This window comes from Miscanthus floridulus, chromosome 5 (genome assembly GCF_019320115.1).
Source record: "Miscanthus floridulus cultivar M001 chromosome 5, ASM1932011v1, whole genome shotgun sequence".
Taxonomy (NCBI): Eukaryota; Viridiplantae; Streptophyta; class Magnoliopsida; order Poales; family Poaceae; genus Miscanthus; species Miscanthus floridulus.
Genome location: NC_089584.1, coordinates 78,941,445 through 79,013,533, shown reverse-complemented (window position 1 = coordinate 79,013,533; position 72,089 = coordinate 78,941,445). Strand labels below are relative to the sequence as shown.

General features: G+C 44.2%; 2 protein-coding genes, 1 long non-coding RNA gene and 1 pseudogene across 10 annotated transcripts; 2 read left to right on the top strand and 2 right to left on the bottom strand.

The window, feature by feature from the left end:
* Window positions 1–32,317: 32,317 nt before the first annotated feature.
* Window positions 32,318–35,895, bottom strand: LOC136452412 (uncharacterized). Of its 6 annotated transcripts, XR_010758828.1 has the most exons (6): window positions 35,672–35,895; window positions 35,197–35,300; window positions 34,585–34,654; window positions 32,836–33,401; window positions 32,698–32,757; window positions 32,318–32,609 (listed from the first exon to the last, which is right to left on the bottom strand). It is a non-coding gene; the product is annotated as an uncharacterized lncRNA (long non-coding RNA). The 6 variants fall into 6 exon arrangements; XR_010758827.1 differs by having other exon boundaries at window positions 32,698–33,401; XR_010758826.1 differs by having other exon boundaries at window positions 32,318–32,757.
* A 7,990-nt stretch (window positions 35,896–43,885) lies between these two features.
* On the top strand, window positions 43,886–49,825 carry LOC136450108 (uncharacterized). 3 transcript variants are annotated; one of them, XM_066450397.1, is made up of 21 exons: window positions 43,989–44,246; window positions 45,478–45,557; window positions 45,649–45,735; window positions 46,117–46,167; window positions 46,273–46,390; window positions 46,507–46,563; window positions 46,672–46,736; window positions 46,856–46,939; window positions 47,030–47,080; window positions 47,162–47,224; window positions 47,316–47,371; window positions 47,460–47,529; window positions 47,614–47,676; window positions 47,772–47,861; window positions 47,944–47,982; window positions 48,085–48,312; window positions 48,428–48,513; window positions 48,631–48,679; window positions 48,798–48,878; window positions 48,957–49,050; window positions 49,156–49,825. In XM_066450397.1, the coding sequence occupies exons 1-21, from the start codon at window positions 44,129–44,131 to the stop codon at window positions 49,350–49,352; spliced, it is 1,827 nt and encodes a 608-aa protein (XP_066306494.1). In that variant the 5' UTR covers window positions 43,989–44,128; the 3' UTR covers window positions 49,353–49,825. The 3 variants fall into 3 exon arrangements, with proteins under 3 accessions (XP_066306493.1, XP_066306494.1, XP_066306495.1); XM_066450396.1 differs by having other exon boundaries at window positions 43,886–44,246; window positions 46,117–46,390; XM_066450398.1 differs by lacking the exon at window positions 43,989–44,246 and adding an exon at window positions 44,306–44,484 and having other exon boundaries at window positions 46,117–46,390.
* A 1,749-nt stretch (window positions 49,826–51,574) lies between these two features.
* On the bottom strand, window positions 51,575–52,446 carry LOC136452411 (uncharacterized). The gene has a single exon (XM_066453029.1). The coding sequence runs from the start codon at window positions 52,405–52,407 to the stop codon at window positions 52,063–52,065; it is 345 nt and encodes a 114-aa protein (XP_066309126.1). The 5' UTR covers window positions 52,408–52,446; the 3' UTR covers window positions 51,575–52,062.
* A 207-nt stretch (window positions 52,447–52,653) lies between these two features.
* Window positions 52,654–53,981, top strand: LOC136454808 (probable inactive receptor kinase At1g48480; annotated as a pseudogene).
* The last annotated feature ends 18,108 nt before the right edge of the window (window positions 53,982–72,089 follow it).

The following is a 72,089-nucleotide window of genomic DNA, read 5'->3' as shown; positions in this document are numbered from 1 at the left end:
TGAAGGCGGCGGCGAACAAGGTTGCCGACAAGGTGAATGCCCAGGGGGAGACATCCGAGGCACGCCTTGATGCTGTGGATGGCCATGTTGATCAGGCCGTCATCCAAGGTGTGCACCTTGGTGTTTCTCTCGGGCTGGCGGCAATGACCTCCCGAACCAACAAAGACTACTCCTTCCAGCCAGTCGGCTTCGCTGGAGGACGCCTGGACGAGATCGACAACATCGATGAGCGTCTAGAGGTCTACGATGATCATGCCGTCGCCCTTGCCGAGTCCACACATCCCCAGTCCGTCCTCAATAGGTTATTTGAGGAGTAGTTTGTATTAGGATGGACTTCTGTAAATAAACCTGTCTTTTGGAAGAATGCTTATTTCTTTGATTCTTTTCGATAAAATTCTACCTGCGACTGTCAGAAAAATGCTGAAAACACCCCAGTCTTGCATAAACATTCTTGTGCTAGAGGCGATGCAAACTGCATCGGCTATTTTGTGCTAAAGGCGATATAAACAATATCGGCTATTCTCAGCTTTATTTCTTTTTAGGCTAAAGGCGATTTTCCTTTTATCAGCTTTTCTGATCTACGTTCATGAACCAACCTCAACACTGGGGTAATATTTCTTAAGAAATCTTCCATTGATAGCTCTGGTAAACTCCTCCCCAAATAAAGTCTTCAATATGTATGCATTGCCAGGTACACACTCTACTATTCGGAAAGGACCTTCCCAATTTGGAGACCATTTGCCGAATGCTCTATCCTTTGTTCCAACTGGCAATATAGTTTTCCAAACCAAGTCTCCTTCTGCGAATTGCCTCAGCCTAACCCTTTTGTTATAATACTTGGCAACGCGTATTTTATTTTTTTCAATATTTTCCAATGCCTTGAGACGAATCAAATGTAAATCTTCCAATTCATCCATCATCAGATTCTTATAATCTTCTTCTACCAATTCTTTCTGTAACACAACTCGCCTTGAACCTGACCGTAATTCCCATGGTAATACAGCATGATGCCCATAAACCAGTTCATAGGGAGACGTTTGAGTGGACCCATGACAAGCCATTCGGTAAGCCCACAATGCTTCATTAAGAACCAAGTGCCATCTCCTTGGTTTTTCATCAATCTTCTTCTGGATGATTTTAATCATAATCTTATTTGATGCTTCTGCCTGACCATTAGCTTGTGCATAATAAGGAGAAGAATTATACAACTTAATCCCCATATCTTTGGCAAAATCACAGAATTCTAAAGAAGTAAACTGAGTTCCTTGATCAGTTGTTATAGTTTGAGGAATCCCGAATCTGTGAATTATATGTTCCTTAACAAAACTGATCATATTCTCTGACGTTACCTTCTTCAAAGGGATTGCTTCAACCTACTTGGTGAAATAATCCGTGGCCAAGAGTACAAATTTGTGTCCCTTACTAGAAGGAGGATTGATCTGACCAATTAAATCTATACCCCATCCTCTGAACGGCCAAGGCTTGATTATGGGATTCATAGCAGATGCTGGAACTTTTTGAATATTGCCGAATTTTTGACAATTGTGACACCCTTTGTAATATTCAAAACAATCCTCCAACATAGTCGGCCAAAAATAACCAGTTCTCCTAATTATCCACTTCATCCGATAAGCTGACTGGTGTGCACCACACAATCCTTCGTGAACCTCATACATCACTTTCTTGGCCTCTTCTTGACTTAAACATTTGAGCAATACTCCATCGATGGACTTGTAATATAACTGATCATCAAAGAACACAAATTTGAGAGCTTTGTATCTGAGTTTTCGGGAAACTTTTTGAGATGGATCTTTCAGATAATTGGTAATTTCGTATCTCCAATCACCATCTACTTGATCAGTATTTAAAACACCTTCTTCTATGGCAAAAACTTCCTGACTCTCTCGATATCCAAAAGCAGCTTGAGCTAACTTATTTGCTTCTTCATTATACTCTCTAGGGATATGATGCAAGGTTACTACCAGAAAATTCTTCAAAAGTTCTCTACACTCCTCATAATATTCTCTTAACACATTGTTCTTGCATTCATACTGATCACTCAGTTGATTAATCACCAACTCAGAATCCCCAAAGATTTCAATAGCAACGGCCTTCACCTCTATAAGAAGCTGAAGCCCTCTAAGCAACGCTTCATACTCTGCCTGATTATTAGTAACATGAAATTCAATAGGAACCGCATACTCAAAAGTTTTTCCTTATGGGGATATCAAGAGAATACCAGCACCACCACCTTTGTTACAAGATGATCCATCAAAGAACAAGGCCCAAGGCACAATGCTTATCGCCTCAACAGAAAGATCCCGATGTTGGGTAATAAAATCGGCAATAATTTGACCCTTTACCGCTTTTGCCGATTCGTACCTTAAATTAAATTCTGACAATGCTAAAATCCATTTGCCAATTCTTCCATTCAAAATTGGCATTGATAGCATATGTTTGATTACATCAAAACTAGAAACTACCACGCATTCGGCATTCAACAAATAGTGCCGAAATTTGGTACATGAGTAATACACACACAAGCAAAGTTTTTCTGTAGCCGAATACCTTGTTTCCGGGTCTAGCAGCTTTCGGCTAAGATAAGCTATGACTCTTTCTTTTCCTTCAAATTCTTGCATAAGGGCCGATCCTATCGTTAGGCTATCAGCCGCCACATACAACTTAAAAGGCTTGTCAAGTTGTGGAGGTACCAGCACAGGTGGTGCCTTCATATATTGCTTGATCTCATCAAAAGCCTTTTGTTGTATGTCACCCTATACAAATTTTTGATCCTTCTTGAGCTTTAATAAAGGAGAAAAGGGTAAAACTCTCTCTGATAGATTGGATATGAATCTTCTTACAAAGTTGATTTTGCCTAACAATGACTGTAATTCTATGAGATTGGTTGGCGGCACAACTTTGTCTATTGCTTCCATGCTCTTTTTCCCAACTTCAATTCCTCCTTTATGAACTAAAAATCCCAAAAACTCACCAGCCGAAACTCCAAAGGCACATTTGTTTGGATTCATCTTCAAGCCATGCTTTCTTGTGCACTCCAGAGTCTTTCTTAAATCGGCTAAATGTCCTTCATGATTTCTAGACTTGACCACTACATCATCGATGTAGATCTCTACAATCTTGCCGATCAGCTCGTGAAAAATATAATTCATAGCTCTTTGATAAGTTGCACCGGCATTCTTTAACCCAAATGTCATGACTATCCATTCAAACAAACCAATATGACCAGGACATCTGAAGGCTATTTTTGAAATATCTTCCATTGCCATAAAAATTTGATTATAGCCAGCATTACCATCCATAAAACTAATGACTTCATAACCTGCTGCTGCATCTACTAGTAAATCGGCAACTGGCATTGGGTAACCATCCATGGGAGTGGCCTTATTAAGATTTCTGAAATCTATGCAAACCCTCATTTTTCTTGTATACCGGTACTATATTTGAAATCCACTCTGCATACTTGCAGGGCCGAATGAAGTTTGCTTCTATTAATCTTTCAACCTCCTTCTTCACATCGGCCAATACCTCCTCTTTGTATATCTTCCGTGGAGGTTGTTTGTAAGGATGAAACCAGGTTTAATGGGTAATCGATGCTCAACAATGGAACGATCCAATCCAGGCATTTCCGTGTAATCCCAAGCAAAACAATCTTTAAACTCTTTCAACAGATCTATCAACTTTGATTTATATTCTGGGTCTAACTTTGCACTAATATACATTGGCCTTGGCTTAGAACCATCACCAACATCAATTTCTTCCAACTTATCAGCCGACATAAAACCACGTCCCAACTTTCCTTTGTTGCCATCGACAGGATTTCCCATTAAAAATTACTATGAGAGCCGACTGCTTGGATCGGCTGTTGGCCCTCACTGAAAACATTTACAGGACCTTCTTTCCACAGTTTTCCAGAGAAACAATCGACGCCTTCATATTCCCAGTAGGTAGATTCTGTGGTAGCAACACTTACCGAATCGTCAGCATGTATAACTTCAACATCATCTCCAATCCATTAAATGAGAATTTGATGCATGGTCGAAGGAATGCAGCAATTAGCATGGATCCAATCTCTGCCCAAGAGTAGACTATATGCCCCCTTGCCATCAATGACAAAAAAGGTAGTAATCAGAGTTTTCGACCCAATAGTCAGCTCGACATGGATAGCACCTCGGGTATCGGAAGGGTTGCCAGCAAAGTCCCTAAGCACCATGTCAGTTTTCAACAATTCTTCATTAGTCATCCCAAGCTTTCTGAAGGTAGTATAAGGCATGATATTGATAGCAGCCCCTCCATCAACAAACATCTTAGTTAAAGGCTTGCCATTGACATATCCCTTTAAATAGAGTGGTCTCAAGTGACGATTCTTGATTGGTTTGTCAAAAACAGCCTGCTGTGTTAATATAAGCTGGGCCATCAAATCCTGACATTCACTTTCATCAAAATCAGAGTACACCTCTTCTTGGACATATTGGCTTTCGGGAGCTATAAACTCTGATGGGAGAAAGAAAGCCATGCAAGCATCAGCCGAAGGACCACATTCATTAGGCTTCTTCTTAGGACGCCATATTTGCTTTGTTTCGGTAACTTCCTGTTTCAACTCCCTATTCCTTAACCGTTGAACTCTTCTTTTCTGACTTTTCCTCAGGCCTGGAGGACACCACTGTCCTTTTTGCCATACGTATCTATAGGAATTAGCTTCTTCATCATGCACTCTATCATGAATCCAACCTTGACCTGCAAATCTTTTCCTTTGTTGATTCTTAAAATCATCTGTTTTTAAGCGCCGATCATCTTCAGGAACCTTCATTCCAAGTCTTTCATAGACGGGACGGCGGTTGACTCGAGATTGCCTATACTCGGAGTACTGAGCACTACACTCCGGACAATTATTTCTAGCAGGCAACCTCAAGCCTTCATTCCAACAATGCCTAAAGAATGAACAACCCCAATGAGACTGCTCCTGTTCTGTCATGTATTCTTCTTGCTCCCTTCGGTATACCTCTTCCTCATACCTCCGGCATTCTTCCATAAACCATTGCTTCTTATAGTATTCCTTCTCTTGCTCTCTCTGCCACTTGTTTAGCAAAATACGTGATGTAACTCTGGGTTTGGAAGTTTGACCTTTCTCGGTTCGGCTATTCTGAAACCAAAGTCGTTGCTGCAGCTCTCTACTAGTGACTTGCCGATCCGGGTCAACAGCACCATTTTTCTTTGCTCTATCAGAAGTCAACACCTTCATCTTGCCTTTACCTTTGAGATCATTGGCAGAGACCATATTCATAGAGAAAGAAATCATATTTTGTGGAAAAGGCTGATCATCAATTTTCATCTTGCCATCAAACTTCAAATGTCCCTCTTGGACAGCTTTCTAGATTCGTATTCTGAACACTCGGCAATCATTGATAGAGTGAGAATTAGTGTTATGGAAGCCACAATACTTTTTGTCTTTCACTCCCTCAGGACGTAGCATGGGATGTCCTTCTGGCAGCTTGATGCGTCCTTCCTTCATCAATAATGCAAAAAGCCTGTCTGCCTTAGTAACATCAAAATCATAGGTTCCCTTTTGTTGTTTCAACCAGCGTTGACTAATTTGAGTAGGCTCCTTTGCCCAATTCAACTTAGCTGCAGCTATCTCATCTTCATCAATATACTCAGTCGCTTCCTCCAAAAAACCTTGATACACCTCATTAGTGGCATTGTTCTTCTAAAAGCGATTATCTCTCCTAAATCCTTGGGCCTGATTACTCATAGCTGCTAAACGCTGTGCAAGTTAGCCAAGATCATCAAACTCCATGTCGAACAACTTCTCCTTGATATTCGGCAACATTCCTGCTATAGCTATTCCAAGTAGTTGATCATCTGGTAAATTCAGAGAGTAACACATATTCTTGGTCTCCCTAAATCTGCAAAGATATTCCAATGGTGTCTCATTTGTTCTCATCCTCAAACTCATGAGATCGACCAACTTCTTCTCATTAGTACCTGTGTAAAAATATGAATGAAACTTCTGCTCTAGCTCTGCCCACATACCAATGGAATGAGCTGGCAAAGACGTGAACCACGTGAAAGCTGGTCCTGTAAGAGACAAAGGAAAATATCGAATCCTCCAGGCTTCATCTGAAGCAGCTTCTCCAAGCTGCATTAAGTACCGACTGACGTGCTCTATGGTACTAGTATCATCTTGACCAGAAAACTTGGTCAAATCTGTTGGAGGCTTCACCCTTGGAGGTAACGCCACTCTGTTGTACCACTCTGGGTAAGGAGACTTGTATGAATAGGATTGATTTTTTGGCTTCAAGCCGAACTGATTCTGCATCATATTAGCCATCCTGTGCATCAAAACATCAATGCCTGAATCCTGATTTCCTTGTACTTGTACTCTAGAAGGCAATCCTGAAACACTCCTATACCCTGGATTTGGCACAGCATTGATAGCATTGTAATCAGTAAATTCTTGATACCCATCTCCATACATATTCTTCTATAATCTGTTTGATGCTGGAGAAACTCTATAAGCTGAAGGTGGCACTTCTCCTGTGGTACCAAATGTTACCTGGCCATAGGTGGGATGTGATTGCTTTTCAGTGTGAGTCAATCCACCTATATTTGAAGTTGATGGTCCTTCTTTTTCCAACAGGCTTCTCTTGATGCTTTGGAACATTGAAAAGTGTCGGTCCACTGAGTGGGCCAACATTTTCTTCAAAGTACTTATCAACCATTGGACCAAAAGTACTGATCATGATTGCCCGAAAGGTATTCAGAAAAGCTGTGTGATGGTTTGTCATGGTTTCTCCCATAGCTTTATAAACCAGGGCTGCCATCTTCTGAGCATCCTCCTCTTCAGTGTAATCAGTTTGATGTGGAAGAAGAACCCTTGGCATTGACTGCTTTTGAAACACTTTATTGCTCTTGTTTTTGGAAAAAGACATCAAACACTTCCATTGGTATTGCTCACATGCTTGTAGCACTAAATCCTTGTAATTATCTAGCAATTCTGCCATGCTCACATCCAGAACATGATCATTGTTGATCTCAGACGCCATCTTGAACTAATAGATTGTCCCACCGGGCGTGCCAAAAAGTGTGTTGACACAAAATGTGACGCACTGTGCCTCACACACAGCAAGCCGAAAAGCGTGGCTTCAATTGGGTGCCCGGGTGCTTCGTGATCCGGAAACGTGCCAGTCAGTTTGACCTGAAAAAACTAACAAGGGATAAAACAGTTAAATACCAAACCAAAACATGTCGGGTGAGACCAGACAGTTCCATATATACGGCCCTGAAGCCACTTACAACGACATACAGCTATAAGAAGCTATCTGCCAGCAAGTTTATAAACCATTCGGCTAATCGTAAGATGAACACACGTAAAGATCCGATTGCCGAATGCATGTGCATGGGAAGACATGTTTGAACAAGTGAAATTAATCATGAGTTAATGCATAACCAAGCTCAGCAATCCAGCCGAGTTGGGGTCCATGAAGAAGGAACGTGCAAATAAACACGATTAAACTAATCTAAAACCTGCATTTGCCGCACGACACCTAGTTTCGTCAAAGCTTAAACGTAATTAACATGCATGAACCCACGACATGTGACAATCTAGATTAAAATAATTCAGCCATTACGAGCATGTTGTCTATTTGCAAAGGTAATACGAAAGTAATGATCATTGAAGCACGAATAAAACCATAAGAGAGGGCCGAACAATATCAATCTAGATTGGGAAGAAGTGTGTTACAAATATATAAAATATTTAAAATATGCAACACAGGATAACTTAATGAATCTATTAGATTTTGCCGTATCTAATAGAGCCGATAACTGTCTTGCCTTCACTAAGCATATTGAGCAAATGCCTGCCGCACGGTATCTACTCATAAACAAAGCATAAGCAAAGACTTCTTGATTGTCAAGCAAAGATCCGCCGCATGATCATTGAAAACAAACAAGACTACTTGCATCACGTCTAAATCCACCGCATGATACTAAACATGATAACAAGGTTGTCGGAACTTACGGAGGTCAACGGATTGATGACTCCTCTCGAAGAACTCGACGACACGACAAAAGGACTCGAAAGTTGGCACGGGGCCGGTTGTATTGATTTGGTTGTGAACGCCTATTACAATGGTTGAGGGTCAATATTTATACCCTAGACAAAACACGAGTCCTAAAAGACTACGATTTACAAAGGAACTCTTAAACAAACTTGGAAACCATGATTCCTTGCCCTAAACTCTCAGAGCCCTTTATTATTACAACTTTCATCTTTTCGATCGGCTTTGCTTGCCATCTTCTGCTTTCCCGAATGGAGTCACCACCTTCTGAAGTAACCGACCGCACAAGCATTTAGCCGACCGCTCGTTTTGTTTGCCGAATGTCCTTCTTCCCACATGCGGGCCCACCTGTCATCTTCCAAAGTCGACCAAAATCCAGTGTTAACAGCATGTGCACCCCCATACCTTTGAAGTGAGAGATCTAGTCCTCAAGCGTATCCAGAATACCTCAGGATGACACAAGCTACTCAGCCCTAGGAAGGCCCCTTTATTGTCTCCAAAGTTACTCAGCCAGGCTCCTTTGAGTTAATCACAGAGGACGGCGATCCCATGCCTAACTCCTAGAACATCGATCAGCTACAAAGATTTTATGCTTAATATTATTAAGTAGTTTTCCTGTTTAAGTAAATTCAGTATTCTAGCTTTTGTACTTAAGATTCTTTGTTAAATACAGAGTCAATGTTCTTCGCTAGATGAATCTGTCTTTTTACTTTTGTGCAAGATACACAACTCTCTAGTTGTCTCTCTTTGTTGCAGCCTTTCTTACATCATATATGAGATATACAGCTGACTAATCACGCGGCTACACATCTCTCAATATGATAAATTTACTCGACATAGTTCTTATTTTGTATACTAAGTACTGGGCTATATTATACGAGATACGCCTCCTACTCGGATGGCTTACATCTCCTTGGCCGAGAGCCAATTACCGACATTTAGTTTAACTAATACATGTCATCCTGGGTAGGGTGATTTCTAGAAGCAAGTAACCTAATTTGTTGGCTATGGGACAGAATCCTAACAACAAACAATCGTTATAAGGGTTTCTTGAATAAGTGACTTCGAGCACTTAACGTCAACGGAAGGGTCCAACATGATTCTAATCATAGCGACTACGTTGATCACTTTTTACTTGGCTACTCAGTCTTATGCACCTTTCTAAAGGACTCCACAAGACAAACTTATAGCCTAAGCAGACTACAATCTTACTCAAAAGATTACCAAGTCTAAAAGATGCTAACTTTGCACAGACAAGTTAGCTGGAATAAATCGTCTTTGGTGTTTAAGTACCTCAACAAGACACATTACTTTTTGAAATTTACAAGCTAAGTTTTTCATTCAACTAATAAACCTATGCAAGAAAAGGACATTGTTTCTTATAACGTGCCTACACAGCACATATGCATAACAAGTTTTTTTCAAACTTACATAGCCTATTCGTCAGGCTTCTCCATCCTAAGGTCTAATTCATCTGTTATGGTGGTTGCGAGTCCATCGAGTTCCTCCTTAGCTCTTTCCATGACAGTAAGATGGCCTTCATTATCATAGTCTATGGCTACCTAATGGAGATCCATAGACGGGTATAGCACTCGGAGCGTACCAAGTACATTTCGGACGCAGACCTTGGTGGCTCCAAGTACATAGCTCTCGAAGCGGTTGGGGATTTCTTTCACTATATCCACCCACCTCTTTTCACCATCTTCTAGACTATGGAAGAGGAGGGCAAGTGGCTTCATAGCTTCCCAGAGCATGTTCCGCTCTGACTGTGCCCTCTCCAACTAGGCCTTCATGTCGGTCACCGATTTTAGAGCCTGCGTCATATCACGATCAACTCCTCGCTTTATCAACTTAGCTCAAATGAGTTCTTCACTCGCTTGCTTAGTTACCTCTTCGGTTTGATTATGCTTGGTTCTCAGGGCTTCATTTAGCTCCTTCACCTCGCCTTCCAATCGCCAGGTCCGGGTCTGCTCTTCTGCAAAGAGGACCATACACGATCATAATCATGATCACCGACTACTACATGTCAGGAACTACAGGGAAGTCATACAATTCTGTTACCTTTTAGCTTGGTATCAAAGAGCTCATCCTTATCTGTCATCTTCAACAAAGAATCAAATGTGTCATTCTTTCTGGTTTTAGTGGCTACCTTTTGGCGCTCAGCCTCACCAATTTGAGCCCAAAGGATGCAGAGAGTCTCTTCATGCTATTTTTGCGCAGACATCCACTCGGCCTCCTTCTTGGCCTGCTCCTCCTTCAACCTGGTGAGCTCCGCTTGGGCTTCCTGAACCTTGACGAAGGCCTTCAGCCCCGCATCCTAGGTATATGATTGTTCCAAAGATGAGAACCTAGTAAATATCAACACATAAGAAGCCACAAAGTACAAGACTTACCCTCAACTAGCCATCGAAGATAGAAGCTTGGTTCAGCAGCTCAGACCATGACCTCATCAACCTAGCGAACTTTGGACTATATGTCTGGAGCTAGGTACCTAGTACAGTAACCGAGACGACATCATCCTCCTCCACTTGATGGGTGCCTATCATCGTCACATCTTGGGCAGGAGCACTCGACGCAGCAGCGCTTGGGTCAGCCCTCGCCCTCCGCACATCTTCATCAGTAGTAGCCTCCGCAGGCTCTGACCCCGGTGGCTGTTGCGCTTCATCATTAACAGGCACCGCTACCTATGGCTATGGCACCTCCACACCCTCTATAGTACCCGGCTACATAGGTTGCTCTACTTCACCATCAGTGGACATTGGACCCTGCACCCATGGTGTTTTAGTGGACTTGGGTGGAAACACAGGCCTGTTTGCCTAGCCTTTCTCCACCCGGTCACCATCAGTACACGGGTTCTCTTCAACCTAGGCCTCTTCACTCTACGCCTATGTACTCAGTGTCTTGTTTACCCTAGTATAAGTAGCAGTCAAGTGATGTCCTCGGAATGAAGTAACATACAGAGGAAACTTCGATGCTTACTTGGCACTAGATCTCTTCTTCAGGGTGGGCTTTCCTAGTGATATACCACTAAATGATCGACCTAGCTCTAGGCTTGATACTGATGTTGATAGTACTGAGTCCTCCTAATGACTCGCAGTGCTAGCATCCTATCCAAGTATGATCCTATCACCCTGAGTTGGCACTCGGGTGTTCAACAGGTCTGGTGGCAGCATCCTACCAAGAGCAATTCAACATCAACAAGTATATACATGATAAAGTTCAGTACATAATTCTACTTGGAAAGAATACTTATTGTCTGACAAAAAACGAGGTGTCTTCCTCCTCCTCTTCCGGCTGTTCCTCCAAAGCATCATGTGTAGTAGCTATTCAAGAATTGGATTTAACACAAGGTAAAATTCAGACTACATGGAGATAGTTTAGACATCTTTTACCTGGTCTTAGTGTGTAGGCTCGACGGGGCCTCTTGGACACTGCCCCGCTCCTAGTGGCAACATCAGCCTCCAATGATCGTTTCCCACCAGCGGCTCCCTACCTGGCACTTGGGTTTGCCTAGACTATGAGGACGTCCGAGCTCCCTTCAGATTCGCTCCCAGCTTCCTAGTCCATAGGGATGGTGGAGGCAGCTCTCCCTCTATCTGCTCTAGCAGATGCTGCCCCGCTCCTACCAACTCCTCCAAAGTCGGCACACGGAGGCGGGGCGGACAAGTCATTGAAGTTGCGCCCCAAATGTTGTATCAACAGTTATCAATTTACAGGAGTCAGTCCCCACAATATCAAGACACTACAAAGTCACAAAGGTTAGAGTACTTATGACAGTAGGTGGATTTTGATGGCCAAGTTCAAGGTACTAGTATGGTATTACTAATACCGCCTAGAGTATATCCTGAATCCTCTCTAGGACTTCATCCTCTATCAATTCATCAATTGTCACTCGGGCTAGATCCTCTGGCCCAATGTACTCAAAGCCATAGTGTACCCTCTCTAGAAGCGGCTACACTTAAAGCCTGATAAACCTAGCGACTACTCCAACTCCATTTCAGCCTTGATCCTTCATGGCCAAGAGCTGCTTGAGGAATGAACGAATTCCTTCAAGCTCTATCGCATTCATTGGTTCCTTCTCCCAGCGGGCGTTGGGCACCGTGTGGCATTACTATGAACCTCTAGCAGTGGCCACATATTCCCCATGTAAAACCACTTAGCTCTCCAATTCTTCACAGAATCAACCAGGGTATAGTGGAGATATTCTTTCTTCTTCCCCACCTAGAACTGAATACCGACACCTCCAAAAATGCTTGGGTTTGCTGCGTTCAGGCGTGGTTTCAGTTTGAAAAAGTAGCGGAAAAGAGTGATAGACAGGGGATGCCAAGGAAAGTTTCACAGAGATGAACAAAAATCGAAAGATGTAGGATGGAGTTAGGGTTCAGATGATTCAGGGTTATGCCATAGTAATGCAAAAACCCATGCAAAAAGGGACAAGCAGGCAATCCTAACCCAAGCTGGATGAATAGCACAAAGAAAACAATCTCACCGGGCACAAGATTGGGAATACAGTGCTCTCTAGGTGCCTTCCATTCCCCAAGTTTTTGCTCCGATATATAGCCCTATTCGTGGAGCTTCAGGAGATGCTTTGGCTACGTGGTCGGCGCTGGCTAGATCTGAGTAGCGGTGGCCATCTTTGGCACCTACAACGCTCTCTTCTCGACAACTTTATTGGTGGCAATGCTCGAGTTCTTGCTCTTGCCCATCACACAGAGCTTTTATAGATCTAGGGTTTCAAGGAGCAAGATTGGGGGCACTCACAGAATCACGGGGGCTTAAGCAGAAAGCGAAATGAAGCAGAGAAAGATGCCGCTCATATCGGTTACCTTTTATACAGGATTCCCACTACCATGTTGCCCGATAATCACGCCAACGGGTGCAGCATTTTGGTTTCCCTACCATTTTAATGATGTCACACAGATTAATACGACGACTGCATGCCTTTTTAGGATTTCCAATGCGTCACAATGTGTTTAGACTTATCCTTTGGATTCATTTCTTCCAGATACCTACCATGCTACGACCATTATCTACATGGCCACATCGTGAAGTACCTAGATGATTGATGCAGTATTCAGATAATCGCTTGACAGTATACACTAAACAGCGCAGTACTCGGATAAAGATTTTTTATTCTACAACAGTTCAATGGATACAGAGTTGCACACTTTACAAGATTTAAGAACACTTAGAATAATGAGCGACTATTTATTTAGAGAGTTACAAGTAGTGGATACAAGATCTTTTCAGTCAATAACAAAGATAACACCTACTCGGATATAACAGAGTACTCATACTCTAAGTGCTTCTCAGTAGGAACTTTTGTACCCAATGCACCTGGATCCAAGAGGAGAAGAGTAATGCATCTGGGTAGATAATAGAAGTGCAGTGTGTCCTAGCCTAGATTGGGGTAGACTGTCTGACTATGAACATTTGTTGGCCGACTACCCTTGGGAGCATAGCTACTACAAGAGGAAGCCTGCTGGCTGGTATGAAGGATGAGCTACTCGCACATCTTGCCACCTAGCCGACGCCATCTGTACACATTCGGGTCCGGGTATGACCCTTCATGGACAGATGTCGACATGCACCCTAGAAGAACTGACATAGGACTGTTGGATGTGTCACCCTACCAGCCATCACAAGACTTCTTCCAGTTATAGCTCTAGGCTACTCTACTATGCACAACTACGGGTTTAGCCTATCTCTAAACCCTCTCACAGGAATTCTTCTAGTCACTATAGCTCTCGGTAATACTAACTTAGTACTCTCGGAGGTTGGTCTACTTCGCTCACCACCATATTTGCAAACTTTAAACTTAGAGTTACCTTGCTTCTTCTACAACCGAGGTTCAAGTGATCGCCTGGAGGGTTTTTATAGGCATTTTTGTGGTGTTTGTGAACTAGGTTCACGAGGAGTACATGGACAAGCTACTGACTTCCTCATAGGTCCATGTGCAACACTACAAGGGTATAGTGCATCCCACTACACCTTTCAGTGTACCAACGGCTTTATCTCAACTCATGTGAAGTAACAGTACACCCGGTAGCACCTTTGATGGCATATTCCCATGAATATCATGAGCATCTTTGGACCAACTGTACTAAAGCTTTGCATGTGACTCTGACATGTCTTACCTGCTTCTGTACAAGTAGACAGGACAATAATCTTCGCTGACACTCTCATCCTCGAGTACATTCTTTTTAGATCCATATCTCGAGTACAAGTACTCGGACACATGCTCGGGGGCTGCAGGGTACATATTCTCTACGGATGTTTTTTTTCTTTTAGACCCTCTAACTCTTTGTTTTGCAAACAATAAGAGGCTCGGGGGCCACACTCAGTGAGTGCACTTTTCTAAAAAGTGCACGTAACCAGGAGGCATTACAGAGCACCTCATGGCTTCACTCACGAAAGCACTCGGACTACGCTTGTTTCTACTCGGCAAGACTTGGAGGAACAAGAGGGCTTCCGAGTTCAACCATGACATGCTCAGGGGCTTGACAGACCAGGGTCCTAGGGGTTCCCTATGGGGGTACTACTTGGATGGGCCCTAGGATGGCCCACGATCTGTTGAAGAACATGAGACAAGGTGGCGTGGACTTCAAGCTATTCCAGATCGACTTAGTCGGCTTACTATGAAAGCTAGATTCCGTAATAGGACTAGGACTCTTCTCTTGTAACCGACTAGGACTAGATACGTGCCTTTACCCTCTCCCCTATATAAAAAGAGGTATGGTGCACCTCCTTGTAACCCTAACAATCATACAATCAATCCAACGTAAAAGGCTACACGCCGACTGGACGTAAAGGCTATTACTCGGCAAGAGGGCTCGAACCAGTATAAATCGTTCATCTCTTTGCATTTACTTTTGAGTTCTGCGTACGCCAAAGCCCTTCGAACACCATCCCGGGTACCCCCATGACGGGTTGCCGGTCATCAAACACTGACAATAAGTTCATAAGATGACTTTTAGTAAGTGTATTGAACGGATTTATGTCTTGTGAAAGTATTCAAACAAGTTAGTCTTAAGTTTGATTCACATTTGATGAAAAATAGCTCAAGTATTGAAATATGTCCATTATTGAAAATCTGAGCTAGCTGAGTTCAAGTATGAGTTTGAGTGATCAAATATATTTGGATTGTCTTCAAATTTGGTATGCATGCTCTATACTTATGATATTAGATGTTGTATGAATTTCATGAGAATTGGATAAGAGATGCTTTGGTTTTGGAGTAGATCTTGTCAGCTATAGTGCAGCAGTTTTTAGCATGTAGCAGTGTGGGAAGATGTGAAATCTGGTAGCAATCTAGAATTCAAATGAATCATAAATTCTTACAGCTGCTAGATGACTTAGTGGAGCACATCTCCACAAAATTTTGTAGTATTTGGATCTTTACTTTGAGAGTTATGTATTATTTGTTGAAGGGTGCAGAATCTGCAGAAAAGTGGTAATTATTGAATTGATCAAGAGTCACTTTGATTGAAAGGTCCTCAAGTTAGAATCTTGTATATAAGTGTTTGAGGTACCTAAGTTTGGTTTTGAGATGATCTAGAAGCATAACAAGAAAAACATACAAGGTCATTTGATCGTGGAGTGTACTTAGCATACATTTGGTACTCAAATTGGAAGATCAAGATCAAACTTAAGATGAAGATGAAGTTTAAGTCCTAGTGACATTTGAAAATCATTTGGTAGAAAAAAAAAGACTTAAACAAGTAGAAAGAAAGGACTTAAAGAAGAATTCAAGAATGCTCATCAAGTTAAGTCCATTATATGGATCAATCAATCAAGTTATTTTAAGTGAGTATCAAGAATGGTTCTTTGAAGAGAGGTCACTTCTCCCTAGTGTAGGGGCTTACTGCCTTTTGTAGGTAAACCAAGTGTGGTACTTGAAAGGCTAACATGGAAGTGGTGATCTAAGGGACATTTGAGATGCTTAGTTGAAGAAATCAAAAGGGTTGATCTAGAGAGCAAGCAACACCCAAAAAGAGAGCAAATCATTGGAATTCAAGTGGTATTTTCATGCAAGCATTCATCAAAAGAGAAAGCAAGTCAACCACAACTCAAGATAGTGCACTTGATTATTAGTGGTTCATATTTCATATGGGTGAAGAATGGACTTCTCTATTGATGATTGGTCTTCACCAAGCTTATAATTGGACTTCACATTGCTATTGGACAAATGTATTAGAATCTATGTGACTATCCTCTTCTCCAACATAGCAAAGGTATCATTGTAATGTGCATGATCATCTCATCCCTTACTAGTATGTGGTTAGTGCATATAGTACATGATTATTAGGATCATGCATCACAAATGAAAATTTTAAATTCATAGCCTACCACTATTGCTTGAATGGTTAATTGAATCTAGTGGTAGTGTATGAGTTTGTTCATGAGCTAGTGAACCCAAGTACTTGATCTATTTTGGATTACAAGTAAGTGACAAGTACAACCTCGATAAGATAACCGCTTAATGTGTGTGAAGAATCTTAGAGAGGGTTCAAACTAGACTTGGAAGCTTAGGCAAATCAATCTAGTTTGAGTCAAACGTAGAAGCTCATGAAGATGACAAGTGTTCAAGAAATGGTTATAAATGACAAATCCTACAAGTGGTTCCATGATTGGTCTTACACGTGGTATATCTAGATTATCACATAAGTTACAAGTGTAATTCATACAAGTGGTATCTAGCACATCGAATGATGGTTCCACAAGTGATCCTCAACTTTAAGTGATCATCAAGTGAAGCAAGTTCCCTCACATACAAGAGCTCAAGATTATCAAGCGGATGACCCATGCTATGACACAGGGGAAGGTGTCCCACCAATTGGTATCAAGGTCAAAGATCCTACATGAGGCATCTCAAGGGCGACAAGTGGTGTCATTCCAACATATGTGATAGTGTCCATAAAAATGCAAAATTCAAGTGTCAACCATCTACCCCAATGCGATCCTTTGTATCAATAAGAAGCACACCTTTTATGGAAATTGATGACAAAGGGGGAGAAGTAGTACAAAGATATTGGGGAGAAGTTGATTTGGACATGGACAAAGAGGGGGCTCATGAACTTTGATTGATTGCATTTGAGATGTGCATATTCATGTGCTTGCTTGCATTGCATAATTTTTAAATTGAATATACATGCTTATGTGGTGTATGCTAGTTGTAGAATTTGATTGATGAAATGAAAACTAGAATGCATAGGATGATAGCTAGACACTTGGTATGTTTTCAAGTAATACTAGTACCTTGATTCTAATGTTGATCTCACAAGGTATCTAGTGTTTTTGTTTCCAAGTGGCATCTAGCTAACCATGGTTCTAAGGATGAACTTAAAGATGCTACTCCGAATGGTATCACACTTCAAAGGTTTATTCTTTACACCTTAGCATCATTTGGTAGAAGTTACTCTCCCACAATTCCAATCTATGCATATGTGCAAGCTTAGAACCAAACTCTATAGCACATATGTAAGGGGAGCTAATACTACCAATTCAGGTTTATGGTACTTGTTCAAAATCATTTACACATGGTAAAATTGCTTGGGTAAGCAACATGAATCCAAAAGAGCTTATTTTCCATATCTTTGTAGAGTTGTCATCAATTACCAAAAATGTGAACAAGTGAAAGTTCCTTGTTTGGTTTTGGTAATTGAGTGACAACCTAGGTGGACTATTATGTGCTTATGAGAGATACATAGGAGATTAGTCCATAGGTGAACATGTGATGAAGAAGCTCATTGTATATGAGACATAACATGGAGTCATGTGACTAAGGTGGAGAAGATCGAGACAAGACTTGGCTTGACGGACTAGTTGCAAGTGTGAAGGGCAAGTTGAGTGATGACTTGGCATCCGATGGACCGAAGCAATGATGAAGAGCAAGTGAAGTCAAGATCGATGAACCAATATGGTCACGTGATGATATGAAGCGGATCATATCATTTGGTGATATGGTTGGTGCATACGTTGCATCAACATTGGAGATGGAATGGAATGCGCAAGACAAAGGTATAACCTAGGGCATTTCATTTTGCCGGTCATAGGTGTGTAGAGAAGTTTATGACGGTGTTTAGGATAGATGGTCATACTATCAAGAGGGACAAACTTGCTTACATATCGGTCATTTAGTGCCACTCGAGTGATTTAACTTTGCGTCGTTGCTAGGATCGAGTGGCATGGCAAGTTTAGTGATTAACCCTTGAAAAATATTTGGAAAAATGCTAACACACATGCACTATGGTGAGACACTTTGTTGTTGGCATTTTAGAATCAAGGGTGGTGAAGTTGAGTTAATAGAAAAAGAAAAAGGGGAGGAGAAGGGGACCGGACTTTGGTCCCCGGAAGGACCAGACCTAGACTCGCTGAGTTCGGTTATCCAGTCGGCTCATCAACAGCTAGGGCATGGCCTCTGGGTGCTCAGACCTAGGGCGCATGGCCTCGTTCCGCCGTCTCGTGGGTCTAGTTTGGCGTGCGCGTTGGCTTGCGGCTGTAGCACAGGTTCACAGAAGCATTGGACGATGGACCCTGTAGCAAAGCGCTCTCGGACCATGATGGCTTCGCAGGTCTACTTGGTGTTTCGCTGAGAGCAAGGTAGGACAACATCGAACCCTATAGCGACAAAGCAGGCGGCGTGCGTCCGGCCCTTGGGGCTTCGATTCGCATGCCTAGAGTCACGGCTTCAGGGGTGCAGCGCAAGCAGCGTCGCGTGTGGCACTCATAGACACGCATAGCATGGTGGGATCATGGCAAAGGAGTAGAGCTAGGTAGCGGTAGGCGCATGCGCGGCTGCCTGCTTTAGACCGAGCGGCACTGTGAGTCCGCCCTTTGTGTCTCGCGGGTCCAATCATCAAGTCAAGACTATAGGCAACGGCTTCAGGGGCATGTCGTCCTCAGACCCTGGAGCGGCGTGGCTTCAAACTCTCACCATGGAGTCCGGTTTCCCCATAGGACGGCATGACATAGAGAGAGGGTCCTTTGAACCCAAAGGGCTGAGCGTTGGACCCGGGGTGGCAGCGGGTCCGCTTGACCTCGCGTGTAGGAAGGGGCGACATGGCTTCTCCTAGTTGGCGCAAGAGAAACATCAGACTCTAGAGACGGTCCAAATGCCGGGTTCAGACCTAGTTTGGAGGAGTTTTTCCTCCCTAGGAGCTCTCTGTGTTGGTCCAGACCCTAAGGGAGTTGGTTCGGATCTTGGGTCCGATTCCACGTAAACAGCATGGTAAATAGTGACTATTGGGATCTAAAGGTCGTGGTTGAATGTGGGGACACATGGTGACATCCTAGGGTGTAGACCCTCCCTATAGCGGTCCGGATCCAGGGTCCAGAGCTAGGGTCTAGAACTCCCCGAGCAACTTTTGAGCAATGGCTCTTTTGAGCCTTTAGGCTATAAATTGAAGGGGTACTCGGGTATGGCTGAGGCTGAGCACCTTGGGGGACTTAGTGTCCATGCTTGAGAGTGCTTGGGAGCCCTCTAACTCACTTGTGCTTACTAGATTGCAAATTGATAGCGTGAGTGATTCTAGTGCGTTGCATTGAGAGATTGCATCGAGTAGCACTAGATGACCGAGTTGCAAGCCAGTGGTGCTTGTTACTCTTGGAGGTTGCCATCTCCTAGATGGCTTGGTGATGGTCTCTATTGAAGCACGCAAAAAAGATTGTGTGGTGCTCCAGAGAAGAGATTGTGAGGGGTATTATGCTCGCCCCGTAGGAGCCGTGAAGAGGAACTCTAGTTGAGCGTGTCATTGAGTTACCCTCACTTGTGGGTTGGTTCTTATGGTGCCCAACGTGTGGGCTTGGTAGGTGATGCCAATTAGCCGCTAAACCACCAAGTGAGAGGTCGACACAACGGGGACTAGCGTGTTGGCAAGCATGTGAACCTTGGGATAAAAATCATCGTGTCATCCCTGTCTTCCCATTGGTTTGCAATCCCCTTACACAAGCTTGTAATTACTTTCATATACATTGTGCTTGTGTAGTTGCTCTTATAATTAGTTGACTTGTGTAGTTTGCTAGTTACCTTCTTGCTTGTGTAGCATAGAAGTAGCTCCCTTGCGTGACTAATTTGGTTTGAGTATCCTTGTTAGTCACATTGCTTAGTTTGTGTAGCTAAGTGATTTGAGCTCTCTAATTTGGCTTGTGTAGCCTTGTTATTAAGCATTGCTAGTGAGCTTAGGAGCTTTATGCTTTTGCTTACTAGATTGTGTAGAAGCTCACCCGTTGCTTGAAGTAATAGTTGCAAATGTTTTGTGTGACCTTGCAAGCTAGATTGGTTAGGTGAGCTCTAGCTAGCCCGACACCTTTGTTGCCTAATTAGGATCTTCATAAGGTGCTTGAGAACTTAGATAGAGGGGTATAGTCTTCTTGGCTAGACCGATAGTTTTAATTTCGCATTTGTTTCTGTTAGCCGGCACGTTTATTTTTAGAAAGGACTATTCACCCTCCTCTAGTCCGCCATCTCGACCCTACAACAAGCCTTACCCACCACTGTGTGGCACTATCCCCACGACCTAGTGACACACGTATGATATGGGGAGCCATATATACCATGCCTATCTTCCGCCCCAAGTACAAGTGTGATGGAACGCGACGGTACTAAGTGGATAAGGATGGCCGAAGACTCTAGCAGTAGATGACGTGAAGTACCCCTTTCATCTTTTTTGTAACCTTGCCCCTCCCAAGGATTATAAGCAACACTCGGACATTCACTTATGATCCCTACTACAAACTTCAGCCACTTGAGCTTAGGAACATGATTGAACATCATCATTGGATGTAGGGAATGTTGCCTAAAGTAGTATAGTTCTTGAGTCCTAGAGAGCCAAGCTATCTAAACAATACGCTCGATGATAAATTTACTAGTTGACTCTATAAAACATCAACACATAGTTTATTTGGGAAGGCTTGAGATGCCAAGGATGTTGGCATGATGACAAAGTGATGGCTATTTGAGGCAATTGTGGCTCTAGTAGACGGCAACATTGTATATTAGATCTATATATAAGATGATCCAGAAGTAATTGGATCTATATATAAGAGAGCCAAGGATTTGAACAATTTGTCAGAGATTTGGACAATGGTTTTATTTTGGAATGTAACTCACTAAAAGGAAACTAAAGTCTACCTTGGTTTGGCATGAACAAAAACTGCACAAGCACATGATAAGGGTGGCAGAAAAAGGAAGATGAGAGAGAGATGGCAATGGCATTAAACCAAGGAATATATCAGCTGTAGCTATAGGAGTTTGTGCTGCTGTTTGCAATAGGTGTGCATGGAGGAATAACTGATACCATCAAAGAAAAAAACAAAACTATTTGCAAAATTATCAAATAAGGAAAACCAAATGTCATATTGAAAGAAAAGCTAGATACACGTGCTATTTGTAAGGACGACCTTCTAATTACATAGTCCTATGATGTGGGTGGGCACTAACAAAAAAGCAAAGCTACCGTGCAACAGTCCACGGCTCTTGCCTCTATACATATGTGAAAATTGAAGTGATACTTCTATACAAAAAATGAAAAAAAAAATATGAAGCAGTACTACATCCTAAATGGATAGGAAGAACAATGACTAATGCAAATAAATCATTCTTTAGAGTTGTTGTTAACATGAGAAAAAGTCCATCAAGAATGAGATGATCATGGTGGTTTTCGTCAATCTCAAGATCTATTAATCCGGTTTCTTATAAGCATTCATAGAGATGCGGTGTGTGTGTATCGCATTTCACTAGAGAGAGTTTGTCTCTTAATAAGTTGCATGCATATGACATTGAGGACTTTACAAACAAAGAGACATCCTAAGATTTCATAGTATCCTAATGGACAAGATGTTGCACATTGTTTTCATGTGCGAGCATTTACTCCATATAACTAGAGTATTGTATCTAAAATAAATAAAAACTAACCAAATTAGACATTCCAAATTAGACAAACCAGTGGGCACATCTAAAACAAGAAACTATATACTCCCTCCGTTCCTTAATATAAGCCATATAGTTTTTAGCACCAATATTAACGCACGGCTTGGGGAAGAATGTGAGACCGAGGAAAAAAAGAAAAATCAGGCCACCTTGTCTCTCCCAATCAGAATGCTTCCTAAATCTAAGGGATTGGTTGGGGCATGTGTTATGTACGGTGGGAAGGTTTCCAAACTAATCGGCGTGGGAGCTGATACGTACCTATATTTTGAAAAAAAAATTAGAAATCTATATGGCTTATATTAAGGAACGGAGGGAGTATATAATAAGTGGCTTGTTTTCTTAGTATAGTACAGGCTTCCTATGGCTAAGCACATAGTATAGCAAAGCTAATATCCGAATTTCCATTGGATTGTAGTCCTTGAAATATCCTGCACACGTGTCATTGAGTGTATCCGTTTTTATACAAATAGTATACCCATAAGTAGATAAATGATCTTTGTTGTTGCGCTATTGCATTTCGGAACAATATTTTGCATTTCTTATATAACTATGCACTTTGCAGTTCCTAGCACAGCTTATTGGCCTATACTACAATGCTTGCTGAAGTCAATGCACCCGCGTCAATGAGTGTATCCATCTATACAGTATTAATCTCCCACAACTAAAAAGAACAAAGCGTGGACACTTTTTGGTGTGACATTCCAACATGGGCCCATAGTCCTGCTTGTTGCGTTCCCACAGCCTTGCCTCGTCGGTCTGCCTCCTTGCGATCCAGTCTCTCTCCATCGTGCGACAATCACGGGCAAGATCTCATGCAAAAGAACCAAAGTTCATTGACTTGCATGCGTGTGAGCCAATGGTGTGCATGCAAGATCAAGAAGGAAACTACTATTTTGATTGATTGATTGATCCGGTCAATCCTGCCATCAGCGCCCTCAGAAATCACGCAAGGATTACATCACGCGACGATCATCTCGCACTGCAGTTAAGCAACCGTCCTCCCTATGCACACCGCACGTCCTCACCCTCGTGTGCAGTGCCCTCACACTTGCCCTTGCGCGCCGCCCTCACCTCCTCGACATTGCCTGTCGCACACGCCGTCGCGCCCATCGTCGTCGCCTTGTCCGCGCCGACCCGCTTCCTCGTCCTCAATGCCGCCAGGCTTGACTTCCTCCTCGCCGCTATAGTGGAGAGGCAACATCAACGGATCGTGCACCGCCTATGTTTCAATCCAGGTGTTCCCTCCCTTCCTACTATTCATGATCCGGTGAAACTGTACGTTTCATCTTCCTGGTCGGGTTCAAGGCAGAAGGCACATGGGTGGTTCAGAAGAAGTTTCGTTGTCGAATACAATAGATGGTCCTTGGGTCATTTGACCATCTTTGTTGCTGTTTTAGAAGAGCGTTAAAAATAGCTAATTTAAATTCTCTCCACTAGCCGTCACAGTATATTACTGTACTTGAAATTTTGTTGTATTTGCCTTTATAGTGTATTGGTCAGCGGCGCACAGGCGGATTGATCATATGGAGGTCTTGAAGTGTAATGGTGGATTACCGAGGGAGCAATGCAAAGGCCTGTGAAATCTCAAACTCTGAATGGTGCCTCATGCCCAGTGAAGGGGGGAGATGGTTCGTTCTTCCTCCCAGATGCCTCCAGGCCTGTTTGCCTCATGTACTGCTTGTAGAATTGTCCGGGTATTCTTTTTGTCCTATGCATCAGTTGCCACGGATCACATTCTGACATTTTGATGGCGCATCCTGTTATAGAATTAATTTGCTCAATATAAGTATACAATTTATAGATTGAAAAAAGCAATCCAGTGTCGGGGTGATATGTCGGCGTTGGGGTGATAACCGTGATATTCTAATAGAAAATGGTTTGTGACTATATGTTTACATAATATGACTTGCATCTACTACAACTTTTTTTGTTTGGAAAATAACATGAACGATAAAAATAAATTGAAGTCCTAACGTATAATATTTGTAGGCTATGGAAATAATTTGTTTCCTCTGAACTTCAGGAAAATAAAGTACACCCATGGTAGAAAAAAATATTGCCTGATCTGGACTGAGATTCTATATATTATCTGGTAGTTTAATGTGGACTATATCAGGCACAAAACATATATCATCATGACATTAGTTCCGAATGCCTAAATCAGATTTTTCTTAATTTGGCGCTGTAATACCCTAGAATTTATAAAAAAAAATAATATGCTGGCTGAGTAGAGTAAAAAGAAGAAAAAATAACTTTTTGAACCATAAGTCATATGGCCGATCAGAGACCGTGGTTATGTAGATCTTGTCGAAACGAATCCATTTGACTACCAACATGTTTTGTTTGGAGGTCAGATGAATTTGGGACAAGCTGTTAAATTTAGGACATGCAAAATAGATTTGTCACATCTTGATTTTGGATTGGCTACTAGACGTTTGGTGGTATTATTTGTTCCGTTGCAACGCACGGCCACTCAACTAACTTAGAGTCATCGTCGCTTGTAATAATAATATCTATGATTTAACTATTTCTATATATTGTTGATGCTGAATCTTGACACAAACACTTAAGTGGATACCTTATTCTACAGTATATGTCTGCGTGGAATAGATAAAGCCACACATATTTATACAATGAGTACAACATACTTTGTTTTAAGGTTTTGAGAGAGATTTTCCAAGACACGCGGTATTATCCATGCGGTGGGCACTAATATTTACATATATACCCTAACATGTGTACAGGATGGTATGGAGATACGGCGGAACTTATTCATGCATTTATTGGTGCATGAAAGAAATGGATATCGGAGATTTGTTCCTATCGATATAAAACATTATCTTAGCCGCATCATAGAAAGGTCTATACAATAGGGTTTTGTGAGCCTGCGATGCCGCGCTCTACGTGATTGTGTTAATTTCACAAATTTTACTTTTGTGGATTAAATGTCACTTTAACGTTGGTATTTAATTTTACAGTATTGTTATCTTATCGTGCGATCCGTGTGCTTTTAGTATAAAATATTAGTTATTATGTAACAACGCATGGGCACGAACCTAGTAGTGTAAAGAGAAGAAAATATTGTCGTATGGACCAATTTGCAACCATGTTTTTTTTTAATTTTCAAAAAAAAACAAATGATAAACAATTGTACCTCTACACGTAGTGTCTCCCACATAGTAAACCACAACATCCAAGTGTCTGATCAGGTATGTAACTAGTACGTATCTCTACTATAATAGACCAGTCGAAATTATACTAGGTCCCCTACGAAAACGTCCCATGCTGAGAGCCTCTGATCATTGCGTACCCAGAAAAATACACACGAATTCAGCACCGTTAAAATGAAGGGCTAAATTCAATGGCCACCGTTCAATTTGGATGCCAGACTTCTCGCCCCGCCGCCCGCGCCCTCCATCTCAGGTCCGGAACGTCCGCAGCGGCACCTCCAGCTTGTGCGGGGCCACGGCCCACGGGTACACCTGCACAGTGTAGCCCCACGCGACGGAGACGGACCAGACGTAGCCCGGCCCGCGCTGGTAGCAGAAGCTCTGCTGCAGCACCCGCGCCGGGTCGAAGCGGGACGCGCCCACCAGGGGCCGGACCGCGTCCAGCGCCGTCTTGACCCGCGGGGTTATGGGCTCCACGTGATCCAGGTGGTGCAGCGGCACCAGCGGCGCCACTGGGTGGGCCGCCAACATCCCGTACGCGTCGCCGCTGATGTCCACCTGCAAGCATTGCACGGGCGACGTGTGTCAAATTTTTTTAAAAAAAAAGGTGCGATGACTCTCTCTGAAAAAAAAACAAGTAAAGAAGCAGTTGGAGTACTGGTAACTTTTCTGCACGCGTATGGACCTCTAGACTCTCGAGGCCAGACGGTACCTCATGACATTTTTTTGGCAGAAAAAGGTTCAAACGCGGAAGGAGACAAACGGCACCCGGCGGAGTGTGCACCACGCGATGTCGCAGATCTGAAGAGTACTCCGTACTCCACGTTCGAAGGCGAACGGCTCACGGTTCAAAAATCAAAACAAAAAAAGAGACCGCACACGGTCTAATCATGAGCAAATAAAAAAAAAGAAAAAACGCCGCGCGCCGATCGCCCGTGGCCATCACGCCGCTGCCGTGCTGCCGCCGCGCCGATCGAGTAAACCCTGCTGCCCGACGCCGCACCGATCCAGGGAGGCGAGCGAAGAACCCCAGCGCCGGCCAAAGTTCGACGAGCTGAGGGTCGATCTCCTATCTTAAATTGAGACGGCGTCGTCCAGCGTCGTGCCGGTCAGAGGCGACGGCCGTGTGGATCCCACTGCCGTAGGGCGGCCATTCCTACCTACCTTCGTCATCGCATCCAGGTCGCTGACACCATGCATGGTCGTGCGGAACATCGTTAGGCCGTCGTGGCCTCTTGGGTGCTGCGCGCGGCGCACGCCCAACCACGACCGTCGTGCCGAGCAGCATCAGGTTTGTCTTCTCACGCCTGAGACCTTGATGTTCTCGGTGTACAACAGAGGCGAAGCCAGCCACCATGGCTACTGGGGTCTTATGTATTACACAATGAGGTCAACAGTAGTGGTGAGCAGTGATTAGCAGTAGTTCTCTATAGGATTTGTAGAAATTTACCGGGGTCGCTTGACCCCGATGGCAAAGGCTAGCTCCGCCCCTGGTGTACAACTCGACGTACGGCTGCTGTTCTCAGGAAAATAGTTTTACAGATACAAGATCCTTATTTTGGGTGTTGTCCTGCATATCCATAAGTTTTGTCTGCGTCACATGCATCCAGATTAATTAACACAGGATGTTTGATAGTTGCCTATTTCTATGGAGTCCATAGTCATGTAAGCTTATCAATAATTATCACTTATTAGGTGTGCCAAAAAAAGGTTCTTCATTATGTCCTTATATATTTCCAGCATCTGGATTTGTTAGGTTGTCTTGTCTTTACGTGGATCTTAGTAGTAGGTGTATCACTGTATCAGGTTGTTGCTGTGATGCACTGATTCCTAACAAATTTTGCTTCAATTTTATGTTTATCAGCACGCGCCTCGACGGTCTCTTGGACGGCGGGACTCGATGTCCGGTGCACCGCGAACCACGGCGGCAACGGCCACGACCTTCTGCGCATCCTATCTGCCTGAGGTCGCTTCATCCTGCACCCAGCGGAGAAGCACACCGAGGCAACCCACCCTAAACCCTCGTAGAACGTCCGGGAGTGGAAGACATTGCCTCCAAGCGCAATAAAATGGATCGTGAATGTGTCTTAGTTGACCCACCTATGGAGGTACAAGAGGAAGTTCTTACTGCAAAAATAGAGCTTCTTTATCTTTCTCACTCATATTTAAATTTTTTAATATTGTACAGTATAAGTTGTGGTTTATGGATGATTAATTTCATGGAGTATTGGACTGGAGCTTCTTTATCTGGCCATGTGACCCAGGTAATTTCATAGGAATATTTCTAAAAATAGTCATTTTTTTGGTCTTGTTAATATATCAGGACTTACTCATATTTTCAGTATGAGATAAGTAACTTTAGGTTCAAGCTACCTGCGATCTTGTATAACTCTCCATTAAACATAGCGAGAGGGAAAAAGGATGATGTGCAAGATAGTGAGACTAGCCATAATCTGGATGATGTTGTCATAATGTTCGATGATATGGACGAGGTGTCTTTTTTACTGTCGGGTACAATAATATGTACAAACAAGATAGACATATTGTCTGCAATTTGCGCAAACATCCATTTGATGGCCAATGGTGAACCTTTGGAGTAAGTCATTCTAAAGAAATTTGTTTTGTTCTAATTTGGATATTTTCATTGTCCGTGAAAGAATTGCTAGAATAAGTAATTTGTTGTTTGTCCTTGTTTTTTTTAGCAAAGAATGGATCCGAAGCACACGACCATATCCAATTTCTTTAAGTGCAAGAAACATTAGAGATATTTTAGATGAGAACAAAGAGATGGATCATGATTGCTTCAATATAGCAATTCGGATGGCTGCGCAGAACAATTTCTTGTTGATGAAGAATAAAAAAATACCACTTTATGGATCTTCGTATAATTCTTAATTCTATAATTAATCAAATACTTATAGATTTTGCAAAATCTACTGTCCATAACCCAGTTTGGACGAGATCCGCGATGTTGTGGCAAACTAGAACACAAAAAACTGGCAAAAGTGCTCAAGTGCTGGCCTGACATGGAATACAAAATTAAAGATTGCAGCAATATAAGATATGTTCAGTGTAATCCTTTATACTTTATTTATATATATTATACTTTTTTAAACACTTATATTTTATGTCTATGTTTTTAGATTCTACTGCCATATTATCGAGATGGACTATATACTTTATTCATAATGGACATGCAAAAGAAAATTGTGCACATTATGGATCCACTCCCAGATGATGTATGTTACCAGGGTTATGATCAAATCATGCCATATATAGCTACATTTCACACTATTGCTAAAATATTCAGTCTCGCTATAAAACTGATAAATTCTAAGTGAGACGGCAATATTTATTACTGGAAGCGAATATTCCCTGCATGTGTTACAAAAGTTCCAAAACATAAAGACCGGTAATCACCTATAATATGTTTTATCTTTCTTATTATCACAAAATAGTTATTTGATTTATGTACACTAAATCAAACAAATGCTCATCTCCAGGAAATTAGGAGGCTTCCTTGTATACAATTTCATGAAGTCATGGGATGGTGTAAGATTGCCACCCATCAACACTGCAAGCATATATTCTCTAACTATATTCCATACACTACATACAAAATTTATAACTTAACTTATTATATCTACCATGCACAGCTATCAAATTCACTGAGGATGGAATTTTTTGGGACATCCTTAAGAGCAATGCAAACGAATGTTTTGACAACTTTCCTAAATATCTCCAAATCATGATTAATGACTTAGACAGAATGTAACTTAAATGATTATATGAGAAAAAACTTTACTATGACTTCTTAGTTGTCCGGATTGTATATATGCTCAAAGATATTGTGTAAAAGTTGAACTATAAAAAAAACATTGGTTGTTTTTATGTGCGTCTTCAGAATAAATCCGTTACGTTAGCATAGGCATTATACTGGTTAGAAACAAGTGAATTAATAACCAAGCTAAACCATGCAAGTCAGCAGCATAAAATAGTACCACAAAACAAAGTTGCCAACTGCAACGATGCACCCGGAACGGAAGTATTAAACGGATTTAGGGCTCGTTTGGTTACGCCGGAATCCATCCAGAAATCGTTCCAGCTGAATTAGATTGTATAAATAAATTAGCAAAGTATTATCGTTCCAGCCAATGGTTGCCTGGGAAGCGAACGAGCCGTAAGCATCGACGTGAGTCCGTCCGGGTAGCTGTCGAGAGTGGAGACGTACGACAGGTACGTTAGAGCAACTCCAGCAGGGCCCCTACTTGAGCCCCCATAATTAAATATGGGGTCTCAGGCCAAAAATTCAACTCCAGCAGGGCCCCTACTACGGACCCAAAATTTGTTGGCCCAACAAAATCTACCCTCCAGACCCCATTGTGGTGGAAGAATGGGGGCCGGCCCCAATCTTTCCTCTGCCGCGCGTGCTGCTACGCCTCCGCCGCGCGGATGCTCCCCGCCTGGCACGGTCTCCCTCCAAGCGTGGCGACTCTCCCCTCCACCCCCTCCAGCGGATGCGGCGGCGCAGGGACTGCCCAGATCGATGCGGGCACCCTGCTCCGCGCGCCGCCATTGCCGCGTGGATGCTGGCGCGCTGCTCCACCGCCACCGCGTGGGGATGCGGGCGCGCTGCTCCGCCGCCACCGCGTGGGCGAGGAATCGCGGCTCCGGTGCAGGTGCGACCGCCCATCCCCGCCGTCGCTCGGGCACGGCCGTCATCCGCGCCGCTGCACAGGCCCGGTCACTGCTCGCCTTGGTACCGGCTCCATTCTCCCCCGTGGCCGGCGTCTCCTCCCTTGCCTCCCTCCGCCGCGCGCGGAGCGGCCCGACCACGCCTCCCTCCGATGGGCGACTGCATTGCCCCTGCCGCTCATCCATGCCCTATGTGTGTGGAGAGGATGAGGGGAAGAAAGGCATGGCTCAATGACACGCGGGTCCCAATTGTCATTGGCTGCTGATATGGATTTGGGGGGCTTTGTTTTGGGGCTGCTGCTGGAGTAGAAGAGATTTATTGGGCCAATAAAAGTTAGGGTCAGCACCCAAATAAAAAGTAGGGGCTGTGTTTTTGGGGCTAGTGCTGGAGATGCTCTTACCCCCAGCAGGCAGAGCCAGGCAGCCACCAGTCCACTTTGGGGATTGGAACGTCGGATCAACGCGCCACATCAATCCGAGCCGATCCGGTGTCGTCTCCAACTTTGATTCGTGCGCGTCAACAACATAGTCATGCAGCCCATTTCATTAGGATTCTGAGGTCCATCGATGATATTTTTGTCCCTTGCCGGCAGCAGCTACCTAGCTCCGTTCCGTCTAAAATATTTTGTTCGTGAACACAGAAAGAGAAAGCAGTATCGGTCAAGGATGCGAGTTACTCCCTCTCTCCCTAAATAACTGTTGTTTTTTTATTTTCATACCATAAATTTAACTAGATTTATAGAAAATATATACAATATTTATATCTTTAAATAAATTTATTATAAAAATAGATTTAACAATCTATCTAATGATATTAACTTTATATCATAATTATTATTTATATATATATATATTTAGTCAAAGTGGTTTCTGGGAAAACGAAAACGACATTTATTTAGTGACGGAGGAAGTAAGTGTGAGTTAATCAAGAGGTTGATACAATTATGTATGTATTTATTTCATGCCTAATGTGCATATGTAGACCATTTTATTTTGGACGAACAGCATGCATAGATTCTCATCAATTATTAGAAGCTTTTCAGTGACGATTGATTACGTAGTATATTAGTTGTTGACTCTTCAATTCCTTAGCCTGTTATGGTAGCGCGACATGTCTGTTGTCAAGCCAAAAGCATGCATGCTGGTTACGGTGATGAACGCTAATTAGCGAATCGGATGCCTCACGGCTGTCGATTGCACCACTGCACCGCCGACTGTTTTAATCAACAGCAAAGCATGTTCCTGGATGGGATAGGGTAGCATCTTCTGATCGAGCGGTGAAAGGAAGCACACAAGTTTGGCTACCTCACAGACGCTAGATCAAAGTGATTAGTAAAAATAACAAGCCTACTATATATTTCACACAAGCGAGCCCTACGCAATTCAGGAGTGACATTAGGAAATTAAATACTTTCTCTACAAACTCAGAAACGCTAGATCAAAGTGGTTAGTAAAAATAACAAGCCCAAAGTGGTTAGTAAAAATAACAAGCCTAATAGCCACTGCTTTGTCTAACTCTATTTCACACAACCAAGCCCTACGCAATTCTAGTAGCTATTGATTTGTACATACCATATGTAACACTCCGCGTCTATAACCTGCTTATAATATGGCCAAGGTCCGCACGTGGAACGGGCCTACATACGCGTAATACCTCGCTTACACTTTCATCCTCACTTTATGTAAAAGGGTTAACCTGAAGGTGCTACATTTGGAACAACTAATATTACTAGTATAATACCCGTGCTAACGCAACGGATTTATCTTGGAGACGCACATAAAAACAACCAATGTTTTTTTTATAGTTCAACTTTTACACAATATCTTTGAGCATGTACACAATATCTAGATAGCCTGCCCGTGCGTTGCTACGGGACAACTAAACTTTTACATTAAAAACACACGGATGGCACGATATACAATTACATAGACAAAACGTACTTTGATATACTTTGTGTTTTTATGTCAATTGATTAGAGTAGTCATTCAGACTGTTGCACCCACAATTTCTTTACATCTTTTTATTTATCTCTTTGTGTGCGCTTACTCATATTATGTTTCACCCACCGTTGGTTCATTTGTTGCTTCAATATGCTATTGAGTTTGGGTGTTGCGTCGTTGCTCATTTGTTAAATTCTTCCTATGAAAATTTTTATATGTCCATACATTACAATGAAAAAAACACCATGACAATTAAAGTTTAAACATGTGTTGTATCATTAGAGCACGATCTAACATTATGTTTATAGCCAAAACTATTACTCATCGCGCATGAACAATTAGCACAAAGCACGAAATCACGGTGAACTTGTCACTCAAAACCAAAAAGATCCACACAAGATTCTTGTTATCTTGTACGTATTCTAATAAAGTAGTACAAGCACAGATTTACAATATTTTTCAAGAAATTCTTCAGATCAAACAATATTAACGCAATCAAATTATTCTTCTTTCCATAACCAATTCTCTGTTGAGGTAATTAATGATTACAAATATAAAAAAAGATGACGGCATTCAGAAAATTAGTGCGCAACAAGAATCAATGAATATTGGCTCCAGATCTTGAGGCTGTGGCCCGGTTTTCTTCTGTGCTTCAAGTGCTGAGGCTGTTCGTGGCTGCCATTGCATGGGACCTAGGGAGCCCACAGCCAATATCCCTTTTTAGTTAATAAAGCTTCAATTTCAACAATGTTGACCAGCTCCAGACTCCAAACTGATCGAGCACAGCTCCTCCTTGACGTCGTCAAACCTCACCATTACCACTGGAACCTGATAACTTACAATGCTCTAAAAATAAGCAAAGTGAAAAACAAGTGCTTACCTCGTAGAAGCGTTGCAGCCATAGCAAATGCAGGTAAGCAACTGATCTAGATAACTTTATCTGAAACAACAAACTGAAAACAATTAAGAAGATACCAAGAGAGAAAAAGATATCCAAAGCCTAAAACAAAAGCTTCACCACTGGCTTTGCTGTCGCCGACGAGCATCCAGCCACCCTCGTTGTTAATCATTTTCACTGAAGCATTGATAGCCTACAACATCCATCTATGGTCCAAAGGACAACATCAATGACGACCTCCCAAACGTGCAAAGAACATGAACAACAACTTACTCCCACGGCATGTCAAAGAGCAACTTGGTGATGAGCTTGAAGTTTTAGTAGCTGAGGTAGTAGATACACGTACGTCCAACATACTGAGCCTGCTCGGTTGCCCTTCTTCTACAGTCACCTGCAGCTACTTGTTTTCTTCATGCAAAACAGTTAATGCTGGAGTGGTCGCTGCAGCAGCAGCGGCAACATTCACTTCCGAGCCTGGACAACCACTCCACAACTGCACAACCAATGTCGGAAGCCTGGACGAACTAACATTCAACTACACAATTCAATGATAGCAATTCAGTTGGCCAAAAATTAAGGGGATTAAGTTACCTGTAGAACATCACTTGCAAACAAATTCCAGCTGAGCTTTATAATCGTCGTCAATGAGTGGTAATTTTGTTTTAATCCCACAAACTAACATTTACCTACACAATTCAATGAGAGCAATTCAGTTGGCCAAAAATTAAGGGGATTAAGTTACATGTAGAGCATCACTTGCAAATAAATTCCGGCTGAGCTTTATAATTATCGTCAATGAGTGGTACTTTTGTTTTCATCCCACACAACATGAAAATAAGTGAGGTGACTGCTCCCTGCAAGGATTCTGTAAAAACAAATGATCCATGTTTGTGGCAGTAAAAATGGTCCAAGCCTAACAGTGTTTCCAGTTTTGTACTTCAAGGTACAAATCAGTACTATATAATATAATTTTGTCCTTTGTATATATATAATGTTGGTTGTAGTTAATTATTATACATAACTAAGTAAAATGGCTTTTTGAGTGTTGTAGGGATTACTTATTTTAACGTGACAACAACAAATAAGCTTCAAGAGCTTTAACTATTTCTGCTCCTCTTCAAACATACTGTAAGAGTAACAAACGTTGTCATAATCAGTTGTGCATGAATCAAAGCAACTGGCACTTTTGTATTTACAAAATCCTAGTGCTGAGAAAGTTTTTTAGTTTTGTTAAAATATTGTCCGACCACCTCAGTGAGGCATAGGCCGACACTCTGTCCACTGTAGTGGACAAGCGCTCGTTGCTATGTACAAAGGCTAGGGTGCAGAGTAACGCTGGTCACAGGCCGGATTTTGTTACATTGATTAACCTCCACCTCAGCAAGACGAGCAAGCTACACAGATCAGATCAAAGTTTAAGAAAAAACAGGTAGTAATTTAATTTTGAAATACTAACACTCTAACACTGTGTTCAGGAAATATGCAAAAACCAGCGGCGTTAAAAAAAGCCATGCCCTGGCTGGGGTCATATATGTCATATGTGCAGCTTCACCAGGTCCCCATCTTGCACACAACCACTCAAATAATCAACTGCTCAGTTCAAATGCCTGTGAGGAAGAATGCCCCCACCACCACCCCAATGGCAAAAATGGAAGAAAGATACAATGAACTGATTACAAAATCGAAGTTCTTGATGTGCCTTTTCCATGTAATTTTCTATGAACATGATACTAAAAAAAGTTGAATTTTATGTCAAACCCTTAACCTAGAGCTAAGACTTCCCCCATATTCTACCATTTAAAATGCCCATGCAAAGACAGGATCCATTTCTCACCCAACACCAAACACAAAAAAAATGAATTGACCAACCTGATCGCGCGGGCCAAGTCGTGGTAGTCGCCAGCCTGGTGGAGCAGTCTGAATAGTAGATATATTGATTCTTCATTCACCAACAGTTCAATCAAGTGATTTGATTAATAGGTAGCCATTCATTTGCCCAAGTCATAAAAATTGTGCACTAATATATTCACCATGAAAATGGTGCAGTCATATATGTTCCATAAAACTGTGCAGCCATAAAATTGTGCAGCCATAAAATAGTCTATATGTTCCATAAAACCAATCCAAAACACTGATCAGCTCACCTCTCATATGACTACCTTTTCTTTGCATACTCTAATGCATGATTAATTTACTTAGAACAATCCAGAATAAATGCAGTATTAACCTCTAGATGGCATACATTCTGTGGTATCAGCTGGTATGCATTCTATGGAAGATGCAGCTTCTGAAGTCAATAAAGGCACGTAAAATTTAAGAAGCCAGTAAATGATAAGGAATCAGCTGCTACTAAAATTCTTAGTTTATTGAGGAATGTATATTGTGTACTCTGAAAGATCTTATCTATCTTTTACCAAACTAAGTTTCTTCACATGATTCATGTCTGTTTCTCTGTAAAGCTGTGTAGAGCCAACGGCTTACCTTGTAGACGTGCAAGGCCCTGATGATGCTGATGGTGAATTGGTAATGAAGGTCTCGCTGCTGAGGGTTTCATCATCGCAAGAGAGGCCCCATCCCAATCCTGCCTAAATCGACAAGAAAATAGGTCCGATTAGCGATTCAGGTGGATAGCCTCAAGCCCACAACTACCAGACTTGACTAATTAAAGTTGCAAGATTAATTTTATAAGTAATTAAAAGATGCATTTGCCATTTTGCATTCACAAGCATAAGCTGTAGAAATGCACAGGATTACAATCTCTCTCTAGTATTCCGATCGGAGGAGCAGGCAGCTAGCTAGGTGTATTTCTCGGAGCTCCATATTTCTCTAATCTCTGGTACGTACTTCTCAGCTAGGTACTTCTGTAATCTCTAGTATGTACTTCCCTTCTCTACTCAATATACGCACAAATGCACATGATTCAAATCAGAAAAGACCAAGTCAATCTCATTAGTACCTTTGTTGCCAGGGATCTCCTCTGTCTCACGAAAAAGGGAGGAGCGATGCCGACGCGCGCGAGCCACTTGCTAGTTGCCACCGGAACATGACTCGCCTTCCACTCCGCAGCTCTGCTATCCGGCGAGATCCAGCATTGCCTCAACGCATTCCACGTCGACGAAGGGAGGGAAGCAGGGATGACGTACGGACACGTAGGAGGCGGAGGGAGGGGAAGCGGATCTGTTGCTGCCTACGGGGGCCAAAGTGGAGGCGGGGAGTGATGAGGACATCACTTCTTCATCACATAAAGCCAAGGAGAGGAGGAGGACCAGCATGGACGTCCAATTCATCTTTCTCATGGTGGAGACCTAGTCCAACTGAAGTTGGAGCCCATCTCGGGTTCCAGGACCAGTCTGTCTTAAACTGGTCACCCAAGACACATTCGGACTCCGTTTTCGATGATCCACATATGGTTGGAAAGCTAATTTGATAAGGAATCCAATCCAAGTGGTCTCACGTCAAAAGACCTTCGGAATCAACAGGAATCGTTGAAACAAGTCAGCGTCCAGAATCTGCCAGGGTGCTGCGACACCGTCTTTTGGTCCGTTGGACCGTGTATCGTGTTTGGGCCCATTAGGGGGCGCGTCCAGGGGGTGATGTCCGAGGCTCTATAATTAGCAGCCGTTGCTCTCCTTAGGGTTTGAGTTTTATTTGGTTCTTGATTTTCTCGTGAAACAGACATCGTTTTGCTGCAACTGTGCCGCCAAGGCTGCTTGCTGTGAACCAGGGCCCCAGTTCTTGATCTTGTTCGCCTGTAGCGATTAGTCCTTTCGAATAAAGACTTGAACTCCTCATTATCCTAAGCTTCATATTTATATGCAATTTCAGATTGCGTTCATCCCGATCTTGCTTGTGTTCTCGATTCGCTTGCAGGAAAGCCTTCTCGGCGAGGTCAATCGCGTTCGCGTGGTTGATAACCAACGGAGCAGTGGTATAACGGTTGCGGGGGTTCGAATCAGTCTTGGTTCGAAGCCTAGATCGTGAACGTCGAGTCTCCACCAATCGACGCTATCATACCTTTCGGAAGATTGGGCCTAGTCTACATCAGGGAGTGGCAGCCATAGGTACGGTGTCAAGGGTCAGCTCTGCCATCGACGCTGGTGCGAGCCACGGTGCAGCAGTGGGCGCAGCCGTGGGCGTTGAGGTCATCGTCATCGGAGGCGGAGGTCATGGGTGTCGGGGTGGTGTGGGTGGCGCGTGGACCTTCAGGATGGGCACCGACGACGGCGGATCTAGTACGGGACCCACCCGTGTGGGGATGAGGGAGGGGGGCTGCTCGCGCCGCATGCCCGCCCACGGGGGCGCCGTCGCCTGTGCCTGCTGCCGCCTCAGGAGAGAGAAGGAGGGGTGCGTGGCGTGATAGCCGATAGGGTAGAGAGGGAAGAGGAGTCAGAGTGCACGTGGGGAGAGAAGTCGGCCTGTCCCACCTGCGCGCGGTGGCTCCCTGGTGCTGGGCGTGGAGGAGAGAGGGGGATAGGAGTTGGCGCGTGGGGGAGAGGCAGGGGCGGCCCATCGCCCTACGCCTGTAGGTGCTCGGCCAGCCCCACGCGGCTCCCTCCCACCGGCGGCGGTGGCTCCCTGGTGCTGGGCGTGGGGAGAGGAGTCGGCGCGTGGGATCCAGATCGAGGTTCGGCAGTCGTTTGAGCCGAGAAAAGACAGAAAAATAAAAAAGACTGAGGATGCATGAATCGAACCATGGCTGCAAGGCCAGAGTCGCGCGTGGGCATGCGAGGAGGGCACGGGGGGTGAGAAGCCTGGCATTCCACATCTAATTGTGGTCATCGGATTTGGTTTAGGTGTTTTATTAGCCCTTTATTTTAATACAGATGAATTACTATGTGCATTTTCCTGGGTGCACAATGGTTGAAGGCTCTCAGCGGAGGACTTTTTCCTGGGGGGACCTAGTATAATTTTGATTGGTCCATTATAGTAGAGATAAGTTGGCCCTCACCCTCATAAACATCCATGGTGGTAATAAACCCACTAACTATGTCCCCACGTGTGCCACATGGGCCAACTTCACAACTACTATAGGTTCTAACTGGGGAACAGGGCCCCTACTTAAGCCTTCATAGTTAAATATGGATATCCAGGTCAAAACACAGTGTCCAGCAGGACCCTTACTAGAGCACCCAAATTTGGGTGGGCACTCAAATCCTCACTCCGGCACCCATACCTGGGGCTCTAGGCCAAGCCCCCAAAGGACGGATTCCATTTGTTTCTTCCCCGCGCGGTCGCCTTCTCCCCGCTTGCGTCGACGTTTCCCCTGAGCGCCACTCCCCCTACCCATGCGCGACTTCCCGACGGTGACCGCGACTCCCCTGCACGCACGCATGAAGTAGGAGCTCTAGGGCGGGGCTTCACCCACGCGGCTCGTGACGCCCACACTCTAGGGACGGGGCTTCACCCACACGTCTCGAGCCGCCCACGCACGGTGGGCTCCCGACGGCGCACCTCGCGACGGCCACGATTCCCTGCGGCGGCCGTGGCCGTTGTCTTCTTCCTAATTTCCAGCGACGACTGTAACCCCCAATTCCCCACGACGATCGAGGTCGTGGTCTTCTTTCCTGATTCCCCACGACGGCCGCGGTCGTGGTCTTCTCCCCGATCCACAATGTTTTGGCTGCATGACAACCGGGTCCCATGTGTCACTCTCTGTTAAAATGAATTTGGGGGCTCTATTTTGAGGGCCACCGCTGGAGTACAGCCTAAAAACATGGCCCTCAAAAGTGGGGGAGCACCCAAATGAGAAGTAGGGGCCCTGTTTTAGGAGCTATTGCTGGAGGAAATCACTTCACCACACAAGAGCTACTAGTGAAACAAAGCTACTCTAACTAACTAACTTGTGAGCAACTAAACTAGCTACTCTACTACTAGAACTACAACTAACTAGAGAACACCTAACAAGCAACTACCACGCAAGCAATATATGAATGTAAATGAACAAGTGTGGAGCTCGATACTGAACTAGGCAAGATTTATCCCTGAGGTTCGGTTGTTTGTCGCAACCTATGTCCTCATTATGGTGAGTCTCAAAGTGATGATTCGCGTCCTAACTAGCCACTCAAGCTAGACCCCAACTTGGATGCCGCAAGAATCAAACACAATGGGCACTCCAACTACCTGCGAGTATTCCACTAGAGTTGCTCTTCGTGATCTCCCGTAGGGACGAGCACAAAGAGCCCCTTACAATCAACTCAAGCGGAGGCGGCAAACAATCACCACAAGCCCCTCAATGATCCTCCAAGCTCCAAGCCAGCTAGGTGATAGAAATCACCAAGAGTAACAAGAAAACCGCAATCGCCACACTCAACTTATGTCACGAGATGCAAATTGAAGATGCAAATGCACTAGAGCACTCTCAATCTCACTAAATGTGATTCAAAGCAAAGGAGGTGAGTGAAGTGTGTTGCTTAACTTTCAAAGGACGTGCACAAGTGTATAGAGTGCCGAGTGGCCAGGCCAGCCACAAGGTCTAACTGTTACCACCTTTGGTCAGCTGCTGCGGGCGCACCGGAGACCTCCGTGAGCATCAGAGTGCTACACCAGAGAGCCCCAATGGCTATATTCTAGTGGCTAGAAAAATAGCTGTTAACCCTATTAGGAACTCCGGCTACCAGTGAAGCACCGATGCGTGTATGCCCAAAGCACCCACTTGCAACCTCTCTGGACTGAAGGTCCGGTGTCACCTCCAGTGACACGCCGGAGACCTCCAGTGAACATTAGCTCGGTTTGTGCAAGTTGTCACCCTCTCTGGTACTACAGTGCCAACTCCGGTGGCTGCACCAGACAGATCCGGTCAGCCCCAAATTTCCCACGCGTGGCTGAGATCCATTGAATATCAATGGTGTGTGCACTCCGGTGAAGCCGCGAAAGGCAAGGTGCGAGCACATAAAACAGTTAAAAGCCTTTGACTCTTCGAGAAGTGAGAACAACACTTATTTTGGAATGGAGTGGGTATTGATTATTAAGGGTGCGTTTTGCACGTAGGATCGGTTCCAGTTCTCTCTAGAATGCCAAACATGATGACCATGAAAGTTTCAGCAAAAAAACATTTCTCCTTCATGCTTCAGTTTCGCCTGGAAATCCAAATTGACAAGGACATGGTTTCGCAGTGATTCACGCACTGTTCGTCAGTACTACTTTAGGAGTACTTTTCAGCGAACGAACGATGTTTTTCTCTTATAACAAATCAACATAAGCCAAATTTCAGTGAAACAAACAGAGCCTAAGGCTTTCGTTTCTATGCCTCTCTTCTATGAAACCAATTATATTTTCTTTAGTTATAATTCTTTTGCAGTGCAACACGTTAAAATGGATTGTATTTACGCCCTGTTCGCTTAAACTTATAAGTCATGGTATAATATTTTTCTCTCACAACGAAACAGCATCAGCCGACTTATTAGCCGCAGAAACCATCGGATATACGATCCAAACAGTTCCGTAAAGAGCTTGCCGTGCGGAGTTGTTGACTTGCGGTGGCGAATCCAGCCAAAAAATTCAGGTAAGGCGGGTCGCTGTCGCTACATACATATACCGAACTTAACCGGTAATCCCGTGTATCGGTCTAGCCATGTAAAAGGAAAATATATACCGATCCGAAAACAACCATCGAGGCCACTTTGGGGGTAAACTTATATTCCGATCTCAACACTCAATTCACCAGAGGCGTGAGGCCTCGTCCATCCATCACCAATTCACAGCCGAGGCGCTTTAACACTTAATTCTAGTGACCTTCATCTACTGTAGTTACAAAATTAAAATATAATCAAAGTTTTTCTCTCTCTTCTTTTTTAACAAAATATCAAACAAAGTTACGCCTTATTCGCTTAGAACTTATCGGCCCGGCTCATTAGCCATAGTAGCATCAGCCAGCATATCAGCGCGAAAACAATCAACCGCTACGTGATCTTGCGGGCAGTAGCATAGGTCACAGCATTACATCGGTGGAGATCCACACACCACACTATCAGGTTAGATGCTTACAGTCGCAGATGAACTCGTGGCAAAACTGCAAGACAAGCAAACCCAATGTAAGTATGCGCGAGTACCTGGAAGATAGAGCGACGTGCTAGTAGTAAATCCACAAAGGCGTGAGGCCAGCGCCAGGTCAGGGTGGGCGTTCGGTTCTCGGTTCGGTTCCCTCGGTTATTGATGAAATTCGGTTCTAAAAAACGGGAACCGATCGGTTCCAAAAAAATTTAGGAACCGAGCATTTCGGTTCTCGGTTATTTCGGTTCGGTTCCGGTTCTAACCGAACTAACCAAATTTTTTCAGAAGACCTCAAGTCAATAATAAATATATGTGTTCTAAGGAAAATTTATGCTATACTATATTCATTTTTAATAATAATAATGTATAAGAAAACAATAGCAATATAGTAACACAAATATATAGCAGTTCAAATATAAAATACTACACATAAACCAAACATAATCCTACAAAATACAAGTAAGTGAAATATAATTCATGTATTCGGTTCTTTCGGTTAATTCGGTTAACCGAGAGTAGGAACCGAATTTTCTTCGGTTATTTTGGTTCCTCAATATCAGGAACCGAATAAGGAACCAATTTTTTCGGTTCCGGTTCTTTCAGTTTTGGTTCCGGTTCTTTCGGTTCGGTTTTCGGTTCCCGGTTAAATTTGCCCAGGGCTAACGCCAGGGGCAGGCCACATCCCACCGTGGCGCAACCCCCAGGCTCCAGGCGCACTACGACATCCCGCTGGCCGCCGGGCGCAGCCACGGCTGCTGCTGCTAGCCTGCTGCCGTTTGCCGGGAGGAGTGCGCGGGACAGGGAGGGGGAGCCGTCGTGGCGCCGCGCCGACCGGCGATGCCTTGGATTGGAGCGCCGCCGCCGAGCGCCCGTGGGTGGGAGACTGGGAGCGCCTGTGCCCTGTGACCACTGCCCTTGCTCTGCTTTCCCTAAGGGCCAAGGCCGACTAACCGGCTAAGTGATGGGCCATGGGCCTGGCCTGGCAAGACGACCCAGTCATGCGCCCCTCGTAGCCTTGCCCGTGCAGCCGACTCCGTCTTCAACCTCCGCTCGTCGCTCGGAGCCTCGGCTCGGACTGTTGCGATCGTGGTGTCGCCGGCCGGGGGTATAGGGGTGCTCACCGGAGGCGAGGTAGGGCGCCCTATAGGGGCATCCGCCTATGTTGACGCGTTCCACGCGACGCGTAATAAGCCGGGAGTTCCATTACCACATGTCCACATATACGATGACTGTTGTATGGGCCTCGACGTGCCGTTTTAAACCTAACCGGCCGAGCCCAGAAGATGCATAAAAAGGGGAGTTGGGGAAACAAAAAAAAATCGTGAGAATTGAGGAGAAAATTGCAATTATAGGACGCGAAACAATGCGCTTCGTTATTATAGGACTCCAAACACCGACTTCGCTAAAACGACCCTTGAAACATTGGCACTTTGTTATATATTACATTTGATCTTTTTAATCACTTTTCTCAACTAAAATACATGTATTTTGCCCTAATGTGACCGTACTGCCTCCAGGGCTTCAATTGACATGGGATGGGGCTGCCGGCCGCTCGCCTGGCCTGCTGGCCGCGGTCTGGGCTGGCTGGCCACGGAGTTTGATCTGACCGGCTTTGCTCAAGGCGCTGGCTTGATTTTCATCAGTGCAAACGATTATCATCGTAGCATCTTCACCGTTGAACACAAGTCTGGGCACATCACCAAGACAGGCAAGACAAGAAATTCCGGCAAAATCTTTCCTTTAATCAGCTTCTGCACTCCTGGTACTAGTTAGCTTCATGCACATTCATTTATTATACGGTTGTACCGGTGCTGATTGGAAGACCACCGTGTTACCGGAAGAAGCCAAGGCGCTGCTGGTCGATGATAATGATATGGAGAAGGCGACGTTCGAAGGGAAATGGATCAGCTTTGCGGGTCTCGGTGAAGCCTGGGGATGTAGTTTAGTGCTCTTGTCAGTTCTTCTTGTTTTAGTTGTCACTAGGTTCCGTTCTGTGTATCGTTTTTTTAGGCCGAACTATGTAAGAATGCTTAACTGTTGGTCTTTGTAATAAGGGTATAAACCTATCTCACGGGGAGTTGATGCTTGTGATGTTTTGTATCAGCCATTGTCGATGAATATGACTACTGTTCCTAGTTAGAAAGAAAACAATATCCTGCTATGGTTTTTCCTCTTAACGAGGAGCCCATGACGGTCATTTTTATTGTTTTTTGCAAGGGTTTAACATTACTATTTACTTAAACTAGTGGACAGGCACGTGTGGCACGCACGTGGACATAAAAATGGTAGTTCATAAAGGAGGAATTACAGTGAAATTTTCAAGAAATAATAATGCACATTCGAGAGAACTCCGATAGAAATTAAAATACGTAGTTGACTGCTCAATTCACGTGTAGTAGATGACAAGAATCCACGTGCGATTCAGACCCGGACTGTGTGAACTGCGTGTTGACTGTTGTGCTTCAGCTTCACACGTGGATCTCTCACGAAGACGAATCCGCTCTTTACCTTGCGCTCGCTAGACAAAGGCCTGGTTTAGTTCGCGATTTTTTTTTTGAAAATGGTACCGTAGCACTTTCGTTGTTATTTGGCAATTAGTGTCCTATCATAGTATAATTAAGCTTAAAAGATTCGTCTCGTGAATTTCGTCTAAACTGTGTAATTAGTTTTATTTTTTATTTATATTTAATGCTTCATGCATGCGTCCAAAGATTCGATGTGACGGAAAATTTTGAAAAATTTTGCAAAATTTTGGAAACTAAACATGCCCAAATCAAACTCCAACACAAGGAGCATTTAGCACGGTGCCGAAGAAATAGAATGGTATCCATAGGAGATCCCGGGGACGTCACCGGTGATGCAAGCTTGCTCCCTTAGCCGTCTTATCACGCCACCGTGCAGGACGACGGACGGGACTGGAAGGAAGACCAGCAGAGCTGGCAAGGTTGCGCACTTGCGCATTGACGAGTCAAAAACTGTAGGGACTTCTGTGTAAAAACTTGCTTGCATGACAAAAGACATATATTTTAGTTGAGAAAAGTTGTTAAAAAGATCAAATGTCATGTATAACAAAGCGCTAACATTTTAAAGGTCGTTTTAACAAAATCGATGTTTAAAGTCCTATAATAACGAAATGTATTGTTTCGCGTCCTATAATTACAAGGGATTTTTGGGCGTATAAATGGCCCCCTCTCTTTCCAAAGCCCTCCTCCCTCTATCCCCCAGCCGCCTTGCCTCCCCACTCCCCTTCTCGTCCCTCTCACCTCCTAAAACCTCCCTTGCCCGCGCGCACCTCCAGCTCGTGCGTCCGTGCGCGCGCGCGGTTTCCTTGATAAGAACTGTCGTGCGGGTCGGGGGATTGAGGAGGAGGGTGGGCGGCGGCGGCGGCGGATTTGTCGGGCCCGAGATTCCCGGACAAGGCGAAATGAAGTACGTCCTTGTCACCGGCGGGGTGGTGAGCGGCCTGGGCAAGGGCGTCACGGCCAGCAGCGTCGGCGTCATCCTCAAGGCGTGCGGCCTCCGCATTACGTCCATTAAGATCGGTACGTGCCCGCCGCCGCCGCCGCCGCCTCTTCCTTCCGTTTCAAAAGACACATTTTCGGACCAGGAACGGTGCGTTAGGGTTGCGCTGGGGGATTCGACCGAGGGTCGGGGGTGGCTCTGAGCCCTCGATCCGTTCCGGCAATACGGGCCGGCAAAAGATTTGGTTTTGGAGCGATACTCGTGGCGGGGACAGGTGGGAGTTGGTGTGCGGAGGACCCGGGTTCCTGGTCGAGCTAGGTGAAAAGTCCCTCTTTTGAACCTTCCGCTCAGTGCTATTGCCGTTGTATTCGTTGGTGCCTTGGGTTTGGAGGATATGGTGTCAAACTGGTCTTTGATTTTCATGATAAGTTTGCCAATCTTGTCAGTAAAAGAGGTTGTACTTCTTTTCCTTCAAAGATTGCTTTATAATTGGTGAGCACCTACTCAGGGTTACCCTTTGTGCAAAGGGGGTTTCCCTTCCTCTTGTTTAGGAGAAGATGGCACCTTCTTTTGACTTTGTAGTGGTGTTTAGGGATTCTTCTGGTTAAGCCATAAAGCCTTGGAGTTTGAGCAATGGTAGTTCATTCATGATTTGCCTGATATTCTAGAACCTTGTGATTTATTTTACTTCACTGGTTGTCGGTCAGCTCTTATGCTTGGGCAAGTGCCTCTGGCATTATGTTCTCTTTAGTATTTGTTTTTACAGAAAGGGCTTGCGTTCATGTTTGGGACAAGAAATATGCCTTTGTTGGATGCCCAAAAATTTGCTTCGTCTCTCATTAGTTGCGCACAATTTTTGGTTCTCGATGCTGTGGCCATGGAAAAGGTAGTTAGAGAAGACTAGGTTTCACCTCCCATGCTTGTCTCTGTCTTCCAGATAGATTATGCTATGGAGGGCTTGCCTATGCTGATTTAGATATCACGTGACACCAATGCTGATTTAGTAATCGTCAGGCCACAAACCTATGGATGCCAGCTCCACACTGTGGAATCATTTGACTTAATTCAAACTAATGTTACATGTTTTGTTTGCCCATACTTATTCTTATCCAGTGCCACCTAAACCCTTCTTTGTTTTTGCTGTTGTTGCCTTGTCACTCTTTGTACTATTGTTGCACTTGTGCTCTGATTGTGGCCTTTGCCTTGTAAAATCGGTGGTGCAAGCCAGCTATTACTTGCATTAATGCTTTAGTTGCTTGTGTTTGTCTTCATGTGGTTGACATGTTCTCATTGAATTTCCTGAATATGCAGATCCTTACCTTAACACCGACGCTGGAACTATGTCTCCATTCGAACATGGTGAAATGTTCGTGCTGGATGATGGTGGCGAGGTATTGATATTGACATGTCACAAAGTCAAATTTTGCTAGCCAAAGCGCTTGTTAGCCCATCTAATTTAAGTACTTATTTTGCGTCTTTTAGGTGGACTTGGATCTTGGTAATTACGAGAGGTTTCTGGACATTAAACTTACTCGGGACAATAATATAACCACCGGAAAGATCTATCAGGTAAGAATAATAAATAATATTTTCTTTCTGTCAGACTTTAATCCGTTGCGTTGAACTGCAAATTGGTATATGTATTTAAAATTCTATAATCATAACTTCAGTTTGTTAACTAGCCATATAACGTCATTCTTCGTCATACAAATATTCAGAACATGAAATAGTTCACTTGATGTTGGTGTTGACATCTTGTACTAAATTCGGGGGAAAAGGACATCCTTGTTGTCTTTATGTTATTTGAGTATCTTAAGAATGTAAGGAGAAAACAATTAATCACAAGGACAATGAACATGTCGTATATGAGACATTGAAAACACAGTTGCTTTTCCCTGCATAAAGGGCTGCCTTATTTTTTTTCTTATATTTTTCAATGGTTTATGCTAGTCTGTAATTGACAAGGAGAGGAAAGGGGAATACTTGGGAAAGACTGTCCAGGTATTTGGATCATGTTTTGTGGACTCGTGTTTGTTTCATCTGTCTTGGAACTTCTGCTTGTGTTCTTGTTCTAGAACTGATCGCCCAAATGATTTTACTTTTAAGGTTGTGCCACACATCACAAATGCCATACAGGAGTGGATCGAGCGTGTTGCCATGATACCAGTTGATGGCAAGGAGGGACCTGCTGATGTCTGTGTGATAGAACTGGGGGGCACTATAGGTGGCATGAGATAACCATACCATTCCTTTTTTTTTTCTTTTTGGGTCAATAGCTGTTCACAGTAGACATTTTATAGCTGGTTTTCCTGTTATCGATTGTATTGTGAACACCTGCAGGCGATATTGAATCCATGCCATTTATTGAAGCTTTGGGTCAGTTCTCTTATCGTGTTGGTGAGAAACTTCACACTTATTATGACGCATACAATCTCCAGTCTATCTTCTGCTAGTAAGCAGGATTGATGATCTTATTTTTATGCTATTTTGGTTGACACTTGACAGGTCCTGGCAACTTCTGCCTGGTGCATGTCAGTCTAGTTCCAGTTTTGAATGTTGTTGGTGAACAGGTATTCTTGGTCATTAGTTATGTTCTAATGTTTATTAACCGATCGTAAAAGTTATGGTTTGAATAAATCTGTTTGGCTCCACTGACTTTATTCTTGACCTATGTTGCTTGCTCGTGTAGAAAACAAAGCCAACCCAGCATAGCGTACGTGGTTTGAGGGGACTCGGGCTCACGCCAAATATTTTAGCTTGCCGCAGTACTAAGGTTAGTTATCAAACTAATTGTTTTTACATTGGTAGAATATGATCTTTACTGAGTTCCTTAACAGTACTTATAATTGAAACTGTGTAACAGGAATTAGAGGATAATGTGAAGGAGAAACTCTCCCAGTTTTGCCATGTGCCGGTAGGGAAACATTTTCATTCAAAGCTTCATATGCTGTAGCAACTTTACTCCAGGAAGCTAATTCATCATTTGTTTTTGCAGGCAGCAAATATTTTCACTTTGTATGATGTTTCCAATATCTGGCTCATTCCTTTGTTGCTACGGGTAAGGCACATCTGTTTTCTTTGGACTGAAAGTCATTTCTGTGTTTTGGAATTCACATTCTGTGTTCAAATGTCATTTTTGTGCCCTGCAGGACCAAAAGGCTCATGAGGCTATTCTTAAAGTTCTGAATCTGGAAAGGGTGGATAGGTTGGTCTTGAACTATCTAGTTAGTATGTTCTCTGCAATATGTGACATTGCTTTGTGCCTGAAAGTAATTTATTTATAACATTTCCAGCATCGCTCGAGAGCCAAAGTTAGATGAATGGGTTGCAAGAGCTACTATATTTGATACCCTTCATGACACTGTTAGTGTTTTCTCCTCAGTCAGTCCCTTTCTAGAGGAAATTTTTTCATCCTTAGTTCCATGCAACTAACGGTGATTATTTCAGGTGAGGATTGCTATGGTTGGGAAGTACACTGGCTTATCAGATTCATACCTCTCCGTGTTGAAAGTGAGCTTGCCAACTTGTTCAGTGCATTGATTTTTTTTTATGTTTCCAAATGTGAATTCTGTTGCCTAACTATTGTGTCATGCAAAAATTTGCAGGCCCTCTTGCATGCATCTGTTGATTGCCGCAGGAAGCTTGTTGTTGATTGGGTTGCTTCAACAGATCTTGAGGACTCCACAGCAATTGAGGTTTGGCACAGTAGTTTAGTATTCAATGTGCTAAGTCTTGAGGTGAATCGTTTTTTTACTTGGCTCTTTCTAAACTTTCTAGGCACCTGATGCATATAAAACAGCGTGGAATTTATTGAAGGTAAGTTATTATCAAATGGACTGTTTTTAGGATATGGAAAATTGGAGTCATATCACATTTGATTTCTGAGTATCGTGGTTACAAGAAGAGTTTTCATTACAGGGGGCAGATGGAATTTTGGTACCTGGTGGCTTTGGTGACAGAGGTGTTCAAGGGAAAATTTTGGCTGCTAAGTATGCCCGTGAAAAGAATGTCCCCTATCTTGGTATATGTCTTGGGATGCAGATTGCTGTGGTGGAGTATGCTCGTCATGTCATGAATCTCACTGATGCGGACAGCACTGAATTTGATTCAAATACTAAGACCCCTTGTGTTATTTTTATGCCTGAGGTAATTGTTAATGGGTTTGCATTGTTTTGAATTAGGCTTCACACTGATCTGTTTCGATGGCAATGAGCAACCTTTTGTCAGTTTGTTACAGATTATCTTGGAATTTAATTTGTAGGGTTCCAAAACACATATGGGTGCGACAATGCGCTTAGGATCAAGGAGGACATTTTTCAAGATTACTGATTGCAAGTCTTCTAAATTGTGAGTTGCATATAGACCCTTCTTAATTTTCATTGTACCCCTTCAATAAAGTTTCTCCTTGAATTCTTTGTTTAGTTTTATAACCTATCCAGTCATTGGTTATTTTGACCTTTTTAGGTATGGCAATGTCACTTATGTTGATGAAAGGCATCGCCACAGATATGAGGTCTGTTTATTGAAGTTCACCAGTTTCCTAAATGTGCATTTAAATGCTATGGTCCTTCTGTCTGTTATGTTGTTCCTACATTTTGCATGTTCTTTGGACTGAAATTTTGTCTTATCAGGTGAACCCTGATATGGTTCCAGAGTTCGAAAATGCTGGACTTCAGTTTGTTGGCAAAGATGATACTGGAAGAAGGATGGAGGTCTGAGTCGAACTGAGACTTGCTTTACAATTTTTATTTTCATGAAATTTGTCTCTTAACCAACTTGCTATGTTCTAGATTATTGAAATACCCAACCACCGATATTTTGTTGGCGCACAATTCCATCCTGAGTTCAAGTCAAGACCTTCAAAACCTTCTCCCCTATTTGTGGGTAAGATGCTATCTGATGCTGAAAACTTTGTACTTTTTCACTTCACAAACATTTGTGCTGTACTATTCCGTGGAATATATCATAACCAAATTTATGTTTCTGCAGGACTAATTGCGGCTGCATCTGGGCAGCTGGATAGGGTGCTGCAAGACTGCTGCAATGGTCATGTTGTTGCAGCTAAACATGTTCTGAGCAATGGCTCATATACATCCACAGTACACCAAAATGGGCACCCAAAGAAGCTTGCCAATGGTCTGTCTAACGGAACATACTATGCCAATGGCAATGGTGTGCATGCTTAGGGCATCAGTGGATGGATCAGGGATTTACAACTATTTACTTCAAATTTTGCGGTTCCTAATGCATCAGTTTTGTCGTGGTTGGCTTGACTATCATCACGGATTCACGGTCGCTCGAGGAAGAAAAAGTTCTTGTGCTCGATGCAGACTGTCTGTTGGGGATAGTGCTCGTTCGGTGTTTTTTAGTTAAGGAACCGAGCTGGATCTCTTTGAAGCCGCGAGATAGTGGTTTCTGTGTTCGTCTCTACCCTCTTCTGTAAGCAAATGGAGCAGATTTGGGTCAGAAGAGTTTACATGCTGTACATCTTAAAGAAAAGCTGTATGTTTTGGTTACTTAAAATTAGGTTTTCAGTGAGGTCTAGAGCTGATGCTTAAAAAAGCACAGCAGTGCAAGAGAGTATTTCGATATTAAGTCTGTTTTGATTTCGGACAGTTTGTTTTGTGCTTGTGCGCAAATAAGTTGATGCTCTGCTGCATGATCACATCAGTTTTGACTTGCGAATCCATCTTGAGCGCTTGCTTCTCATAATTCCTTAGACTACGACTTGCCCAGTGGCAAGCTAGCGTGGGTTTTAGTGAATGCTGCAATTATGTTTGACCGACTATGGGCGTGTTTGGGACCATGGCGTGGCCACCGCGCGGCCTCCAGCCTGCGGTGCATAAAACGAGCAGTGTGTTTTCGGTGGAGGTTTTCTCGGTTCTCACAGTGAGCGAGCGCAGATGCTCCGTCGTCTTCCATCCTAGCCAGCTATCCTGTCTCATTTGTCTATTTAATTTGATTTTGAGCGGTTCCAAACACGCCTTGTAGCCAGCTATCATGTCCCCTTTGCCTATATAGTTTTGAAGAATGATGCTATTATATTAATCACGTTTCTATCTCATTTGTCTGATTTTAATCGTATTTGCCCATCGTAGCCAGCTATCCTGTCTAATTTGTCTATTTGATTTTAAGCAGTTCTAAATATGCCCTGGAGCCGGCTATCCTGTATTCCTGTCCTCTTTGCATAGTTTTGAAGAACGATGCTATTATATTAATCACGTTTATGTCTCATTTGTCTATCTGATTTTAAGCGTTTCCAAACACGTCCTGGAGCCGGCTATCCTGTCCCCTTAGCCAATAGTTTTGAAGAACGACGCTATTATATTAATCACGTCTCCTCTGTATCGTCGATGAAACGCTTCGTTTGTTCAGCCGACGGCTCGTCTGTCCGACCTCGTGCCGTAGTTTGCGCTGCTGCTGATGTATTCTCTGTATTGGGCTCGCTTTACCATCGGATCTTTATACAAACCCGCTAGCAGGGCACTAGATTTATCAGCTCCCTCATTTTCTCTTGCCCGCCTGATTTTTTTTAGTCCTCTTTTGATTTGCCCTCTTGTAATTTGTCCTCTTTGTGATATGTTAGTAATTTATTAATTGTTTCTGGGTCATAACATATCAAATTTTTGTTTTGTTTGACTATAGAATAATTGTTAATTGTCTTTGTGCCAACACGGATTAGATTTTGTCGGGTTTATGGTTTTATCCAAGGGGTATTTTATTCTCAGAACAAAAAATTACATATTATGCCTACATAAATTGCAGCGAACTAAAACTGAATTTTTAGTATAAAATATATGTAATAATCGTCGCCTGAAAGAAAGCTAAAATTCAGAATTTTAGCAATTCCCTATACTAATTACCAAAATTCTCCTGAATTTGAAACAGTGTGTATTGAACGTTTTTTCCCTGTGTGTCATATGCATACGATTCATAACAGAAACACCTTGATAGGAAATATTGTCGACTACAGTCAACCAGCTGCCATTAGAAGGCATGGCATATGCTTTCTAAATTTATGGATTACTTATTTCAAACTGTAAATACACAACAGCAACCAGAATCTACTTGCAGTCATGTCTGCTGCTGTTTCGGTCGGCTCCGTTCAGCTTATCCCATATTCGGCTTGTTTTTTCAACCGAAACAGTGTTTTTCTCTCACAACAATTTAGCCAGTACAGTGTTATGTGCATGCAAGTGCTAAACAATTCACCAAACAAAAGACAGTATGAACACTCCGGTATGACTGGGGTATCTGATGAACTCAAATGCTGCAGTAATCACACTGCTTGATAGAATTATATGCGAAAGTGTTTGTGCTATGTTCTTGCATGGCAACACTGAATCCGCTCGATTGTAATATCTGATACGCAAAAACCATCCAATATCATAACAATTTCAAGAAAAAAATTGCTAAGTTCACCGGAATTTCTTGCAGTGCATTCAAAGTACACGAGCATAAAACTCTGCCATCAATTATGGGATAAGAATCTATCTATGAATGAAAACCGAAAACTCAATCCGTGCATTGTTCTTCGCCCACAACGGCTCAGGGTTCCCATGCTGAGAGAAGCTTGTCGATCAGCTCCACCAGCTTCCCCGTCTCCGGCTGGCGCATCGCCTCCTCCAGCGCCCACGCTTCCTCGATCCTGGCGTCCTGCAGCATCACGTCCCGCACCGCCTCCCGCAGCTCACGCGTGGCCGGCAACCCGTCCATCGCCATCTCCCTGAGCGCGGCGAGCGCGGCCCTGGGGTCCTCAAGGCGGCAGAGCCCCGCGACAGCGTCAGCGTAGGTGGCGGCGTCGGGCCGGCGCGGGGAGTCCGGGCGGCAGAGCCAGCGCAGCACGGAGGAGGCGTCGCGCGCGCGGCGCAGAGAGAGGAGGCTGCCGAGCAGCGGCTACGCCAGCAGGAGCGGCGAGGGGCGGGCCGGGTGGTGGCACAGCGCGGTGAGGAGCGCAAAGGCGGAGGAGAGGGTCGGAAGCGAGGCAAGGTACGCGGCGAGGGAATCGAGGGGCAGGCGGTCCTGGGAGCCCGGGAGGAGGAGCGCCGCGGAGAGGAGGCGGCCGGCGGCGGGGACGTGGCCCGCGGAGAGGAGACGCGGGAGGAGCGCGGAGATCGCGTCCAGGTCAGACGAGGATAGGGGTTCAGGTGGGGGCTTGGATTGCGGCAGCGCGGTGGCGCAAATGCCGCGAAGGGCGCCGGCGAGCGGCGGCGCGAGGCGGATTGGCACGCGGGGCAGCATCGTCTTCTAGGCTCGGCTCACTCGGGGAATGATTTTTGGGAAAATTGGTCTCGCATTGAAAGATACCGTATCCAGAAAATACCATCGAAATTTTATCGCTCCGTAAAATACCATCGAAAGAATGCAAGGTCACCTGGATATAGCATTTCATCATGTTTGGAGCAAACGCCGTCGCCTCCGTCAAGCTCGTCCCCTTCTCCTTCCTGAGGTGAGCGCGGCCGCTGCCTCTGCTCCAGGCGGGGGGCCATGGCAGCGAGCTCCGGCGTCTGGCTGCTGCGGGCGGAATCGCGGGCTGGTGCGGTGCAGCTCCGGCGGAGGTGACTTCGGCAAGCCGCGGCGGAGCTGGCCCTGCACAGCAAAGAGGCAATGAGCCCCAATGACTACACTCTACGTGTCTAAGACGCGCAACCACCGCCACCACTGCCTTCAGTCCGGCCAGCCGTCTCGGCTGCAGCCGCGGGGCGGAAGAAGCTTTTCTGCTTCGGTAGGATTCCTCGGCCCTACGACCTCGAGGACCTGCTGCGCGCGTCCGCCGAGGTTCTTGGCAAGGGCATGTACGGTACCACGTACAAGGCCGCGATCGAGTCTAGGCCGGTCATGGCGGTGAAGCGCCTCAAGGAGACTTCGTTGCCGGAGCGCGAGTTTTGGGATAAGGTCGCGGCCATCTGTGGGATCGACCATCCCAACGTCGTGCTCCTGCAGGCTGCAGGCCTACTACTTCAGCAAGGACGAGAGAAGCTCATGGTGTACGATCGAGTTCGTGGCCATGGGCAGTCTTTCCTCCATGCTTCACGGTACGTGCTCTGTTCTTGTCAAGCGACCTGCGACTGCAACCCCTCTCTGTTTTGTTGACCAAATTGAATGAGGTTTTCTGACAGGGTTCCTAATTGCGGGCAACCACGGCTCCAGCCGGTCGCCGCTGAGCTAGGAGTCGAGGAGGCACATCGCGCTGGCCTTGAGTACATCCACGCGACGGGCTCCATGGCCACGCACGGCAACATCAAGTCCTCCAACATCCTCCTCAGCCGCACCGTGGACGCGCGCGTGGCCGAACATGGGCTCGCGCACCTCGTCGGCCCCACGGGCGCGCCGACGGCCCGCGTCGCGGGGTACCGACGTACCGCGCGCCCGAAGTTATGGCTGACCTGCGCCGGGTGTCGCAGAAGGCCAACGTGTACAACTTCGGCATGTTGCTCCTAGAGCTACTGACGGAGAAGGCGCCGACGCACGCGGTGCTGCACGACGAAGGCGTGGACCTCCCGCGGTGGGCGCGCTCCGTGGTGAAGGAGTGGACGTCCGAGGTGTTCGACATGGAGCTGCTCAGGCACCCGGTACCCGAGGAGGAGATGGTGGAGATGCTACGACTGGCCATGGACTGCACTGAGCCCGCCCCGGACCAGCGGCCGGCGATGCCCGAGATCGTGGCGCGCATGGAGGCGTCGACGGCGTGCGCCAGACCAGCCCGCGATTTTTCCCGCAGCAGCCCAAGGCCAGAGCTCGTCGCCACAGGCCCCCTACCTGGAGCCGAGGCTGCGGCCGCACTCACCTCAGGAAGGAGAAAGGGAGGAGCTTGATGGAGGCGACGACGTTTGCTCCAAATGTGATGGAATGTTATATCCAGGTGACGTTGCATTCTTTCGATGGTATTTTACGGAACGACAAAGTTTTGATGGTATTTTCCGAATGCGGCGATCTTTCAATGCTACCAGACCAATTTTCCCAATGATTTTGCAGGCGCGCGCGCTGCCGTCAGATGGACGAGCGATGTCTCAGATCGAGCAGACACTATCAGCCTCGGGCCTTATACAGGATACATTCTCCTCTGCGTAGCGCTATAGGTAAAAAGTTCAATATCTATTTTTGGTCTTCTCCAACAACAAGACCTAAAAGACAATCATTTCTGTAAATGAGTCTCCAGAAGAGAGGATACTCAGATTTAGGTTATGCCTCTCTCAGCATCTAAAATGGGTCTTTCATATAATCACTATGTTAGAGGCTATAGGTATTGTGTTGAAGACCCATTTTGGGTTTGGGTTCCGCAATGGGTCTCCCATTGGAGATAGTCTTAGGGGGTGTTTGATTTACCTCCTAAACTTTAGTCGTTGTCCCATTAAATATTTGACACATGCATAGAGTATTAAATATAGACTAATTACGAAACTAAATACATAGATTAAGACTGTTTTGCAAAATGAATTTTTTAGGCCTAATTACTCCATGATTTGACAATGTGGTGCTACAGTAAACATGTGCTGATTTTTTAGGCTTAATAAATTCATCTCGCGGATTATTGACGAATTCTGTAATTTATTTTTTATTAGTATCTGAACACTCCATGCGATACCCCCATATACACACCTCTAAACCTTAGTCACCGGATCCAAACAACCCCTTATTTATATAAGTACAAAGCCCAAACGACGTGACAAGTGTCCGGACTGCCGTCAAATAGACGAGCGATGTCTCAGGAAGTTTAGGGCTCCTCACATCGAATGTTTAGAAGTTAATTACAAGACATGGGTTAATTATAAAACAAATTGTAGAAACCCTGGGCTAATTTGCGAGATGAATATATTAAGCTTAATTAATCTGTCATTAGCACATGTTTACTGTAGCACCACATTGTCACGGCATGGACTAATTAGACTTAATAGATTCGTCTCGTAAATTAGTCCCAATCTATGTAATTAGTTTTATAATTAGTCTATGTTTAGTACTCCTAATTGGTATCAAAGATCCGATGTGACAGAGCTAAAGTTTTGCCTGCGGGAAACAAACACCCCCTCAGATCGAGTAGACACTATTAGCCTTATATAAGTACAAAAGCCCAAATGGCGCGGCTAGCGTTCGAAGTCCAGACGCTGCCTGCCCCTGATTCGCGCGCTCTGCACATGCAGCTCATCCAAGTCGTTGCACCGCTGCTCTTTCCCCTGACCCCTTCCTCTCTGTCATGCGGGCAGGACTTAGGAGTCAGGACGAACAATGAGCATGCCCCATCCATAGGCCCCTAACGCTTTGCACGGCCCGACCAACGGTGTGCACAACCCGTCCACAGCCCAGTCCACGTTGTGCGCCCCTAGCTTGCTTAAAGGCTCTTTGTTTGGTTTTAGTAATTGAGTGACAACCTAGGTGAACTAATTATGTTTATGTGAGATACACATGTGATTAGTCCACAGGTATATGTGTGTGAGCAATATATACCATGGAGGTGAAAATGGTTTGGATTTGTTGCAAGGCTCACACATATGATGAAGGAGCTTATTGCATATGAGACATGACATGGAGTCATGTGATCAAGGTGAAGAAGATCAAGACAAAACTTGGCTTGTCGGACCGGTTGCAAGTGTGAAGGGAAAGTTGAGTGATGACTTGGTGCCGATGGACCAAGGCAACGGTGAAGAGCAAGTGAAGTCAAGATCGATGAATAAATACGGTCACGTGATGATATGAAGCGGATCATATCATTTGGTGATTGGTTGGTGCATGTGTTGCAACGACATCGAAGCAGATGGAATGGAATACGCAAGGCAAAGGTATAACCTAGGGCATTTCATTTCAACGGTCAAAGGTTCTATAGAGAAGTACATGACCAGGTTTAGCATAGATGGCTGTACTATTAAGAGGAGCAAACTTGTTTGCATATCGGTCATTTAGTGCCACTTGAGCGATCTAACTTTGCATACATGTTAGGATCGAGTGGCGTTGAGAAAAGAGTGCTAATCCTTTGGAAAAATATTTGTGAAAAGCTAACACACATGCACAAATTGGTGAACACTTGGTGGTGTTAGCACACTTGTAAAGGAGAAGTTGAAAGGTGAAGCAAGGAGGCAAAAATTGGGCTAGGAGTGGTGCCCCGGGGGCACTGCCACCCCCTGTCCGGTGCACCGCCACCCCTATGGCGGTGATCGGCTGGAGGACGCCGAGAGGAGCTAGGGCTAGGGCTGTGTGGCAGAACCGCCCAAAATAGCATGCTTCTGGAGGCACTCGTTTTCCACCAAACACTAAGCACCCCGAAAGTAAGCTACATCGGACGGTTCCGTCGAGCACACCCTAAGGGAGAACTCGAATAATCCACTTTTTCCTCCAGGATCCAATAATAAGAACAAGTTTACAATACTTAGTCCCTTTCATACAACAAGAGTTCTTAGAAATACATTATTACAATACCAAGTTTAGAGTGCGAAATTTAAACAGTGGAATTATAATAAACATCTAACGATAAGATACAAGGATCTATTTATGCCCACCAGAAGAATCCTCCACACAACAGCTGCTCCTCAAGCTGCACCTGCAACAGGGGCAAATAAACCCCGAGTACACAATGTACTCGCAAGACTTATCCGACTAGTGGAAATAATTTCCTGACTCCAAATGATATGATAGGCTTTATGGTTTGCTGGGTTTCCTTTTGCAAAAAAAGCATTACTAGTAGGGAATCCTTATGTATGTATTTTATTAGCAGTCGTGATTAGTTCATTAGCTAACCATTCTATGTAAGCACCTGTTCTACTTTCAAACAAGAGTTGAGCAATTAGATCCATTCATTTCCTTTCATCTTCTAGTTCTTACTACGGTGCTAGATCGTAGGTAAGTTGTACCGTAGTATATGGCGATTCGTGAATCAATGTAGCCCAGCTAGGTACCCCGAAACACACGCCCCGCTTGTACCCCAGGCACAAGCAGGACCAACCCACCACTCTCTTGTCAAGGGGTCTTGGTTCCCGTCCAAACTTGGACTCCAAGCCCCCACACCTGAGTCCCAGACTCATTGTGATGCTTAGACCTCCACCATCCTAGCCTCCAATCAGTCGGTCTAGAAAGAGTCAGAACCCACAACAAGAGAGAATGAACCTTCCCGCTCCCATAAGCAAATATGTACTCAGGATAATAAGTCTATGACCTGACTAGAATCCAATGCAACGGCCGGTCCTTAATCGACACGGACAGGGAAATAGTGTAACCAAGCTATGCCCCGTTGGCTGCGGGACACAACCTATTACCCCACCAATACCCGTACCATATCCCTGCCCGGTCTCCATTTTTTCTTTCACAATTTTATTATGAGAGTGATAATAATAATCACCTATTGCGAGTAACGACATGTTACTCACGCTACCGATAGCCTAAGCATAGCAGCTACTCGACCTATGCTAGTAGGACTCATAAGTAGGTTTATCTATGCATGTAGTTTCAACAATAAGCCTGTAACGTAAAGGCATATCACATATATATATATATATATATATATATATATATATATCCAGTGATCATTCAAAATAAGGGTTATGCATAGAGGCTTGCCTTGGGTAGGCGGGGTGTTAGCTCAGTCAGTCAGTGGTGGCTCCAGGACCTCCTCCTGCACGAGGATCTCTTCCTCGTACTCCTCGATCACCACCTCGAACTCGTGATCTCCAATGGTCATGATCTCCACCAATTCGTTCTCTACATGCATGCGATGATGATGCAACACTTAGCATTTTGGCAACAACAACTCTTAAAATAAGAATACACATGCTAAGATACTAAGCTAATCATTATCTCTAAATAGATTCCAAGCTCATCCTACAAGTGCTTAATTTTTATAAACCAATATCATTCCATTATTCATTTAGCCTTAATGGGTAGTTAGCTACCATATTAAATAGTCTATTTAGGTCTACAAAAATTACAATGAGCACATAATAATACAATGAAGCTACTGTAAAAATTTCAGGTTTTTTCTATCACCAATCTACCACAAAAATTCCTACCATATTTAACCTAATAATATTGAGCATTCTCAAATGATTTAAAAGCTCCTAGTATCAACAAATATATATATATATATATATGAACTAAATACACTGATAGATAGAGCACAATTTTAGGAACTTAACAAAATTGGTTTCACAATTTTTGAATATCTAAATTATTTTATATTAATTACCAAAATTCATCTCAGAATTAAAATGAAAAGCTATTTCTATTTTCTATGAAAAAACTAAACTGATTTTGGCCCAACGCGGCCCACGCGTGGAGGCGGCCCGGGGCGAGGAAGCCCACGCGCTGGCTCTCTTGCAAAAACACCCCTAGACTATGATCAAAACAACCCGCAGTCCATGTTACTATTTCTATAGATAGTGACTTTGCGACGAAACCCTTGGAACTTTCTCCTCTTTACAATGGCAAGGTCCTCGACCATTCCCGTGGGCTCCGGCACGGCGAGCGATGGCACTAGCACTTATGCTGGCCATACGGGACCTACTCTGACCTATCTACGAGGCCAACGCTCACCTAGGGTTCGACGTGAGACGATGGGCGGTGGTTGCGTGAGTCAGGATGCCATAGAAGGACTTCTCCATGACGGAGGGCACCCTACGGTAATGGTGACAGTAGTGCCATAAATGGCATGACGACGGTGGCTAGCCCACGTGCGTGCGGCAAAGGCGACACGCATAGGGCCGGCAACGACGTAGAGGTGCAGTGGATCAGCACGGACACGACGATGATGTGACGGCAGCAGCAGCGTCATGACATGAGTATTGATGGCAGTGTGGATGCGACGGCAGCGCAGCGTAGCCATGGCGGCACCCAAGACAGTAGCGTGAGGCAGAGCAGTAGGGTGCGGGGCCAGCGCCTCGCTGCGGCCGACATCAGCCAAGCCTAGGCGGCTTGACCAGCCAAGCACGGTGGCACAGCTGATCGCGTGGGACATGGCCATGTGCGTGGCATGAGAAGGCCACGCGGTGTCATGCACCCAGCGCCAACCAACCCAAGACAGTGACACTCATGAATTTTAAAGCGTTCAACACGACCAAACGATTGCTTTAGGACCTACACCATCTTCACCATGCTCAAGATGGCACAGAAGACTACCAAATCGAGCTATAACACTATACCACTCCTTAACCCAATCTCTCACAATAAATTAATAAACATAGCAGTGTCCAACGGTGGACAGACTTGGAAATTTTAAGTTTTTGAGCCGAATTTGATTTCCATTTGCGATTTCTAAGCTAGTGGAAATATTAGCTAGTAATATCATTTTTCGACCGTAAGTATTTCACTATCATCTACAAAGTTTGTACTTCCAACTTTATTAAGGTGACACATATATGTTCTATAGCATTTTTGCTTAATAAAAATTGGTTTTAAACCCAAAGTGATATAACATGACTATCGAATCAGCTTTCATTTCGCATTTTAGTTGATTGTTTCGAGTTATAGAAATTGATCTACACACTTTATCACATGCATTAAAACATAAACATGATGATCATGACATATTTTAGTAAATGATTTACGGTATAACATCGAGGGTGTTACGAATCTACCCCCCTTAAACAAAATCTCGTCCTGAGATTTTATGTGCCTAGTGTGGGAAAAGAGATAAGAAATAAATTCTGATCTAAACAATTACCTCAGTGAACTAGAAAGAAAGTGGGGATACTGCTTCAAGATATAACTTTCTTGCTCCCATGTTGCTTCGTCCTTCAAGTGATCTTGCCACTGAACTTTATAAAACTTCATCACATTGTTTCTAGTCACTTTCTTTTTCATCTATGATCTTGACAGGATGCTCAATATAAGACAAGTCGGGCTAGGGGGGAGTCCTTCAATTTCCATAGCTTCATCGGGGACCCGCAAACATTTCTTTAACTATGAAACATGGAAGACATTATGCACTGCTGACAAAATATTTGGGAGCTGGATATGGTAGGCAGCAGAACCACACCGGGCCAAAATCTTGTAAGGTCCAACATAGCGAGGGGCTAGCTTTCCCCGGACACCAAAGCGATGCACCCCTCTCATGGGTGACACTTTGAGATACACATGATCACCAACTTCAAATTGCAAGGGACTTCTTCAGTTGTCGACATAAGTTTTCTGACAACTTTGAGCTACCTTCAAATGGCTCTGAATAATGCTAACTTGCTCTCGAGCTTATTTGATAAAATTAGATCTGAAATAATCACGGTCACCCACTTCAACCCAGTTAAGTGGTGTTCTATATTTCTGGTCATACAGGGCCTCAAATGGTGCCATTTGAATGCTTTCTTGATAACTATTGTTATAAGAAAACTCAGCTAGAGTCAAGCATTTGTCCCATTTTTCAGGAAAAGAAATGGCACAAGCTCTCAACATATCCTCAAGTACTTGATTTACCCTTTTTGTTTGGCCGTCAGTTTGCGGATGATAAGCTAAACTTCTAAGGAGACTAGTACCAAGACATTGGTGAAGTTGCTCCTAGAAACGAGAGACAAAGACTCACCCTCTATCAGAGACGATAGTAAGAGGAACTCCATGTAGGGTCACAATCCGATCAAAATACAACTTGGCATACTTCTTGGCTGAATACCTTGTATCCACCAGAAGGAAATGAGCGGACTTGGTAAGGTGATCCATAATGACCCAAATAGAGTCATATCCCTTTGCCATGCGGGGCAAACCCATAACAAAGTCCATGGAAATATCCTCCCATTTCCAAGGATAGGCAAGGGCTGCAAAAATCTCGGTGTACACATATGGTCTGCTTAACTCTTCCACAAGTGTCACATTCCGCGACGTACTCAGTGATATCCTGCTTCATATTTGACCACCAATACAAGTGGCGTAAATCATGGTACATCTTGTTACTTCCTAAATGAATGGATAACTTGGAGTTATGAGCCTCATCCAAAATTTTTCTCCTAAGCTCATCACTCGAGGGAACAACCAATTGTTCTTGAACCTCACTACACCTTGGTCATCAACACTAAAATGAGGGCCATGCCCTTCGGTAATTAACCTCTTGATACCTGGAATTTTTGAAACATCTTACCTTTGCTCTATAATAATTTGCTCAAGTAAATCTGAGACTAGAGCAATATGGGCTAGCACCTCAGCATGGTTGAGAGACAAATGTTCTTCTTCAACTTGATACGACTTCCGACTCAAAGCATCAGCTACCACATTAGCTTTTCTAGGATGGTAATGAACCTCCAAATTATAATCCTTGATTAGCTCTAGCCATCTCCGTTGCCTCATGTTCAGCTCGGACTGAGTGAAAATATATTTGAGGCCCTTGTGATCCGTATAAATATGCATTTTATTTCCCAACAAATAATGCCTCCAAATGTTTAGAGCGTGTACCACAACAGCCAGCTCTAAATCATGGGTGGGATAATTCACCTTGTGCTTTTTCAGCTGGCGTGAAGCATAAGCTATCACACGCCTATCCTGCATAAGTACGCATCCCAATCTAGTCCTTGAGGCATCACAATACACATCAACTGGCCTATCAATATCTAGTTGGGCAAGAATAGGAGCAGAGGTAAGAAATTGCTTCAGGGCTTGGAAAGCTTCTTCACAAGCCGAACTCCATACAAACTTGACATCCTTCTAGAGCAGCTTGGTCATTGGTTGGGCTATTTTGGAGAAGTTAGGAATGAAGCGCCGATAATAACCAGCAAGACTAAGGAACTGACAAATCTAATGCACTAACTTTGGAAATTTCCAATTTAACACATCTTGCACCTTGCTTGGGTCCACAGAGATGCCCTCAGGTGTCAGAACATGTCCCAAAAACTGCACTCGATCTAACCAAACTCACACTTACTGAATTTGGCATACGGCTTGTGTTCCCTTAATCAAGTTAGTAGTACCCAAAGATGTTGTGCATGCTCTTCATTGTTCTTGGAGTATATCAAAATATCATCAATGAACTCCACTACAAACTATCCAACTTCGGCATGAAGACTGAATTCATGAGATACACGAAGAATGCAGGAGCATTGGTGAGGCCAAAAGATATGACTAGATATTCATACAACCCATACCTAGTAGAGAAAGTTGTCTTTGGTATATCTTGTGGCTGGATCTTAATTTGATGATAACCCGAACAAAGATCAATCTTTGAAAACACTTTGGCACCAGCCAACTGATCGAACAAAGTATCAATACGGGGTAAAGGATACTTACTCTTAATGGTTACCGCATTGAGAGGGCGGTAATCCATACACATCCATAGAGTACCATCCTTCTTCACAAAAATAGCTGGGCAACCCCATGGTGAAGAGCTAGGATGGAAAATCCCTTCTACAATAATTCCTCTAACCGTTCCTTCATTTTAGCTAGTACTTTAGGAGCCATGCGCTAGGGACACCGTGAAATAGGAGTAGTGCTAGGTTCTAACTCAATGGAAAACTCTACATCTCTATTCGGTGGCAACCCAGGTAGATCTTTAGGAAAGACATCCGGGAACTCACAGACCATAGGAATAGAGGCAAGATCAGGAGAAGCTTCAACATGAGCAACAACTGGGAAGGCTAGATTTGAGGGCATAAGAAGAGACATCCTATCCTCAGAAGAAGGAAGCCATAACTCAACAACTCTCTGCTTAAGGTTCAACACTACCCCATAAACTCACAACTAGTTCATGCCCAGAATTGCATCTATGCCTTGCCTAGGTAGCACCATGAACTGGAGGCGGTAAGTGTGAGTGGCTAGTGTGGTAGAACCGCCCGAAATAACACACTTACAGAGGCACTCGTCTTCCACCGAACACTAAGCGCCCTGAAAGCAAGCTACAGTGGGCGGTATCCATCGGGCACACCCCAAGGGAGAACCCAAAAGATCCACATTTTCCCCCAAGGATCCAATAATGAGAACGAGTTACAATACTTAATACATTTCATACATCTAGAGTTCTTAGAAATTCATTATTACATTACCAAATGTGAGAGTGCGGAATATTAAACAACAGAATAAAAATAAATATCTAGCGACGAGGATCCGTCTGTGCCCACCAGAAGGACCCTTCACACAATGGTACTCCTCAAGCATTACCTGCAACAGGGGTAAATAAACCCTAAGTACACAATGTACTCGCAAGACTTATCCGACTAGTGGGAATAGCTTCCCAACTCCAAGGGATATGCAAAGCTTTATGGTTTGTTGGTTTCCTTTTTTGCCGAAAGCAATACTAATAGTGAGACCTTATTTATGTTATTATTTATAGCCGTATTAATTCATTATCAAGTCATTCTATGTAAGCACCTATTCTACTTTCAAGCAAGGGTTGAGCAATCAGTTCCATTTCATCATCTTTCAGCTTTCAGTTCTTACTACGATGCTAAACCGTAGACAAGCCATACCGGATCGCCCGGCGATTCACGAATCAATGCCCCCAGCTAGGTACCCTAAAAACACATGCCCCGCTTGTACCCTAGGCACAAGCAGGACCAACCCATCACCCTCCTATCCTGGGGTCTAGGTCCCCGTCTAAACTTGGACTCCAAGCCCCCGCTCCTAAGTCCCGGACTTAGTGCGGTGCAAGGACCTCCACCATCCCCGTCTCCAATCAGTTAGTCCAGAAAGAGCCAGAACCCACGACAAGAGAGCAACAAATCTTTCCTACGCCCATACCTAAGTATGTGCTTAGGATAATAAATCTATGACTTGCCTAGAGCCTTATGCAACAGCCAGTCCTTAACCGACATAGACAGGGAAAAAGTGTAACCAAGCTATGCCCTGTTGGCCGCAAGACACAACATCTTACACCCACCAATACCCAAACCATATCCCTGCCCGGTCACCATTTTTCCTTTCCACCATTTTATCATGAGTGACCATAATTATCATCTATTGTAAGTAACGGTTGGTTACTCGTGTTACCGGAATCTTGAGCATAGCAGCTACTCGACCTGTACTGGTAGGACTCATAGGTAGATGTATTATGCATGTAGTTTCCATAAAATACATGAAACGTAAATGCACATCATATATATATTCAGTGATCAGTAAAAATATGGGTTATGCACCGGGGCTTGCCTTGGGCAGGCGGTGGGTCAGCAAAGTCAGCACCAAAAGGCTCCGGAGCTCCCTCCTGCACGAGGATCTCCTCCTCATACTCCTCAATGACCTCTTCGTAATCTTGTTCATCCACGGGCACTAACTCTACCAACTCGTGATCTACATGCATGAAATGATGATGCAACACTTAATAATATGGCAACAGCCACTCATAAAATACGAATACATTTGTCAAGCTACTAAACTAGCTCTACCAACTAAGGTGCTAAGTTACCTACTGTTACCACTAACAAGTATGATGCTCACCACACAACGCAACAGACAAGGCACACACAGGGAAGACACACGTGCTCGTACAATTTAGCATGGCTCGGCAGGTGCAGCGCATTGACTTGCAAGCAGACAGCGACGCAGCCATGTGCTGGCACAGCGACATAGGCAGACGTGACGCCGACGGCGAGAGCACACACGGGCGATCCAGTGCTTGCAACTGAGGCCAGCAGCCGCGTGGGGACCCAGCAAGGCAGACGGCAACGACAGAGCAGAGCGACTGGGCCCATCGGCACCGGTGAGGTGGAGCATACGTGAGCGCGTGCTTGGGCGCGGTAGTGGTGTGGCCGTGGCCCACAGCGCGGAGCCAGCGGCAGGCCAGTGCAGCGCGGTGGCACGCGTGCGGCGTGCGTGAGCACGTGCCAGGGTGTGGCAACGGAGATGCGACCGGCGCGGCAGCGCACGCTTAGGCAGGCCAGTGCAGTGACGGTGAGCTGAACCGAGGCGGTGACCACGTCCAGACACTGACACTAACCAGAACGTGGCATGCACGAGTTTTAAAGCAGTCCTGAAACCCAACTCGATGATCTAGTGGCGAAACTAACTATTTAACGCTCGAGATGGTATGTCAAACTACTAAAACCAACCATGAAATTACACTACTTCTTAATCCAATTCGCCTATAAAAATCCTGAACTCAGCTTTGTCGAAGCGTTTCGTAACTTAAGAAATTCAACTGCGTTCTTATCGGTTTCGCGTCAAATTCAATTTCTACGCTATCAAGAATGCTAGCTAGCGAATCCCATTCCCGGCCACAAGTATTTCACCGCCACCTATGAAGTTTGTACCACAAACTTCATTAAAGTGTCGGGTATGCGTTCTATAGCATTTTTGTTCATTAAAAATTTATCTAGAACTCTAAACGATATAACGCGACATAAAATATAACTTCTGTTTCGCGTTTCCAATAAACATTTCAAGTCAGAGGAATTTATTTACACATTATATTTCATACACTATCACATAAACATGATGCATATGCAATGTTTTAGCAAAAATTGTACAGTGTAACACCGAGGGTGTTATAAATCTACCCCCCTAAAACAAAATCTCGACCCGAGATTTCATGTGCCTAGTGTGGAAAAGGAGATAGGAAATTACATTTCAACATAGCAACTACCTATCAGAGCTAGAGAGAAGGTGGAGGTAATGCTTCAATATATAGCTCTCTTGTTCCCACGTGGCTTCATCCTCTGAATGGTTTTGCCACTGCACCTTGTAGAACTTTACCACACTGTTCCTTGTCAGTCTTTTCTTCTCATCCAGGATTTTGACAGGGTGCTCAATATAAGTCAAATCTGGCTGGAGGGGAAGCCCTTCAATTTCCATAGCTGCATTAGGCACCTACAAGCATTTCTTCAATTGCGATACATAAAACACATTGTGTACTATAGATAAAATATCGGGAAGCTGGAGACAATAAGCAATTGGGCCAACACCTTGTACGGACCCACATATCAAGGGGCTAGCTTGCCACGGACACCAAACTGGTGCACCCCTCTCATAGGAGACACTTTGAGATATACATAATTCCCATCTACAAACTGCAAGGGCCTTTTTCGCTTGTCTGTATAAGCTTTCTGCCGGCTCTGAGCTGCTTTCAAGTGACTTTGAATAATGCTTACTTGCTCTTGAGCCTCTTTGATGAAATCAGACCCAAAGTACCCACGGTCTCCCACTTCAACCCAGTTGAGTGGTGTCCTACATTTCTTCCCATATAGAGCTTCAAATGGTGCCATACGAATGCTCTCCTGATAGCTGTTGTTGTAAGAAAACTTAGCAAACTTTAGGCATTCATCCCACTTTTCAGGGAAAGAAATGACACAAGCTCTCAACATGTCCTCGAGCACCTGGTTCACCCTTTCTGTTTGGCTATTAGTCTAGGGGTGATAAGCTAAACTACAGAGGAGACTTGTTCCAAGACACTCCTGGAGTTGCTTCTAGAAGCGAGAGACAAAAACTAATCCTCTATCAGAGATGATAGTAAGGAGAACTCCATGTAGGGTCACAATCTGGTCAAAATATATCTGAGCATACTTCCTGGTCATATATCTGGTGTCCACCAGGATAAAATGAGCAGATTTAGTGAGACGGTTCACAATGACCCAGATAGAATCATAGCCCTTGGATGTGCGGGGCAAACCCACCACAAAGTCCATGGAGATGTCTTCCCATTTCCAAACAGGAATGGGTAAGGGCTGCAAATATCCCGGAGTACGCATGTGATCTGCTTTAACTCTCCCACAAGTGTCGCACTCCGCGACGTACTGGATGATGTCCTGCTTCATGTTGGCCACCAGTATAAGTGGCGTAAATCATAATACATCTTGTTGCTGCCAGGATGGATAGACAGCTTTGAATGGTGAGCTTCATTCAAAATCTTCCTTTTTAGCTCATCATTTGATGGAACCATCAATCTATCCTTGTATCTCACCACATCATGCTCATCAATACCAAAGGGAGGGCCACGTCCTTCGGCAATCAATTTCCTAATGTGAGGAATTTCTTCAGGGTCTTGCCTCTGCTCTAGAATAATCTGCTCCAGAAATTCTGAGGTCAAGGCAATGTGAGCCAACACCTCTAAATGGTTGAGAGACAAAGGTGTTTCTTCAACCGGATATGACTTTTGGCTCAAGGCATCAGCTACCACATTGGCCTTTCCTGGGTGATAATGTACTTCCAAGTTATAATCCTTGATTAATTCTAACCATTTCCTTTGCCTCATATTCAACTCAGACTGAGTGAAGAAATATTTGAGGCTCTTTATGATTTGTAAAGATATGCACTTTGTTGCCCAACAAGTAATGCCTCCAAATTTTTAGAGCGTGGACCACAACAGCCAGCTCCAAATCATGAGTGGGGTAATTCACTTCATGCTTTTTCAATTGGCGCGAAGCATAAGCTATCACACGCCCATCCTGCATTAGCACACATCCCAACCCCGTCTTCGAGGCATTACAATATACATCAAAGGGTCTATCAATATCTGGTTGGGCCAACACAGGAGCCATGGTCAGAAATGTCTTCAAAGCTTGAAAGCCTTCTTCACAGGCTATGCTCCAATCAAACTGGGCTTCTTTTTGGAGCAGCTTGGTCATCGGCTGAGCTATCTTGGAGAAATCTGGAATGAAATGCCGATAGTACCTGGCTAGACCAAGGAACTGACGAATCTGGTGCATAGACTTGGGAGACTTCCAATTCAACGCATCTTGCACCTTGCTAGGATCTACAGAAATGCCATCAAGTGTCAACACATGCCCCAAAAACTGCACTCGATCTAACCAAAATTCACACTTGCTGAATTTAGCATACAACTTATGTTCCCTTAATCGAGCCAGTACTATCCGAAGGTGTTGGGCATGCTCTTCATCATTCTTGGAATATATCAGGATATCATCAATGAATACCACAACAAACTTGTCCAGCTCTGGCATAAAGACTGAATTCATCAGGTATATAAAGAATGCAGGAGCGTTGGTGAGACCAAAAGACATTACTAGGTACTCATACAGCCCATACCTAGTAGAAAAAGTTGTCTTTGGTATATCATGTGGTCTAATCTTGATCTGATGATAGCCTGAACAGAGGTCAGTCTTGGAGAACACCTTGGCACCAGCTAGTTGATCGAACAAAGTATCTATGCAGGGCAAATGATACTTGTTCTTAATGGTTACTGCACTAAGAGGGCGGTAATCCACACACATCCGAAGAGTGCCATCCTTCTTCTACACAAAAATGGCTAGACATCCCCATGGTGAAGAACTAGGATGGATGAAGCCTTTTTCCAACAATTCTTCCAACTGCTTCTTCATTTCAGCCAATTCCTTTAGAGCCATGCGGTATGAGCGTCGGGAGATAGGAGCAGTACCAGGCTCTAGCTAAATGGAGAATTCCACCTCTCTGTCTGGTGGCAAACTATGTAGATCTTTGGGAAAAACATCTGGGAACTCACATACTACCGGGATAGAGGCAAGATCAGGAGAGGCTTCAGCATGAGCAGCAATAGGTAAGACTGGATTTAAGGGTACAAGAAGAGACATCCTATCCTCAGAAGAAGGAAGTCATAACTCCACAATTCTTTGCTTCAAATTCAATACTACCCCATATACTCACAACCAGTTCATTTCGAGAATTGCATCAATGCCTTGCCCAGGTAGCACCATGAACTGGAGACGGTAAGTGTGAGTGGCTAATACCGAGCTCACTGTGTCCATCCAAGTATTGATGCACATCTGCGCACCTAGAGTATGGATTCTATAGGCATACGGTATAGCCATAAGAGGTATATTGTGCCGGTCTACAAATCCCATGCTCATAAATGAATGTGATGCACCAGAATCAAATAACACATAAATTGGATGGGAATCAATGGTGAACATACCAGCCATCACTGGTTCCTACTACAATATCTGCTCAGCATCTGTAAAATTCACCTGCCCGGATCGACTGGCTGGCACTTTTTGATCACGGTCCGCTTGACTAGCCTGGAGTTAGCCGATGGTTGAGCAGACTGGGCTAGCTGGTTCTGTGGACACTCTCGGGCATAGTGGCCATCCTTACCACATCTGAAACAAGCACCTAGCTTGTTTCCCTATCCTAGACAAGGTGGGACCTGCTGTCCCTAAGGCTGCTGGGGTTGCACCTACTGAGTGGGTGCACGGTACTATGTGGAAGAAGCCTGAGAAGTTTGCTGGGGCTGTCGAAATGAATTCCCGCCTGATGATTGATAGGGCACCCATCGGACAACCTGTACCTTCCGAGTATGAGGGTGGCTAGAAGACCCTATAGCCACCCGCTTTCTCTTCCATTCTACCTAGGAATCCCGCTGCAAGCCCTCCATGGCGATGGCAGCATTCATCATTGCCCCGAAGGTTTGATAGTTCCCAGTATACAATTTCTCTTGAAGGCTACAAGAGAGGCCACGATAGAAGTGGTCCCTCTTCTTCTCGTCTATGTCCACATGAGTTCCAACATACTAGGACAAGTCATTGAACTTATTGACATAGTCCATCACTGACAAACTACCTTGCCGTAGGTCTAGGAACTCAGTTAGCTTCCTGTTGAGGACACCAGCAGGAATATAAAATTCTCTGAATGATGCGGTGAACTCTTGCTAGGTCACCCAATGATCTAGCTACTGCATGGCATTGAAGGATCCCACCATGCACTCATGGACCCCAACAACTGCTGTGCGGCAAAGCGCACCTTTTGCTCGTCAGTCATGTTGAGCAACAAGAACTTCTACTCTAGAATGCGAAGCCAATGCTCTGCATCCAGGGGCTCAGCCGATAGTGTGAATGTGGGCGGGTGCATCTTGAGGAAATTCTAGTAAGAACAGGGTCCCTCAGGACCACATGCACCACCCCTGTTCCCGCCATTGCCCTCGTGTCCTCCACGGGTGAAGCCAGCGACAGCCTTTGCCATTAGCTCCAAGGCATGGGCTGACTCACGGCGAGCAGCCATCAGTTCCGCCATCATCTCCATGTGAGTCATTGGTGGTGGCAGTGGCGGTGGCGGTGGCAGAGGAGGAGGAGCCAGACGTGGAGCCTCATGGCTCTCCCTATTGTGCTCATTGGCCCGGCCACTCTCACCTTGGCCCACGCCAAGACCGTGGCCCACCCCAGCACTGGTGCTCCCACGTCCGAACCTCAGATTCATCTTTAAGAGATAGGAACCAACCACTAAGAATGACCTTCTAGATCAGAACAAGGGATGAGAGGAACGACGAGACATCTATTAAAGCATTCTTTTAGTTGTCCTATCAATTTACTAATCCAATTATACGTGTAGGGGGGATTTAGTTTTTAGCAAAATTCCATTATCATGATGCATGCATCGGCCTATATGTTCACTCGAGCTGGAAACTAGCGACATTCATAAAATTTTGGCACATCGCACTCACTTTCTGTATGCTAAGTGATTTCTTACGCAACGTAAGTCAGTGTACCTGTAGAAAACTGATTAGATAAAACTAGTGCCGCTATCCTAGATAGACTATATTGTTGGGGCTTATATGTATTTACATACTTTAGCGCATCCTACTTTTCATAAAACTTTTGTTGGTCAAATTTTTAAGTTTCTGAAAAGAGTGATGAACTTGTAACCCATTATTGGCTCTGGTACCAACTGTGGTAGAACTGCCCGAAATAACACACTTACAGAGGTGCTCGTCTTCCACCAGACACTAAGCGCCCTGAAAGCAAGCTACAACGGGCGGTATCCATCGGGCACACCGCAAGGGAGAACCCAAAAGAACCACATTTTTCCCCAAGGATCCAATAATGAGAACGAGTTACAATACTTAATACATTTCATACATCCAGAGTTCTTAGAAATTCATTATTACATTGCCAAATGTCAGAGTGCAGAATATTAAATAGCGGAATAAAAATAAACATCTAGTGATGAGGATCCGTCTGTGCCCACCAGAAGGACCTTTCACACAATGGTACTCCTCAAGCATTACCTGTAGCAAGGGTAAATAAATCCTGAGTACACAATGTACTCGCAAGACTTATCCGACTAGTGGGAATAGCTTCCCGACTCTAAGGGATATGCAAAGCTTCATGGCTTGCTAGTTTCCTTTTTTGTAGAAAGCAATACTAATAGTGAGTCCTTATTTATGTTATTATTTATAGCCGTATTAATTCATTATCTAGCCATTCTATGTAAGCACCTATTCTACTTTCAAGCAAGGGGTGAGCAATCAGTTCCATTTCATCATCTTCCAGCTTTCAGTTCTTACTACGATGCTAAACCGTAGACAAGTCATACCGGATCGCTCGACGATTCGCGAATCAATGCCCCTAGCTCGGTACCTCCAATCAGTCAGTCCGAAAATTGCTAGAACCCATGACAAGAGAGCAACAAGTCTTCCCTGCACCCATACCCAAGTATGTGCTCGGGATAATAAATCTATGACTTGCCTAGAGCCTTATGCAATGGCCGGTCCTTAACCAACATAGACAGGGAAAAAGTGTAACCAAGCTATGCCCTATTGGCCGTAGGACACAACCTCTTACACCCACCAATACCCAAACCATATCCCTGCTCAGTCACCATTTTTCCTTTCCACCATTTTATCATGAGTGATCATAATTATCACCTATTGCAAGTAACGGTAGGTTACTCACGCTACCGGAATCCTGAGCATAGCAACTACTCGACTTGTACTAGTAGGACTCATAGGTAGATGTATTATGCATGTAGTTTCCATAAAATACCTTAAACGTAAATGCACATCATATATATATTTAGTGATCAGTAAAAATATGGGTTATGCACCGAGGCTTGCCTTGGGCAGGCGGTGGGTCAGCAAAGTCAGCACCAAAAGGCTTTGGGGCTCCCTCCTACATGAGGATCTCCTCCTCATACTCCTCAATGACCTCTTTGTAATCCTGTTCGTCCACGAGCACGAACTCTACCAACTCATGATCTACATGCATGAAATGATGATGCAACACTTAATAATATGGCAACAGCCACTCATAAAATACAAATACATTTGTCAAGCTACTAAACTAGCTCTACCGACTAAGGTGATAAGTTACCTACTGTTACCACTAACAAGTATGAAGCGT

What these genes read in the sequence shown, in the direction of transcription:
- LOC136452411 (XM_066453029.1), bottom strand. Translation starts at nt 52,407, where the DNA reads ATGCTGCCCCGCGTGCCAATCCGCCTCGCGCCGCCGCTCGCCGGCGCC.
- LOC136450108 (XM_066450396.1), top strand. Translation starts at nt 43,886, where the DNA reads ATGGCCCCCTCTCTTTCCAAAGCCCTCCTCCCTCTATCCCCCAGCCGC. An exon ending in TTGATACCCTTCATGACACT is followed by an intron (nt 47,530 to 47,613) that starts GTTAGTGTTTTC and finishes TGATTATTTCAG; the next exon opens with GTGAGGATTGCTATGGTTGG. An exon ending in CATACCTCTCCGTGTTGAAA is followed by an intron (nt 47,677 to 47,771) that starts GTGAGCTTGCCA and finishes AAAAATTTGCAG; the next exon opens with GCCCTCTTGCATGCATCTGT.